At 38.4% G+C, this 72,089-nt stretch overlaps 1 protein-coding gene and 1 long non-coding RNA gene across 4 annotated transcripts; both read right to left on the reverse strand.

Moving 5' to 3' along the window:
* Positions 1-8,291: 8,291 nt before the first annotated feature.
* On the reverse strand, positions 8,292-9,793 carry LOC118721340. Its single transcript, XR_006741968.1, has 2 exons — positions 8,590-9,793; positions 8,292-8,338 (listed from the first exon to the last, which is right to left on the reverse strand). It is a non-coding gene; the product is annotated as an uncharacterized LOC118721340 (long non-coding RNA).
* A 9,060-nt stretch (positions 9,794-18,853) lies between these two features.
* Positions 18,854-43,091, reverse strand: GORAB (golgin, RAB6 interacting). Of its 3 annotated transcripts, XM_036442216.2 has the most exons (5): positions 42,926-43,091; positions 37,199-37,556; positions 30,578-30,679; positions 28,293-28,433; positions 18,854-20,396 (listed from the first exon to the last, which is right to left on the reverse strand). In XM_036442216.2, exons 1-5 carry the CDS (start codon positions 42,984-42,986, stop codon positions 19,937-19,939), a joined length of 1,122 nt encoding a protein of 373 aa, XP_036298109.1. In that variant the 5' UTR covers positions 42,987-43,091; the 3' UTR covers positions 18,854-19,936. The 3 variants fall into 3 exon arrangements, with proteins under 3 accessions (XP_036298109.1, XP_036298112.1, XP_045439190.1); XM_036442219.2 differs by lacking the exon at positions 37,199-37,556 and having other exon boundaries at positions 42,926-43,037; XM_045583234.1 differs by lacking the exon at positions 42,926-43,091 and having other exon boundaries at positions 37,195-37,325.
* Between the last annotated feature and the right edge of the window lie 28,998 nt (positions 43,092-72,089).

Below are 72,089 nucleotides of genomic sequence, written 5' to 3' on the forward strand. Positions count from 1 at the left end.
GGATGTCCCCTGGTAGACTGCAAGAGCCAGTAGACCGAAATACGAGGCAGATGTTTGCTTGCTTTTTGTTTTTTCCTGTATCCCGACATTTAGATTGTTTTTGATTTTGCTTTTTCATCTTCATGTGCATTCCGGAGGGCTATTCTAGGTCAGATTTCTCAGGAAATAGGCCCTGAGATGGAGATGTGTGCATGGAATTTTATTGGGGAATATATTTAAGGACAACTAAACAAGGTCAAGGAAGCCAAGACTGGACAGAGAGGGACTGGTTGTGATGCAGTTGCAACAAAAGACTCAGCCAATCAACTGAGGCAAGGGGGCCAGTGCTTTGCACCCCAACTATTAGTCCTTGGTTGCAGACTGTCTTTGCCAAGGTCAGTCTCTTTAGCCTAGGGCCATGGTCGGCAAACTGCAGCTCTCAAGCCACATGCAACTCTTTGGCCCCTTGAGTGTGGCTCTTCCACAAAATACCACAGCCTGGTATTTTGAAGAAGTGGCGTTAGAAGAAGTTTAAGTTTAAAAAATTTGGCTCTCAAAAGAAATTTCAATCGTTGTACTGTTGATATTTGGCTCCGTTGACTAATGAGTTTGCCGACCACTGGCCTAGGGCAACTCACTGGAGAGAGAAGCACTAATGAGCCATTAGCAGACCACACTTCCCACAGCTGGGGAAATGGGTGCCTCAGTCTTGAAAGGGTCAACTGCGCAGCGCAGAGTACCCATTGCAAAGACAAAGACAGGAGTGGTTCCCATAGTTCTTGTAGTTTCTCCCTTACTAGATGTGTGACCTTAGACAAGAAGTGTGGGAAGCCGCCCATTGTCTTCACTAGCAGAGAGGTGTGGACAAGGAACCGGGAAGGCTGGTGACCCTTGAGCTCTGGCAAAGGTCATGGCTGTACAACCACTGTTTTGTCAGTAGCTGAAACAATTTCCCTATCAGACAGTCATGTAAATCCTTGCTGATAAGACAGTCTGCCCGTAACTGGAAACTGCCTGCCTAAGGGCTATAGGTGGATCCCAAATTGAATAAAAGGATGGTGAGTCCGGAGTCCTTCCTCTTCAGCTGGGCTCCCGCCTTGTCCCCCAATATTTCTTGTCTCATCTCTCTCATTTGCACGTGGCCCCTATTCCAGAGCCCCAACCCTGAACCACAGGGACATGGGTCATTCACAAAGATGCTTAATGCCTGTGCTTCTTAACCCACACTTCCCTCATTCCCCAACTGGGGAGGAGAACAACCAGGCAAAGGTATCATGAAGACTAAAGAAATAATATTTGTAAAGCATCCAGCAGAGCTCCTGACAGGTAATGGGCTTTAAAAAAAAAATAAGCTTCAACCTTGTATTAAATGATAATCCTTCATGTCTAAAGAGAGTTTCAAAAGAGAAGGAAGAACTGACAAACATTAGCTGTTCCCGGGGGTCAGTCCACAGATGAAAATGTTTTCCTGTTGTAAACTGCCTTGTTCCATTTGGAATCTGGGTTGCACTTTCCAAGGATGTCACGCTTGTTTGGGGGGGAGGGGGAGTAACACATATTGAAATGATGTAATCTCTCCCACCCACAACCCCCTCATCTCGTCTCAACACCACCCCCCAGCTCTGGCATTAGTCAGCATTCACTGTTAATAACTAGGGACTGAGATAGGAGGTATCCTCCAGACAGGCTCTATCTGTCCTACTTGTACGTGAACTTGAGGGGCCCTCCCTACGTAGCCTGCAAATTCCACTGACATCAGCCCATTACGAAGCGTAGGATTTGGATGAGATAGAGGGGAGGTGGACAGAAACATTTAGTGATTTTGCCAAATTCCTTTTTAAAGACGAAACCAAGCCAAAAACAGATGGCATGCACAATTCCCAACACTGTTTTCCCATTGGAAGGTATTAATATTAGTATTGTTTTATCCTTATTGATTGGGAACAAGTTAGTTTCTGTAATGGGCAAGGGTTTTTGCCAGAAGAATTACATTCTAAGGAAGATACAAGTGTGGATATTTGGTCTGATACACATTTCCTCTCTGGTTAAATACTGGGCCTTATGTTCTGTTTTGAAATTCTGGCGTGCATGTCAAATAGTTTGGGGGGAGGGAGGGAAGGAAGGAGGGAGAGAGAGAGAGAGAGAGAGAGAGAGAGAGAGAGAGAGAGAGAGAGAGAGATTGATTCATTGGTTGATTCTTATATGTGCCCTAACCGGGGATCAAACCCGCAACCTTGACATATTGCTTACTTTCCCCTTCCTTCTTCATTTGCCCCCAGAGCTTCCTTCTGGCTTTTCTCCTGCTCAGTGTCAGCCAGTCTGCAGTAGGCCAGAGAAGGAGATGCGATGTCATAAAACCAAACCCTGTTGGTAAATATTTTGATTTCAGAAAAGCTGAAAAACAGTTGTTATTTCGGAAGTTGGAGGGCCAGGTTCGGGGAGGAAATTCCTAAAAAGGAGCCTGGCCCTGGCAATGACAAGCTCTTTAGCTGGGAGATATTTTTACCTCTGACTATGGAACAGGAAGATCATTTTCTCCAAACATTAGAGTGAAACTGAACCGTTACCAGCCCTCCAGCAACATATAATAGAAAAGAAGAAAATCACTTGAGCCCCAAACCATGGAGAACTTAAAACCGTAACAATAAAACAAACGAAAAAGACCCAAACAAACTAAAACTGCTCTTCATTCCACTTGTGAGCACAACAACCCCATCCTTCAGGGTGTATTGGTTTTTATTTTCACTTATTTACATTAAGGCATTCATTTTGCCTTTTTAAAAAGAGTCTGAGGTGTCTAAGGAACGAAAGTAGTTTTTCTTGATTTTTTGTATTAGCACTATGCAATGTATCATCTTGATGATAATGTAAAGTGTCAGGCTCTTTTTTTCTCCTTTAAAAAAAAAAAGTAGCTAATAAGTATCGAAGAAACAATAGTCAATTAAAACTCTGTTCACTTTAGCCCTTCAGTTTTGCTAAAAAGAGATGGTCAACGGCCTTGTGACTGATTTATACCTGACACTTTGTCAAAATTTAAATTTAACCGAAGGGAAGGGAAGGACAGGTTTCGTGACTCCTCAGAGCAGCAAGTCTGCAGGACTACGTGGACACAGAGTGGCCCTCAGCAACCAGCGGATAGAAGTAGCCCAGCCTTACGGGTTGTGATGAGGGATCTTCACAGGAGATCCTCTAACGGAAATAGAAGAGAAGGGAGTGTGGTGGGTGGGATCTGCAGGTTTGAGAGAACTTGCTCAGAAGAACTTGTGAGGTCCCTCTTAGAAGTATTAGAATTATTTGGAAATTTGGGAAAGGGGAGGATTGAGAGGAACTTAAAGGTTCTGAAATATAAGTTGGACCAAAGCCAACTTTGATAATGTAGTCATTGAGTAACAGTGACTAGCAACTTTTACACTGGCTAGCCATAGTGTGATAAACTATTTGTGGTCTACTCTTGTGGTGTTTCTGTGGAGCAGAGTGACCACTGTGAGGCCACTGACTAATGGGATGTGCCATGCATGGCTCTACTTTATTTGTTTTCCTACTTCCTAAGCTCATTAGCCAATCTGAGAGATACTCCATTTCTCTTAGGAAAATACCTTACTACACCACAATGTCAAGATTTCTGGCTAAGACATTCAAGGTGACACTTGAAAAGATATGTTCTAGGGGTTGGGCTCCTTATTCTAAACCCTCTGTATATAATGAAAGCTTCCAGATACTCTCAAATTACACTTGAGACATTATTAGTAACTAGAGGCCCAATGCACAGATTCATGCACTGGTGGGGGTGTGTGGCCTGTGGGATGGGCCCATTGTGGGAGCACTGCTCATCCTAGTCAGCTGAGTGGCTATTTCTGCTGTGGGAGCAGCCGCTCAACCCCGTCAGCCAAGTGGCTGTGGACCTGCACTCTGAGCAGTGCTCACACTGTGGGGAAGTGCGCTGACCTCCAGGGGGCAGCTCTTGTGTTGAGCATCTGCCCCATGGTGGTCAAGTGTGCATCATAGTGACTGGTCAACCGGTTGTTCTGGTCTTTCCAGTGTTTGATCGCTGGGCTTTTATATGTATAGGTTATTAAACTTGGGGGAAAAGTGACTACAGGAAAGAGTCAATAATACAACAATTAGGAAGAACAAGGGCAGAACAAAAGACTTCTTCCTTTACATCTTAGATTACCTATGTCACAATTTCCAAATCCAGGGACAACAGAGGGGCCTGCCCAGTTGTATAGCATAAGTGTCTACATACCAAGGAGATGGATACAACATAATTGCAGTCATGAACATATTCCCCACAAGCTAGTCAAAATAGCTCAGAAGTTCATACCAGCTCTACTCATTAAATCCTTATTTTGGAATCTTATGATTTCTTTTTCCTTTTAACCCTATCTTTGAGTAGAGAGATGATTATTATTTGAAATTAAAAGTAAAAGCAATGACCTAGCAATAAAACTTCAGAATTATCACACAACAAGATTTAAGGTTTAACATCTACCTCATTAAAACCTATTTTGTTTATCAAATGGCAAGATTTAAGGTTTAACATCGATGTCTACTGCTTATTCTAATTGACATTCAATTGTGACATGTTTAGATATACATTGATGTATATACAAAAGTAACAAATGGATGTTGTCTATTGCTGTTCATTCTCTGTCCTTCCCCTCCCTCATCCCCTCCACACCTCTTGGTATAACTTTTTAAATTCAACCCACAGATCAAATTTTATTGATTTTCCTTGATGTATCTTCAGTATCATAGCACTTGACATAAGGTAGATATTCAAGGAATGTATGTAAATATAATGAAATTTATCAAAGTTAATCACTTTACCAGGTCAAAGCTCTTAAAATCATCTCCTATTCTAAACAATCTAAACAGGCTTTCCTCTTAGGCTAAATAGAGACTTTTCAAAAGAACATACAGAAGGCGCAGGGACATATGAAAACATGCTCAAAGTTGCTAATCATCTGAGAGATGCAAATCAAAACAACAATGAGGTATCATCTTAAACCTGTCAGAATGGCTATCATCAACAAATAAACTAATGACAAGTCCTGGAGAGGATGCAGAGAAAAAGGAGTCCTCTTGAATTGCTGATGGGAATGCGGACTGGTGCAGCCACTATGGAGAACAGTATGGTGTTTCCTAAAAAAAAATTAAAAATGGAGCTCCCATTTGACCCAGTAATCCCACTTCTAGGCATATATCCTAAGAAAACATAAACACCAATCTGAAAGGATACATGCACCCCTATGTTCACAGAAGCACAATTTACAATAGCTAAGATTCGGAAACAGCTCAAGTGCCCATCAGCAGATGAGTGGATTAAAAAACTGTGGTACATATAGACAACAGAATACTATGCTGCTGTAAAAAGAAGGAGTTCTTACCATTTGCAACAGCATGGATGGAACTGGAGAGCATTATGCTAAGTGAAATAAGCCAGTTGGAGAAAGATAAATATCATAGGATCTCACTCATTTGTGGAATATAATGAACAACATAAACTGATGAACAAAGATAGAACCAGAGACACAGAAGCATCGAACAGACTGTCCAACCTATGAGGGAAGGCATGGGGGGAGGGAGATTAAAGGGGGAGGAAATAAGAGACCAACCAAAGCATTTGTATGCATGCATATAAGGAAACCAATGGACACAGAAGGGTGTGTGTGTGAGGATATGTACTGGGGGTTGGAAATGACCGGGGAGAGGTCAATAGGGAAAAAAGGAGACTTATGTAATACTTTAAACAATAAAGAATTTAAGTTAAAAATAAATACATAAATAAATAAATAAAAAACACATACTTAATCAAATATTTTACAAATTATAAGATGCATAATTATTTTATGTAACACTCAAAGAGGAAAAGTAAAATGCTGCCAATTAAACTTAAATACATTAATTTTAAGATGCATCCTGAATTCATAGATTTTAAAATGTGAAAAATATACATCACAAAGTCAATGGAAAACCATTGTTCCAGCCTTCACTGGGAGAAGATAATAAAAAAAATAGCATATAAATATATATGTAATTATAAATAAAATATAATTATAAATTTTAGTAAGTGCCATAAAAAATAAACTAAGGTATAGGCTTCCCTTGAAAGACAAACAAACAAAAAAAGAAAACCTAACAACAACAAAAAATAAACTGGGTTTTAAATTGTGATCATTTCAAATGAACAGACATTTGTGGAGGCTTTCAGCTCAAGAGTCTGCCAAACTGGACTGTCATTTATTTACTAAAATAAGTGGAAACTTTGATGCACTGTATAAAATATGTAATGCAGATTAAATTAACTTTCTGAAATGTGAGGCCATAATCTAATTTCTGTCCAGTGACAAGGCCCAGGAGAACCTGAGAAATTTCAACCAATCAGCAATGCCTGATCACGTGATGCTCACAAGCAAATATTTGTCTTCCATCAAATCTCAGAATGCAATAACTGACTTGAGCAGTAGTTGAGTCTTAAGTTCTCTACCATTTGTAAACATTTTTATGAGTAAAACCTTACTTTCATTGTTTGTCACTCATTTTTTCCTCAGTTGACTCAATGATTTAAGTCAAGTTTCAAAAATAAGACAGGAAATAGACACATATACAGCTTTCCCCCAACACCTCTGGATTTAGTGGACAAAAAGTTTCAAGGCTACTTTTACCTTAGTTTAAAAGGTAAATTAAATTTACAAGTTTTGCAAAAGGGCAAAATAACCCTGGTGTCTCTGCCCCCTTTCCCCCCACCCCAGTATTATTATTCTGTTTCTGATGAGATATAAAGAAAGGCATTTGCTAATGGAAATATAGCATTGATTTGAAGGTGAGACCATTTTTTTTTTTCACGAGAGCAATAAAGAATAATATGACCATAAAGAAATGTACTAATGGGGCAATAAGGACACATATGTAATACCTTAATCAATAAAGAAAAAAAAAAAGAAATGTACTGAAGTCAAAACTCAAGGTTTCATAAGAAAACAGCGATGGAGATTTTCCTTGCATACACAAGAGTCTCCTGAAAAGACAAGGCAACTGGAGTCACCGGAACCAGAACTTATGGGTCAAAGAGAAAGAGGAGACACATGTGTATTGTCATGGAGGCCCCTGGGGCAGAAGTGTGGAGTGCCAGCTGCCAGGTGACAGCTGATGCCAGCTCCTGGACATTACACCTAGGACTTCAGTCCCTGCTGTCTGCTGAAAAGCTCCGCTGTGTCACCATCAGATTCTGCCTGTCCCTGGCCTCCTTGCTAAGATCCATGGAGTGATCTGTGTCCTCTGCTCTGGACTTGTGCCATTCTGGACTCTTTTCTTTTGTGGGCCGAACGCAACATGTTTCTAAAAGCCCTCATTGCTTCCTGATTTTCTGGTGGTGGGGCGGGGGGGGGGGGGGGATGCCAATAGAAGCGGAATAAGAATGGGTGGAAGTATGGTAAAGGGCACTGGGCCTGCTTGTAATCACAGGTGCCTTGTTAGGACTGATTTATGTTTGGCCAACTTGGAAAATATTTTTACCAAAACAATCCAGACCTAATTCATAGAGCTGTGTAGTCTTTCACCCTCAATCCGATTTAAACTCCTAACATGATTTAAGCTCTGAAAAGCACACGTTGCCTAAGGCAAGCATTTAAAGTGAGAGTCAAGTTCGCAGTCTTTTTACAAAGTATACTTTCTCACCCCCTGTCACTTCTCTAGTTACCCAATCTTTTCCAACCTGTCTGGACCTTCTGTGACTCGGACATAAATCAGGAGAAATGTGGTTGGAAATGGGTTCCCTTTCTTCAAAGCAACTTGTACCCACCTCACTGGAGCATTAGAAATCCGTAATGGCACACATGGTTTCCATTATGCCAAGGGAAAACCTGCCTTCGCTGCTCCAAACTGTCTCTCCGGTGTATGAGATCACAGTCCAAGTTGATTTTTTCCCCCCAATAAATAAATAGGAAGAATTCCTTGGGTTAAATAAAGTCAGGAAGGGGTCTTCTAGGACCTGAGATCTCGTTGCGTTTGCTGATAGACACGCAGAGAAGAGGCTGACGGGCGGTGGCTTGGCACGGTCTCTGATATGAAGTTTCTGGACTTTAAATGCCACTGTCCTCTGGGGATTTCAGAACTCCTCTGAGGCCGTTCCCAGCCTGAGCCAGATGATCACAAAGGCCTGGGAACAAACATCAGACACGCAGCCTAGAGGCAACAGCAATGTGTTCACAGCTTTTTTCCTTCTTCTGTTTTTCTTTTTTATTACTCTCTCCCTCTTTCTCCTCCCTGCCCTCTCTTCCACTCCCTCTTCTTTCCTTCCTTCTTTTTTCCCTCCTTTCTACACTTCCTCCTTCCTTCCTTCTTTCCTTCTTCATACCTTTATTATTATTTTTTAAATATATTTTATTGATTTTTTTTTTTTTTTTTTTTTACAGAGAGCAAGAAAGAGGGATAGAGAGTTAGAAACATTGATGAGAGAGAATCATTGATCAGCTGCCTCTTGTACACCCCCTACTGGGGATGTGTGCGCAACCAAGGTACATGCCCTTGACCGGAATCGAACCCAGGACCTTTCAGTCCCCAGGCTGACGTTCTATCCACTGAGCTAAACCGGTTTCAGCAGTATACCTTTATTATTGATGTCTGTACTTTATCTTTGAGTTTTATGGTGTATTTCTCAACATGCTGGACAGGTACAAAAGGTTAAAAATTGATAAATATTTCCCAAATGCCCTTTTCTAGTTCCCTCATTTATTTTATAAGATTATTATTATTTTTACTCTGCTACTGCTTTCATCAGTAGGGAATAGCATTGAAGTTCATAGACAAGTGGGTTAACTGCCGTAATAAATAGACCTTTATGTGCCATTGGGAGACCAAGAACCTCCAAGAAAACATTTATCAAAGTTCCTCCCAGTTTATACATGCATACACCCTGCCCTGCAAAAAGTATTGAAAAAATAGATAAGAACTAATGTTTATTGTGTACTGAATATTCATTAATTCATTTAATAAGCATTAACTGAGCACCGACTCTGTGCTAAGAACTCTCCTAGGTGCCACAGATAAAGCAGGGAACACATGAGACGAAGCTCTGACTTACTTGATGGTATAAGGGACGAGGCACTTTGTACACAGGACTTCATTTGATGTTCCCAAGAACTCTGTAAGCTGTATATTACGATTCCCACTTTCCACATGAGAAAAATGAAACGACAGAGAGGTTAAATGATCACAGTTCCTCAGGGAAAGAGTCTGGATCTCCACACAAATTTATCTGATTCCAAAGCCTTTCTACTTTCTGCTGTCCGCATGGCCGCAGAGGCTAATGAAATCATGAGAGATATTGGAGGGTGAGGCCCACTAGGCAGAGTGCCAGTTGAGAGGGATCCAGATGAGAGACCTGGCAAAGCCTGGAGCAGCCCCTGAGAGTTGCATGGAGGCATCCAGGCTGAAGGATACAAAGACAGAGTTTAGACAAAGAAGGGAGGGAAAACGGAGCATAAAGGGGCAGAGGCACATGTGAGTTAGACAATGAGTAGAGACAGCTTAAAGGGGGGAAAAATATTCTCATAGGAGAAAATCAGGAGACAGAGCCAATGAGACGGGAGGTCTGGGGCAATCGCGGTGTGCCAGGAAAGCCGGACTTCGCACTGCAACCTGGGACGGTAGAGACTGTGGGTGGTTGGGCATAGATGTGACAGCCAATGTCCTCTCCTCCTACTCTATTATTGCTAAAAAAAAATTTTAACTCTTCAAACTTATCTTTTCCTTATCAGTGAAATAGAGGATAATCATCAACATGTTTTTGGTTGATTTCAAGAATGACCAATATTGGGCTGAAACTGGTTTGGCTCAGTGGATAGAGTGTTGGCCTGCAGACTGAAAGGTCCCTGGTTCGATTCTGGTCAAGGGCATGTACATGGGTTGTAGGCACATCCCCAGTAGGGGGTGTACAAGAGGCAGCTGATCAATGATTCTCCCTCATCGATGTTTCTAACTCTCTATCCCTCTCTCTTCCTCTCTGTAAAAAAATCAATAAAATATATTAAAAAAAAAAAAAAAAAAAAGAATGACCAACATTGGTAAACTGTTGTACAAAAGGATTAGCTTTTGATTAGAATTCCACCCTCGGTATATATGTTTTAATACCCACTCAGATTCTTCTTTGGGCAGGTTTGGTGCTCACACAACTGGATAGATACATGAGTATTTGGCCAATAAAACTGGTTGAAGAATGTGAGAAATTTATCTACTGCATGAAGTCATTGTTTCATATTTGTCTGAAGCTCCCAGCGGACGCCGCACACCAGATTTTTGTTCCCCTCTGCTTTCCACATTGCTCTTTCCCATGAGGAGATTCTTTTGATATCAGCATGGGGTCTATGGAATTCTTTGGGGGTGAAAGGTGTCTTTTCTATTATAGAAACTTTTTATTTAACCAGTTCACTTCCATGTGAAAACTGCTCTTGGGGCAATAAAATTAGAAGAGGCATACCAGATTCGTTTTTTAATTTTCCTCTAGTCGGGTGAAGTTGCTGAGCAAATTTGTTGAGCAGCTGGAATTGTTAAGGTCACACTAACATTGAAATAAGAAGGTCCTGACACCAAGATATCCAGAGATCTGAATAATTCTGGGCTGTCTCCAATTTTAAAATCCATTTCTCCAGGCTGTTCCTTTCTTCTTTCCTTTCTCCCACACTGGTTTCTGGCTTTTCCCCTTTTACTAATGAACCCAGTGCTCTGTGAATTTTTAAGTTTTGCTTGCTGTAATGGAAACAGTTCCTATGGTATAACCTTTAGGTCAGTTCTATCAAGTATTATTTGCTCAGTCTGTTCAGAAAAAAAAAAAAAGAATAAAATCACTTTCTTCGGCCCAGATCTTGTGTAATTGCATGAATTCTCTGATTTAGCTGGCTCAGCAAACCTATCCCAAGGTGATTGGTCTCAGAGATGGAAGGGAATTCATTATGCATTCCTTGCTCAAATGGTGACCTGCATATAATGATGGGAACATCAACCTTGGTCACCCTGTTTTCCCTTTAGTCTCCTTCTGACTTCAGACTCACTAGTTTCTGGCTGCATAGCCCGAGGATATAGTGGAGCCTGACCAAGGGTTGCCTGAGACCTGGATTTTCACACCATGAAGCTGGTAACAGTTTTGACTTCAATGCCTTGAAAAGTAGGTGATTTCAATTGCCCTGTTTCCTTTCAGGGAAAATGCTTTCTTTGCACCTAAACAATCTTCCGGTGCTTTTGACTGACAAGCATATTGTTATGATTATGACCGGACTTCTTGACTCCTGCAGGGATAGCATTTAAAACTGCCCTGAGACTGGCACAAATCAAAATATTCATCAACTTAAACTATGTCAGCTAAAATGGAAAAGCCAAAATTGTAGTGTTTTATATCATGTCAGAAGTCCATGAACACAGCGCAACACTGCTTAACCCTTTCCCTGCCTAAAGAAAAGTGTTGCATAGAATAGAAAGTCTGGATATTTTTTCAAAACTACCTACCATCCAAATGCCTTATACCCTGTTTCCCCGAAAATAAGACAGTGTCTTATATTAATTTTTTCTCCCAAAGTTGCGCTAGGTCTTATTTTCAGGGGATGTCTTATCTTTCCATGAGCTAGGTCTTATTTTCAAAGGATGTCTTATTTTCGGGGAAACACGGTATTTCTCACCTTATAGTGTCCATTGATTGTTTGGGATTATTGACTCAACTGACTTCTTTGTTCCCATGGATTCATTTGACCCTTCCCAGCACACTGTGTTTGCCTTTATGCAGAGAGAAACTAAGTTCTTGCCCACAGCTGCTGGTGGCCTATGAGAAATGAGACACTTCCATTAATAACATAGGAAGTGTAATAAAGATGACATGATAGGTACAGATAAGCTGCCCAGGTCATTTAATAAAGGTAAAATCACTTCCACCTTGGGAACAATAAATTAGACATCTAGATGTGGACAAAAAGGGGCCCCATGCTAACCTGACAAGCTCAGGGAAGGCCTGCATGACGGTCTTGCAAGCTCAAAGACCTAAAGGATGGTCTGAAATTAAAACTATAACTAAAATCAGCTATGGTGGGTAGTCACGTCCTAGGCCAGTGGTCGGGAAACTCATTAGTCAACAGAGCCAAATATCAACAGTACGTATGATTGAAATTTCTTTTTATCGAATGCAGAACTCCTTTGTAAGAAAGGAGAGGACTGGTTGGTCTCCACTAAACCAAGAATAAGAAAAAGAATTGGAATCCTAGTGTAACAGGATAAAATTTTGATGTATTAACAAATGTGTTTTTCCCCATGATTTCCTGTTACCCCTGTCCCTCCCTCATCTGGGCAGCTAGACCATGAGTCATTTCTTGCCTTCAGGGAGGGTTGTCACAGCAGCACCAGAGAACAAAAGAGACAAATTCTTGGCATTTGAGTTTAAAAAGCTGAACTTTGGGCTTCAGACACAAAAAAGGTTTGGAAGAATATTTGATCAACTTGAGCCAATTTTTTTCCTGCCCACGTAAAATAAAAATTCCCTGGCTGGGAGACAAGAGGCTGTTCTAAAGCAAAGCAAGGAGGGCTGGGACCCTGGGGAGTCTCTGAAAGGGACTTTTGCACTCTACTTCTGCCCTCTCCACAGGCTGAACGCTGGCATGAGTGTGGGTCTTTCACATTCTGAGAACAAGGAGAACTGTGTCTTATTCCCAGGTTAGAATCCAAAAGATCGAAAGCCTCAGAGATTCCCCTCTACCCAGCCTTGTGCCAGACAAGCTGCCTGGCACATTTTCAGTAAAAGGGTATGGTTGCCTTGGAGAGTTTTCCACAGTCCTAGACTGATAAAGGAGCTGAGCCTAATATCTTTGTTGGTCCAGAGAGAGAGAGAGAGAGAGAGAGAGAGAGAGAGAAGTGCTTAAGAGAGAGCCAGCCCTGGAGGGATCCCCCAGTATGGTCCAAGGGCTGTTGAAGATGTCTTCTACGTGAACTGAGTACGATGGACCAGAGGTATCATATGCTGCTTAGAGGAGGCCAGCCTGGACAGATAACTACCAAGAACTAGACCTTGCGATATGTAAGGGCAATTCTGAGAAAGCAGATCCACTTGATGCGCAATTCTGAGTTCCACACTAAAATCTTCCTCAAATGGAAGCTCTGATTGTTGGTTTAGGCATAATTTAGATAGGCATAGGCCTCCTTATAAAGTATGGTAGCAACCATACGTGGGTAAAAATTGCCGTTTAAAATTTTAACCTTGCTGTTTTGGGTTTTGTACTCATTTAAAAGTTATTTTTGATTTTTTTGAACTTACGTATGCTATCCTAATACTCCATTGATGATGGTTTGAATATCCCATTGATTGTGATCTCACTGGTCTTCGAAACACATTCCTCTGGGACCCAAGACATAATTATCTTAAATTATCTCAGTAACTACAGATAACTGAGCTCCGTTGACTCAGTGATCCCAGAATCTGGATAGCACAATTATTCTAAATTGTTCAGGTAGTCCATCCCAGATAATGTGTTTCTGTTGATTCAGTGATTCGTAGATACTTTAGATAACTAACTTGCTCAGTTTCACTTCTATAAAATCGCAAAACAGGTTCCTCATTCCAGACCCAAAGATGTCATTGAAACCTTTGTGATATTCTGCCAATCTAAGCCAGAGTGGCAAGCTGTTCGGGGTTGCGAGGTCTGGAACGCTTTTGCTCCCTCGTATGCCACTGGCTTTTAATAAATGACACCATAATTCGACTTTTTGAGGCGTCCTTTGTAAGATGGGGATCCACCACAAAACTTAGATAGAATAGAGCTTCTGCTAATCATGCTAGGGGAGGTTGATCTCCTTGTACTTCATTGTTTATAGAACATGCAGGAGCTCCTGATTCAATCTGCTGTGCCATATCCATGATCTATTGCTGCACAGAAAGTACCCCCAAAACTTACTCTTAAAACAACCACCATTTTATTTGCTTCTGATCCTGTGTAAAGAGTAGCAGCAGAATGGTCCTTCTGACCTGAGTCTAAATTGCTGACCCACAGGATGATGAGAAAAGAAAGTAGTTGGTTTAAGTCACTGTTTTTTCCTCAAAGTCTTGTTTATTGAGACATGATTTATTTAGAGTGAAATTCATGCTTTGTCGGTGTATCGTTTCATGTAAGACTATACAGTACCTTATTTAGCTGATATTTAGATGAGACTTCGGAGTTTACTAGTAGACTTCAGATACTTGAATGAATTGAGACTTTTGGAGCTGCTGGGATGTAAGTTGTTATTGTTGCATTCCACTTATTGCTACCAGAATCTGTTTTAGTCAGCTCAAGCTGCATAACAAAATACCATCTTCTTGCTGTGTCCTCAAATGGAGTGAAAGAGAAGGGGGCGGGAAAGGGGACAGGGGGAGAAATCTTTATTGTCTCTCATTAGAACATCAATCCTATTGAATCAGGGTCCCCCTCTTATGACCTCATTTAACCTTAGTTGCCTCCTTATAAGCCCTATTTTCTCCAAATATAGTCACATTGGAGGTTAGGATTGCAAACCATTTGGGGTAGGGAGAGCATAATTAAGTCCATAATATGGGCATTGGGTTACAGCTCTCTGAAATGTACAACACCAAGAGAGGTTTTCATAAAGAAATCACTGTAAATGTAGCCTTGGAGTTCTGAGTGAATCCCACTAAGATTGAAAGGAAATGTATGAAATGTTCAGAGTTGAATTAACAAAGCACTATGGGTCTGAACCAGGGAAGACGGAGGCTTTCCAAAATAAAAACAGGTCTCGGGACACGCAAGTTTCTATGGTAGAGAAGCAGATTGAGAGAGCAAACATGGGCTATTTCTTATGGAGAAGGAAAGATATTTCAAAGTGTGGAGCCAAGAATGGTAAAGAACAGTGAAGTAGGGGACCCCAGACAGCAGAATTGGGCCCTAGTGGTACTCTCTGCCCCAAGAGGGAGACCTGACAACATCTCCCAGGCTAGTTCTCAGAATGCCTTCTCTTTGCCTCGTGCATCTTGTTTTTAAAAGCCAGTGTCTACTGAAGCAATCTGTTCTGTCTCACCATTGCATGTTGAGGCGTGGTAAGGACAGGGAACGTCTCATTTTTGTTCACAGGTATTTCAATGAAGAGGAGCCACATTCACATCTGGACTTGATCAGATGATGAGATCCTGGACTCCATGCCTGAAACCGCAGTGGGATGAGAGGTTGGAGGGAAAAGGTAGGTGCATTTTTTGTGAGGAATAGATGTGAATTATTGTAGGAAGGAGGGCCAGACTGTGGTAAACTGTTTGCAAAGATGGCACAACCATTGCTCTCATTCCTATACGAATGACCCATTGCAATGTGACTTTCCTGCCCCTTCCATCAGATGCAGAGTCCACGGTGTCACCACCAGCCCTGGCCTGTGCCATAGGAGATGTGAAGGACACAAAATAACTTGTCTGTTTGGTGCAGAAGATGTTTAATTATCTTCAGAAGTGATAAGAATAAGAGAAACATTGGAGGAATGTGGCAATAAGGCTGCCTCTATCTGCAGGCCTTTTCAGGGCATCTTCAGAGTTTCGAAACTGGGTATTTCACTTGTCATCCCGGTGAAAGGCCCGCCTCCACCATTGCATGGGGTTCAGTTGGTCACTAGTTCTAGAGTGCTTCCCGTCTTCCAGCAGCAACGCAGTGAAGAAGGGAAAGCTCAGCACAAAAGGCTGCAGAGGTTTCTGGACCTATGGGACACAGGGCCATGTCTACTGGTAGTTTCTGAGTTAAATGCACATGAGACAAATGAGCCACAATACTGAAAATGACTCAATGTGGTTGCTTCAGCTACTTTTAAGTTATACAAGCCAGGTTTAAGCAACTGCAATTATAATTCTACCAGACTACATAGTTCCATTTGTATGGCTTGTGTCTGCATTGCCTGATTTTTGCTTGGCTAAGAAAATGAGAAGACAGTTCTACAGGGTTTTTACTTTAATGAAGGTTCTGGTGTAAACATGGAGCTTTAGGATGCTGGCTGCAACTAATGGCCACAGGTAGTATACACAAGGTAGTGTTACCCAACCACTGAAAGTAATAGCTTATGAAATAGCTCTACTAACTCCCATTATTCATTTCCTCCTCCTCCTCCCTCTAATAGCGTGACACTATACATTGCAAGGTTACTTCACTCCTCATATGAACTTTTGGCCTAGTGACTTATCCCTGAGGCATGCTATAATCACCAAGAAAAGTGCTCTCTGTCACGTCTTATTGCTTAATTGTGGCTCTATTTTAGGTTCCTAGAGCCATTTGGCTTGGAAAGACCTCTCTTACGTGTGACTTTGAATATGCATCCATGTTGAATTTTCCTTGAGTTCACACACCAGTCTGTTCCACTTCCATCTTTTTCTGGCTTGGGCAATAATTACTGCCCCTTGGTTTAGCAATGCCTTGAATTATTGCAATGGGCCCTTATAATTACACTATTCTGCACTAAAGAGGATACTTCAACCTTTTGTCAGAAAAGCATGTGCTTAAAGTTAATTTTCCCAATGCTTGAAATTTGTTTGTTTTTTCACTAAATCCCAGTGGGCTCACTTTTTAAATCAGTGACATGCAAAAGCCTCCCTTTTTTCAATGCACTCTTGCTCTGGTTACTACATTTTCTTTTTAACTCAAAATCTGGACATACTGTCTAACAGAGGTCTTTGTTGTTGTTGTTTTAGTTGTGTGTGGGTATTGCTCCCAGTGCTAACGGCAAACCAAAATGCATGGCAGGTCTTAGATACATTCTTGGATTGCAAAACAACTGGATAGAATATTTAAAATTACGTGTTTGAAAAATTTGGGACTTCCAGAGGATGCATCTATATTCAGTGTTCCTACTACTTATTCTGTCCTCCCCTTACTAAGACATTATGTTCTGTTATCAGCCTCTATTTTATGAGTATCAATCTTAGTTCTTCACAGAGACTAGAAGCCTCTTAGGGACAAAGGCACAGGTCATGTACCTCTTATACAGCTCTGTCCATATACGTAGCTGTATACAGTTGTTTGATCCATTGCATAGGGATGATATTGCATTTTTAAGACAGCTGTTTGGGATTAGGAGCTTGCAAAAGTAGCCTGACATTAAGGTAAAGGCAGATTGGAAAACAGTGTCCTACTTCATCCCTCCAGAGAGTAGTTCAAGTCAGGCCTGGGGTAGATCTATGTTGAGAAGGGGTATAATTACCCTGGTCCAGAGCGCCCCAGGTCTGGTCTGGCAGACCAAGTTATATCTATCAGGGCCTTTTAAACTGCTGACTTGGCTCCTTAGAAATACAAAACCCAAAACATCATTTATAAAGGTCACTGTGAATGGCCTGGGTCAGAATAACTCGAGTCCATTTTGTGCCAGTGCCTCAGAAGAGGAAGTTGCTAAATACTGAGATAAAGCTCCCTGAGAGTACTATGTTGCTAAATCCAAACAAAGAATGAGAGAGGTTTATAGCTGAGTTTTTACTCTGTAATTCAAATGCCAATCCAGCAATGAAATATGCTCTAGGAATTGCAATCAGATTTTTATCATCTGACTTGGAAACCAGCTGTGCCTGCAGTGAGTACAGAGATTTACTACCTGCAATTGCCATAATTCCATCAGTAGAATTATGCAGAGATGAAAAACTTAAGAAAAAAACTGTTTTCAATGCAACACAAACCTTGTTTTAAGAAATTCTGTCTCCTTGAAACTAATAAAACATGGCTCTAATTTAAAGAACGAAGTACGGAATCAAGGTAAAGAACTCTGAAAACTCAGAAATTCAATTTACTCTTCAAAGTATTTTTTTTAAAGATAAGCGAGTAAAAAATTACAAATTGTTAAAGACCGTCTTTTAAACAGAACAAGCGAGATAACCCAAAGCAGTTAACTCCTCAATTACATAGCACATCAAGTGCCCTGATAACCTTATGCTCTGACTATTTGAGAAGTGGAAGAGAAGAGGAATTTAACTCCAGGAAAGACAGCTCTACAAAGTGCCCCAATAAACTCATGGCAGCAATTTTGAACCAATAATTTCCTTCACAGAAACTAACAATTACTGCGGATTTGTGAATCCATATATCAAAAGTCTTTTGAATGTATTTTATGATTTTAAAAGATATCAGGGCTATCCTGGAAAAACCAGTGCATATGGTCCTCATACCAGTGAGCCTCATGTCTCGCTCATTTGCTCGTGCTCCTCTCACACATGGGCTACAGCTGTCTTGTACAAAACTGATGCAATAGAACTTTGTCACTTATATCATCACCTGAACACTCAGATACCACCCTGGGAACGCCGAGCAAGGTATGTTTTTCAACATAATGGTTTCAGTGGACCATTTATAGAAAGCATTTCACAGGGAAGACCAACACAATCCCAGAGTGGGCTCTAAAGCAACATTGTTAAGAGGGAGGAAGTGAATTTTGTGGTCTGCACTCTAGGAGATACATCAAGGTTGAAAGAGACACATCAAGAGTTTAGAACTGCAACGTGACTATCCCTATAAGTCTAAAGTGAGCCAGTCGGCCAGCATGACATAAGTGAAATCTCTGGCTCTCCAATTCCTCATCCGTAAAGTAAGATCATTAAATCAGATGATCTTCAAGGCCCCATTCATTTAATTTCATGATTTTCATGTCTCCATAAACCTTATATGATAAATTCTTAAGGTACTTAAACCGAGTATTAAGTTGTACCCATCTGTTTTTGGATACAATATTATAGAACCTCAATTATGGATGAATTTTTCCCTAACAGAGGTTCATACAAATGTAGCTGATTGTATCTACCATATGAAGACTCAGGATGCATTACTGCTATACACAGCTCAAGAACACATTTAAACTGTTAAATTAAAATAAAAAAAAAGATAAACGAGAGACCACATTATAAGTGCATCAGATTTGTTTATCCCTTAGAAAAATAGGAGCATATTGGACAATGAAGATTTCAGTTTTTATGCATGCCATTCATAAATAAAAACAAACGGTCTACAAAAATGCTTCTGTTTAGAAAAGCCAGTAATGGAGAGCTATAATTTCAAATCAAATTACATAATATAAAAATACAGAGCTCAACCTCACTGCTAGAAAATAATATTCTCAAACAAATTCATTAAAAAATTATTTTTCAGAAATTATTATGTTTACTATATTATATTTGTCATCCTCTTTTCTTTCTTTTTTAAGACTTAAAATGCTTGACTTTACTGTTTGGAAGTTCTGATAAATCAGAATTTAATGTGATATTCACAGATTTTGTAACAAAATTATAATGTTTATTTACAAATTCACATATAGCACAATGTAGTGTTCAAGTATTAGTGATGGTAATTAATAAACTATCAGAGTAATAAGAAAATAACCATTTTAACAATTTAGATGATTTATGACAGGATAATTTATATCCAAGATATAAAATACATAATTACTGAAATGTTAAAGAAAATGTATTTTTTCATAATCAAAAGTAGCAAGATTTTCTATATTATTTTCATTCTCACTATAGCCAAGTTTTCATTGTCTAAATTTAATCAATGTGCTGATTAAAGACAATTTATTAATAGGAAAATTATATATATAGCATGTTTATATATATGCTTGTGTGTATATATCAACCAATCAAAATTCAGTTTGTAAACTAGATCCATTTAAAAGGCAATATAAAAGTGTATATTGACCTGGTCTAAAAACACTCATAACAATGTAATTTTTCTTCTATCCTTTAAGTTACTTGTTTTCACCCAAAATAAGGGGACAATAACAAAACTGGACCAAAATCAAGGTGAACTATGGGTAAAATGATAATTATTTGAGACTTCAGAATGGTCCAGCATGTTATTTCTAAAACTAATCCTAGATTAAAAAACTAATATTGTTTTAAAGAGGCATTTATCAGCGGTCATGGCATACTCTACACCAGGAAGACTACTGAAGACCATATTTGCTGAAAACAACAAACACTGGCCCTTCATGTGGTCAGAGCAGCTGAACCGTTGTCATGAGCACTAGACTTCACTTCCTGACTTGGGTGGTCTGGCGTGAGAAGGGGAGTGCTCTTGGGATTTTCACATTGTTCATCTACCTTTGGGCAGGCAACTGGTGCTTGATGCTCTTTGCTCTGAGTAGACCCTAATGTCACACTCTCCCTGGAAGGCTGAAATGGCCTCTCTCCATGAACCTTCTGTCTCCCTGCTTCTGCCTCTTGTTCCTGCAGTAGTCTCTCCACCTCCACCTCAAGCTCCAAAGTCTCCTCATCAGCTTGGACATCCAGTTGCTGCATCAACTCCTCCAACTTATTGGCCTTGCGGAGCTCATTTTGCTGTATGATTGTACAAAGGTGCTCAGTGAGCTGCTCTTTAATATCAGTCTTGCGCTGTAGGTCGAGCTTGGCCGTAACATACTCCGCTTCTGCCTTGTCAAACCGCTTCCTGTAGGGACAGGCACAAAGATTGTTCCATTATTTTCCATAGCAGAAAGCGGGCTGAGCAGCAATAAAAAAACTCCAGAATTTGGTAACAAGGTATAATGAAGATCTGACTATTACGGTAGTACTTTATGAACTCTTGTCTACACGTTAGACAAACTAGGCTGTTGCTGCTGAAACTTCCACAACATCCACACTTACTCTCCTATATATCAACACTCTCCTGCACACATTTCCTCTTTCCAAAGCTGTGCTTGCATGAAAACAGGCGAAGAGGGTTAATTCAGTGGTATGCTGGCTCTAAAGGGGGTAAGTCCTGATTGGTAGTGTTTGTCAACTTCTCTGGTGTGAACATACTACCATGACCAATTTCAAGCTATCAATATAACTGAATGTGGAATGGGGGGGAAACACACAAAATCTGCTCTCATGAGCTAGCTCCAGCACACAACTGGTTAAATTTATGAGTGGTAAAACAGTAAAAGATGGAGAACAAATCTCTATTATTTAAATTAAATTATCAGGGTGACATTGGTTAATAATCACATTATCTTAGTTTTAGGTGTACTTTATAATACATCTGCGCAATCTATTGTGTTAAATATATGGTGACATATATTTAACCCCTTTTAGCCCCTTCTACCACTCTCCAGCTCCCTTCTCCTCTATTAAACACCATTCTGTTCTGAGTTTTTTGTTAAGTTTGTTTATTGGTTGCTTTTTGTTTTATATCCTACACAGAATGAAATTATATGGTTCTTGTCCTTTCTGAGGGACTTATTTCACTTAGCATATTTTCAAGATTCATCCATGTTGTCACAAATGGTAATATTTCATCTTTTTAATGATTGGGTAGTATTCCATTGTATATATGTACCACATCTATTCTATCCAATCATCCAACTTTGGTTGTTTATGAAAATAGAAAAGCAACAAATTATATAGAAACGGCAAAAGACAGTGAACTATTGTGAATAATGCTGCAATGATCATAGGGGTACATATAGCTTTACCAGTATTTTCAAAGTTGGGTGTAGGTATGCACAAAAGGGATCACTGAATCATAAGATAGCTCTATTCTTAATTTTTTCATAGTGGCTACACGAATTTACATTCCCATAGCAGTGTGCAAAGGATTCCTATTTCTCCAGATCTTCTCCAAAACCTGTTATTTAATGTCTTATTAACAATAGCCATTTTAGTAGGCATGAGGTGGTATTTCATTGTGGTTTTGACTTGCATTCCCCTTGTGACTAGTGATGTTGAGCACCTTTTCATATATGTTAGCCACCTGTATGTCTTCTGTGGAAAAGTGTCTATCTAGGTCCTCTGCTTATTATTATTATTTTTTTAAACCTCACCTGAGGATATTTTTCCTTGATTTTAGTGTGGGATAAAGAGGGAAAGACAGAGAGAAACATAGATGTGAGAGAAATACATCAATTGGTTGTCTCCTGCATGTGCCCTGGGCACGTGACCAGAGTCTGGGCCAGGGAGGAGCCTGCAACCAAAATCGAACTCAGGATCCTTTGGTCCATAGGCAGCGGCTCTATCCACTGAGCCAAACTGTCTAGGGCCCTTTGCCCATTTTAAATCAGATTTTTGTTTTTGAGAAATCTAGATCTCTTGATTAATGGATTAAAAAAGGAAGAAAAATTTTGGAGGAGAAGTATATGGACAGTGGTTGGGAAATGAATATAAATGGGACAAGACACACCAAGCAAATGATACTGGGTGCAGGCAAAAAGTAAAAATCAAGTAGGAAAGAAAACCTCAGGATATGTTTTGGAAGGATTTCTCAACATTGGCACTCCCGGCAATTCAAACCATGTAATTCTTTGCTGTGGGGAGCTGTCCTAGACAGTGTAAGATGTGTAGCATCGCTGGCTTTTCCCCACCAGCTTCCAGCAGCACCATCTAGTTGTGATAACCAAAAATACCTCCAGAACATTACCAAATGTCTCCACATCTTCTCCAAAGGGCAAAAATGTCCCATTTGAGAATCCCCGGGTTAAGTTGTCCTCACCCTCTACACTCTGCAACAACAGTGTTATTAGACTTTTATTAGGAAACTAGAGGCCCAGTGCACAAAATTCTTATGGGGAAGGGGGAAGTCTGAGAGGGCTGAGGGGGTAGTCCCTCAGCCTGGCTTGTGCCCTCTCGCAACCTGGGACCCTTCGGGGGATATCTTACTGCTGCTTTAGGCCCGAGACCCATGGGGCAGCTCCTTTGAGCATCTGCCCCCTAGTGGTCAGTGGGTATCATAGTGACTGGTTGTTCAGCCAGTTGTTCCATTGCCGTTGTCAATTTGCATATTAGGGTTTTATTATATAGGATTTTATAAATGTCAGATATGTAAGCTCTATAGATAAGTAACACCAGTCTTGCTTGAAGTAAGGTAATTCTACTGGAAAAGTCACCCTGCCATTTCCCCCTTTTTCTTTTGCATTAAGTTGATATAAAAAATTTATATACTGGTTCACTGTGTTTTGACTTTTCTATATAATGTGTTCTTTTATTTTTGCCAAGAAAAGTGATTCCCCACTTACCAAATAATTTATTCCATTTAATGTCCATTAACAGTTGTGAAGGCTGTGCTGTCTTATGATTGCCTATACAACTCAATATAATAAGTAATTTCTAGTACTAGAATTATAGCAAAAAAAAGAAATAGGTATATCTCCTAACTCAAGATTCTCTGTCTTGGAAGGAAATATAGTAAAAAAAAATAAAAGGCTTTGATTTTGGAAAACCCAGAGTTCTAAACCTGCCTTTGCCATTTGCTAGATGTGTACCTGTTTTTTTTTTCTCGGGTGTGAAGAAGAGAGAGCCAGGCAAACTAGCTCAGGTAAAAAGCCAACTCAGGTCCTCCCTCTGGAATTCCGGAACTCTGCTAGAGTGGGGGGAGTGGGTGTGGAGCTGATATAGAGCCACAGCTGGTGGCAATATTGGGTGGTGAGTATAGCAGGAAAAGCCGAAACGCTTTAGAGAAACTGTGGTGTCTGAGCATTGAAGAGGATAGCCTTTGATTATGATCACATGCCTGTGAGATTCCCTCTTTATCCTATAAAATAATAAAACCCACTTTTTACCTGAGCTAGTTTGAATGAGTCCCTGTTCTTCACAGAGCTCATAGTAACAGGCTATGCTCTGAACCCTTGTGTGGCCCATACATGAAATGTTTTGGAGTTGGTAGCTTGTCTTTGTTCTAATCAGAGATGGCCCAGGGTCAGCATCATGAGTATGAAACACAGCCAGGTTCCTGTGGGAGGGGTTGGAGATGAAGCACGCAATGACTAAAATTCCAGTGGAGTGACCCGAGGTAATTTTCTTCAGTGGAGTTCTATTTTATCCGTAAAATGGTGAGAATAGTACTTCATAGGAGTATTAAGGATTAAGTAATGTGTGTAGGGCAGGTGTCTGGTCTAGGGCCTGGTAGGTACTCAAGAAATAGAACTTCCCCTCTGGAGCACCAGACTCAAAAAGCACTCTCAGTATATCACTAAACATGTATCTAAAATGAAAATGATACAAAACACAAGGATCTGATGCTTATACTTGAAAACTCTAACTTACATAACATCTATTTATCATATTTCTTTTCTTTTTTTACTGTCCTCTAGTAAACATGAGAATGGGAAAACTGTTTTTCCATTCCCCTGTGTGTTAAGAGAATTGTGCTAAAGGAGCTCTGTTGGATATTTGGATCCCTGATTTCCATACTGTATAACATAACCTGTTTGTGAATGTTCTGGCATCAAGCATGAGCACTCTAACAACACTCTCTATAGGTATATGACTACCTCGTCCCGCCCCCAAACTCAATCCTCCCTTCTCTGTGAGGCTGTGGTTGCCCTCAGCCAGTCAAAGTCAGCCAGGAAAGATTTACTGACCCGGGCTCATGAATGCTGAATTGAAATGAAAATTTGTAAATAGTTACCTAGGTTTCCATCAATCTTTCATCCTGGATAAATCACTGAAGATTCTGCATTTTGTTTATTTATTTAAGTCCTTCTGGCCAGAAACATGCATATACATTCTTGTACAGAGCGATTTATGTTTAAAGTATTGATTAGTTTTACAAACTGCACTATGGGCCTGGGGGTCAGGTGGATGTACCAAATCAACCTGAAGACACACTTTGGAACAGAATAATAAGTGCATTATATATAACACAGTAAGAGAAGTTCAGCTGAAATGTAATTACAGATTTAGTTTGTTATTTTAAAGAGACATTGAATGATTTAATTGTTATTTAAAGGATTCTGGAAACTGTGTCTTGGCTTTGGTATCCTTGAAACTAAAAAATCAACAACAAAGAAACCTCAATCATAACCCATGGCATGCCTTTAGGTTCCACTGATCCACTTTTAGTTATTCTGTTTTTTTTTATTTGCAAGGATCAACAAACATATCATGATTTTTTAAAGTCCTTTATTAGAAGTCTTCTAGAGAATAAAGATAAAATATATTTATATTTTTTAAAAATAGAAAAAAACTAATCATATTTTGCAATTACTACATAGGACCATTGGATCCTTTTATAATGTAGGTTACTTTACCAGATTGTTGAGGGTTTGTTTTTTTTAACATTTTCCCATTTCATCACTCTATGACGTATTTCCTTGTACCAATTATTCCCATTTATCCTAACCAATTAAAATAAGAAGAAAAAAAGAGACTGATGAAATGACCTAAAAGGATGATGCTATAATGGAATAAATCATTATGGTTCAATTTCCTTACTGCATTGTCCAAAGTATTATATCATCTTTCAAGAAAGTATAAAAGACTGGAAATCCCAGTTTTGTAATCTGCTCTAGCTTTCATTGAACACAGATGAGAATTAGTATTTTTTTATTCTCTGTGCTAATGGCAAAGTAGAGAAAATTGACAGATGAAAACATTTTGCAGTTATTAGGTCAAAAGATAAATGTTGTGGTAGCTAAAAAGTAGTTCCACAAAGATATTCTCTTCCTAATCTCCAAAATCTAGAGTCTCTGAAGGAAGTGTGACATGGCCTGGCCGACACCTTGATTTCAGACTCTGGCTTCCAGAAAATGTAAGAGTATATTGTTCTTGTTTTAAGACACCCAGTTTGTAGTAATTTGTTATGGCAGCCCTAGTTAACTAACACAAATGCACATAGAGCCAGTCTAGATTCCAGATGGTGCAATTGTTTGTGTAAGTGACATCTCAAAGTATGTCTTCAAAAAAAAAACAAAAACAAAAAACCACATCCTAGATGAATGTTCTCAAACTCACCATCAATGAGTGAAAAGAGGATACAAAGAAAATGTTATTTTTCATAGTTAATAGTTTCAATAGGAAGAACTTAATCAATCCATATTTTACAAGTATCTGGACCATCCTGTATTGCTAGGAGGCTGTAACTAAATACATTCTTTCTATTTTAAAAAAAAAATAAGTTTTGGAGTCAAACATTACTTGATACAAAGAGGTTTGTGATGCACAGGTTCTTCTTTTAATGAAGTTGTTTTCCACAATCCCTTTTATTCTCACTCTGTCAATTATTCATAAAATGACTTGAAAGTATACATGTGTGTGCACATGTGTGTACATGTGTGTGGAGAGCGTCTGTTAAACAGAGGTGGCAAATAGTGATAATTGTTTTTCCTGGTATATTGAGGGTTAAAGAAATGTTCTACATGCAGCCACTCTGAGTTTTACAAGCTGGTCTGCACAGCACATGGCAACACTGTCACTGTTGCTGCCAACAGCAGCAGCCGCAGCAATGCTCAAGTTGGCTCACTCAAAAGTGTTTGCCCTGATGTTGCTCTACAGAAGCCAATTCCACAGTGAACTCTGGCCTGTTCAATATCCCAGAACCTTTTGTGGACACAGCACTGTACCAGGCAGTAGAGAACTATATATATTTTTTTAAAAATCAAGAAAAGCTGAGACCGGTTTGGCTCAGTGGTGGAGCGTCGGACTGTGGACTGAAAGGTCCCAGGTTCGATTTGGGTCAGGGGCATGTACGTTGGTTGCAGGCACATCCCCGGTGGGGGGTGTGCAAGAAGCAGCTGGTAGATGTTTCTCTCTCATCAATGTTTCTAGCTCTCTATCTCTCTCCCTTCCTCTCTGTAAAAAATCAAAATATATATTAAAAAAAAAAGATGTTGAGGGACAACTAATAGATTGCCACATATATCAAAAATAAAAACTAATATTAATTTTTAAAAAAATCAAGGAAAATCTCCCAAATAAATGGACTACCTTGGGGATTTGTAGAAATCTAGACCATAATAATATATTACCAATCTATAATTTCTCAATAACCACAGACATAAATTTAGACAATGTCTTAATCTTATGCATGAACAAGATACAATGCTGGTTCCAGACACAATTTTTAATAAGATTTATAAAAATAGCCTCACACATGCAATATGGATATTCACATACAATGATGTCAATATCAGTAGTTTAAGAAATTAACATTTTGAGCTTAAGAGATGTAAAAAATGCACCCAGTGAAATTTTTTATTTTGTAAAAATTTACTGAAATCTCATGACAAACATTTCTATTTTATGGGATAGTTCCTCCTTTAACCTGTAATTCCACCTTCTTTGTGGTTCTCTGAAGGCTAAAACTATGAAATTTTAAAAATATAATGTTCAGTGTACAAAGGCATCTTCTCCCAGGCTCCTTTAAGCCAGAATTAAAACATAATCTGATAACTTCTCTGTAAGTATCCAGAATAATCTGAATTACTCATATAAAAGGCTATAAAGGCCAAAAATAAATAAAAAATTCCTCTGGCAACCTTAAGTTCCAGAGAATAAAATGTGCTAAACATCTAGGCTTAGTTTAATCTTAATAAAATCTTGGTCACCTCCTTAATGACCTTATTAGTAGAAATCTGGAACCTCTAGTTATCAGCTACTGATGGCATTAATTTAGGCAACCCATTAAATCTAACAGCACATGGTCAAACAACAATTACAAAAATCATGAGGACACCACAAACCTCTTTCTTAAATAATAAACAGTGAATTAAAAACCACAATCAAGCATTTCCGCTTTATTAAATTGTTATATAAACATTCTGATGCTGTGGTTTACCCTGGACTAATGAGGCATTCTGATTGATTTCTAGTGTTACAGAGAAAGATGCAAAACGGAGTCATTAACACAGCAATCCCTTGTGAAAAAAGACAAACCAGGATGATTAAAGCAATGTTGAAAGGACTGAAAACCCTGAAATTGACTTAATTTTTTGCCTTTTTATCTGCTTGCAAAGTTCATGTAATTCTTTACATGTGTTAGTTCATTTTAAAAATACTCTATGATGATTTTTTTCTCTTAAAAAAATGCCAATGGCTGAAACCAAGGAAACACATGATAGTGAACTATTTTATACAGAATAGAATCGGAAAGAAAAAACTTGAAGTTTTCAAGACAGTGATATTTTCTTTAAATATTCACAGGCTTTGAAAAATAAACTAGGTGTTTCTTTAATGAAAACTAAAATGGGAACTAGGTTAATCCCTAAGGAGAACCTCAATCAAAATTTAACAAAAAAACCATAGAGTTGGCATTAAAATTATAATTTGGGGGCAAGCCATTCAGATACTTAGAGCGTCTCAAACATTAAATATCTGATGCTTTAGTAAGAAAAACTAAAATGTAAATAAACAATAAGGAGATAATCTAAAGGGGACATGAACAAGGTTAAGGGATAGAGCAAAGTAAAGGAAAACTTCAAGAAGAGGAGACACACTAGACACTACTTATTCCAAAACAGGAATGAATACAACACTTACTGTGCTGGCTATGAGGCTTAAATGATGATACACATAAAAGGTCCTGACCCAACTAGCAATACACATGAATTAAATCGAACTGCTTGTTCTGAATCAAATTTCTCCAACTCACCGAGCATTTGAATACTCCAGACTGGCCTGGTCAATCCGGTTCCTGAGGATTCCAATGTCAGCTGAAACCATGTCATCCAAAGCCTGTAACTCCTTCTGGATCCGCTTCAGTTTCACGGTCTCTGCCTGAGTTCTTTTAGATCTAGAAAATTAGGAACATGAATGGGAAAATAAAAACATTCTAAAACCATATATCCATATACAATGTAAATGAAAAAAAGCAAGCTACTGCAGTGGTTAGCGAACGTGCAGCTCGCAAGCCACATGCGGCTCGTGAGCAGCGGTTTGCTGCTCTGTGGACTAATGAGTTTGCCGACCACTGCGTAAGGCGTTACCCTTACCCAGAAGTTTTGACTTCAGGTTAAAGACATTAGTATATTATTAAAATGTTTTTTAAGTGTTTTTCCCTAAGGCAGTGGTCAGCAAACTCATTAGTGAACAGAGCGGCAAACCACTCTGCTTGCAAGGAGTCGCAGTTTGCCAGCCACTGAGCTACTGTATTTATAATATATAATTTTTTAAAAATAGAGAGTAGAAAAATAGAAATAAATGTAATTTATTTAAGAAAAATAGAAAGAAATCAAATGCCAGTAACATTTTGGTGTATCTCTAAGATTTGCACTTCTTCTTAGTGTTTCAAATTTTCTATTAGTATAGTATACTAGAGTCCCGATGCACGAAATTCTTGAAAGGGGCTGAGCCCTCGCAGCCACAACAGCTTTTCTCAGCCCTTGCAGCCCCGCCTTCATCTGGAAGGTCGTCTGGAAGAATGTCAGGAAGGATGTTCGGCTGTTCGGTCTAATTAGCATATTACGCTTTTATTATTATAGAATTATTATAGATGATTTTCATATACAAGGGGGAAAAAACTGAAAAATTTATCAATAAATAGTTCACTCATAGATATATTCATTCCATAAGGAAGAGAATATGCACTAAAACAATATAATTTTATTCTCTTTACATTGAAACATCAAACAAAACGCTCCAAATCTCTAGCCCATTTTCATTTGATACCTGGAAACCAAAACAGACCATTTATTTGTCTAGAAACATCTATTTGGTTTTAACTTTCTTAGGACTCGTTTCCTCAAACTGTTATTGCTTTGATTCCTTTCTTTAGGTAAAACTACAGGTCCTCAAAATTTTTCTTTCTTTCTCAAAGCCAAGCACTTTTTTTTTTCTTATTTAAAAGCACATTCAACCTCACCATCTCTTAGTCTCCTCACCACCCCCAAGTTCATTACAAACTTAACAAACAAAACAAAGATAAAATCCAATCTTTAATCATGATTTCACTCATTTCAAAATGTCATACACATTTTTCCAGGAGAATAAAACTCCCACATAAAACCTCATATTGCAGAAAGAGCCCTGGCTGGCATTGCTCAGGGGTTAGAGGATCAGCTGTGCACCAAATCGCTGCACATTAGATTCCCAGTCAAGGGCATATACCTGGGTTGCAGGTTTAATCCCTGGGCTCAGTTGGAGCATGTATAGGAAGTAACCAATTGATGTGTCTTTCTCATATGGATGTTTCTTTTTCTCCTGTCTCTTTCCTTCTCCCTCCCTTCTTTCTACTCTCTATGAAAAGCAATGGAAAAAATACCCTTGGATAAGGATTAACCAAAATAAAAATAATAAAGGGCAGAAAGAGTGGATAATGGGTGGGAAAAGCAGTTCTAATGGGAATGTTCTTATTTGAGGTCAGCACAACACAGTAAAAAATGGGGGAGGGGGATTTCGGACACACTGACATTGGGAGACGAGAGAAAAACTGAACTGCAAACAGTATGGGACAGTACTCGCAATGGTGACTCAAGTCATCAATAAAAGCTTAAATTATATCATGTATCTTCTATCAGTGGGGGCAGAGTAATTATTTAAGAAAAATGTCCATAGGAAACCTAAGATTTGTGGGAGTATAAAACATTTATATAGAAAACAATCTGCTCCTAATGATAAAGGCCCCCTCTTGTCAAAATGAAAACTTGCATTTCTTAATTTACTTATATTGACAGCTATTTACTGCTCCCTTATGAATGCATAGATGGTTAAAACTGAAAGCACTGACACTGATCCTTAAGTTTTAATTGTACCTGTGTTACCAATAAACTTGCTATGATCTATCCTTAAATGATTTCAATATCATTTATAAAACATAATTTGCTTAATCGGCCTTAAAGAAAATGCCACTTTATTAGAATAGACATGGGAAAATAAATATAAAACATGGCAGAGCTGACTGCAGATTGTGAACCATCTCCCCAGGTTCAGGTGCCTCACCTTTCCGCAATAGCTCTAGCCAAAAGAGCTTTCTTACGTTTATTTTTCTCTTCCATTAGCCGCTGTTCATGTTGGAGCACTTCCCAACGAGACTTTTCTTGCCTAGGGAGAAAAAAAGTGTAAAAATGAGTTTCTGAAACACCACCCCACACCTTCCCAGTCTCAGTCCCCCACGTATAAAATTTAATCAGCCAGATTATGTATAAGTTTTTAAAAAGTCCTTTTGAAAGAAACCCATCTGCAGCTCATTATTTTGTTCTAATAGAAACAAAGATTATGATTTGAAGTAAAGAAGGCTTACATACCGTAAATTGGCCCTTTGAAATCCATTATATGTATATAACCTAGGAACCCACAAACTGGAAGCCAGAATAATGTGGCATTTTTTAGAAGTACAAAGAAACCTATGTAAGTTAATTATGTATTATATGCAAAATGGAGAGAAAAATAAGTAGGTCTGTAGCTAATATGTTATATTTTTCAAAGTTCTTTTAAAAATCATTTTAGTGATTTAATCATTAAATCACTTTATAGTCTACATTCTTGGGTCCATGGAACATATTTGTAATAGTTGTTTAAATATCCTTTGCCTGATAATTCCCATTGTTTGTGGGCTATTTGTCTTGATGATTTTCCTCCTGGTTATGTATCACAATATCCTTTCTTTGAATGCCTAGAAAGTTTTCTTTTTCTCCAGATTGAATGTGCATTTAATTTTTAAAAAAGTGTTTCAATTACAGTTGACATACTATGTTAATTTCAGGTGTACAACATATTAGACATTTATATACCTTACAAAGTCATCACCCTGATAAATTGAGTACCCAACTAACATAATATATAGTTAGTACAATATTATTAACTATGTTCCCTATGTTATACTTTACATCCCTGTACTATTTTTATAATTGCCAATTTGTACTTCTTAATCCCTTCACCTTTTTCACCCATCTCCTCAAACCCCCTCCCATCTGGCAACTATAAATTTGTTCTATTTGTTTATTTTGTTCATTTGTTTTTGAGATTCCACATAGAACTGAAATCATGGTATTTGTCTTTCTGTCTGACTCATTTCACTTAGCATAACACCCTTGAGTCCATCCATGTTGTTGCAAACGGCAAGATTTCATTTTTTATGGCTGAGTAACATTCTACTGTACATATGTACCATTGTTTTTTATCCATTCGTCTATTGATGGACACTTAGGTTATTTCCATATCTTGGCTATTGTAAATAAGACTGTAATGAACATGTGTACATGTCTTTTTCAAATGAGTGTTTTGAGTCTCTTTAGGTAAATACTCAGAAGTGAAATTTCTGGGTCATATGAAGTAATTATTGATAGGTATCCAGTTATTGCCATTTTGTTGCTTTCTGATTGTTTTTGTAGTTGTCTGGTCCTCTTTTCTTGTATATTGATGACTTTCTAGTGTTGTGTTTGGATCCCTCTCTTCATTTCTTATATATTTCTTAGAGATTTTTGCTTTGTGGTTACCATGTGCTTCATATTTACTAAACTATATTAATTACAGCCTATTTTTTTAGAATATACTTTTATTGATTTCAGAGAGGAAGGAAGGATAGAAAGAAACATCAATTATGAGAATCATTGTCTGCCTTCTGCATGCCCCACACTGGGGATTGAGCCACATGCCCTGATCAGGAATTGAACAGTGATCTCCTGGTTCACAGGTCGATGCTCAACCACTGAGCCACACTGGCTCTGCTAGAGCAGTCTATTTTAAGTTGATGGTTCTTAAAGTTTGATCATGCTCTAAAATCACTACAATTTTTACTCTTCCCCTCCATGTTTGTTTTTGTCATTCTTTTTTACTTCTTTTGTGTGTTTATGTATAATTGTATTATAATTAAACATGGTCTTTGTTCTTTTGCCTTTTAACCTTCCTCTTAGAATAGATTAACTCAGTGAGAACCTCAACAATTGATTGACCCACTGCTTTTACTACATTTGCCTTTGTCAGTGATAACTTTCTTTCTTGTATTTTCTTATTCATAGTTTTGATCTTTTCTTTTCTACTTAAAGAAGTCATTTGACATTTCTTGAAATCCTGGTTCAATAGTGATGAACTCCTTTAGCTATCTACTTCTAATCTGGAAAATTCTTTCTCTCTCCTTTGATTCTAAATGACAGACTCGCTGGGTAGAGCAACCTTTGATGTACGTCTTTGCCATTCATCAATTTGAATATTCATGCCAATCCCTTCTGGCCTGCAACATTTCTGCTGAGAATCACCTGACAGTCTTATAGGAGTTTTCTGGTACATAACTGCTTTTCTCTTGCTACTTTTAAGATTCTTTGTCTTTAATCTTTGGCATTTTAATTATGATGTCTTCCTGTGGGTTTCTTTGGGTTCATCTTGTTTGGGACTCCGTGCTTCCTGGGCTTGTCTATTCCCTTTGCCAGATTAGAAAAGTTTTCAGTCATAATTTCTTCAAATAGGTTCTCAGTCCCTTGCTTTCTTTCTCTTCTTCTGGCAACCCTATGATGTGAATGTTGATACACTTGATATTGTCCTAAAGGTACCTTAAACTGTCCTCATTAAAAGAATTTTTTTTCCCCCCTAACCGGTTTGGCTCAGTGGATGGAGCATCAGCCTGTGGACTCAAGGGTCCCAGGCTCAATTCCAGTCAAGGGCATGTACCTTGGTTGTGGGCACATCCCCAGCAGGGGGCGTGCAGGAGGCAGCTGATCGATGTTTTTCTCTCATCAATGTTTCTATCCCTCTCCCTTCCTCTCTGTAAAAAAATCAATAAAATATATTAAAATTTTTTTGTCCCAATTGGGTGTTTTCTGCTATTTTATTTTCCAGATTGCTGACTTAGTCCTCTGCTTCTTGTAACTTGCTGTCAATTCCCTCTAACGTATTCTTCATTTCAATTATTATATTCATTTTTTTAATGGTTTCCTTCTCTTTGCTGAGGTTCTCATTGAGTTTATCTATTCTTTTTCTAAGTTAATTGATCATTCTATAACCAACCAGTTTTGAACTCTGTATCTGGCAGATTGCTTGTCTCCATTTTGTTGCTCTTTTCTATGTTCTTTCATTTGGGGAATGCTTGTCTCATTTGTTTGAATCCTTGTATTTCTTTCTATATATTAGATAGATCTGCCATGTCTCCCACTCTTGGCAGAGTAACTTTATTTGGATGTCCTCTGTGGTCGCATGGTGCAGTCCTTCTGTTCACCTAAGCCAGGTGCTCTAGGGGCATCCTCTGTGGGTTGTGTGCCTTCCTGTAGTAATTAAGCTCTGATTGCTATTGACACATCAATGGGTGGGATTGCCCATCTGGCTTACTTGCTGTGAGGATTAGCTATGACTACAGCAGAGAAGCTGCTGTGCAGACACTTATCCCATAGAGAGGGAGTCTCTTCAGATGGGCTGTGGTGCCAGCTAAGTTCACCCTTTGGGTGTGTCTTTTGTGGAGCTGGTTGGGTGATGCTCTGGTGTGGTCTGAAGTTGGTCACCAATTGTGTTGGTTTTGAAGCCTCTTAGGAGGAGCTCCACTAGAGGCCAAGGTCAGGCTCTGGTGGCTTGGATCACCTGGTCAAAGCTACAAAGTGATCTTGTTGATGCTTGTGCCAGACTTGGAGGTACTTGGGAGAGACTATGCTGCAAACCAACGCCACTGCCAGTAGTGCCAGGCATGGGACCCTTTGGTGGACACCATGATTTTGGCTGACACTAGCCAAATGCAAGTTGAGATTAGTCATCACTTGTGTCAGGCTTGGGGTTGCTTATCAAAAGGTACATAGCATGCTGAGGTCAGCCGCTGCTTGTTTGGTTTGTGAACCTTTAAAATTTTAGGAAAAGTCCACAGTATGAGCTAAGGCACATGTGTCAAACACAAGGCCCGCGGGCCAAATCCGTCCCGCCAGGCCTTGCAATGTGGCCCGCACCGCGCTGTCATCACTGCACTCCGCTGCGTTTCCATCACAATGACAGTTTATGACTGTTCAGTAAATCATTCGGCCCGCGATTTAGGCTGGATTTTAGATTTTGGCCCCTTCTCTGATTGAGTTCGGCACCCCTAATAGGTATTCCATGAGTTGAGTGAGGTGAGGTCTCAGGGATTCACCAGGGTGGGGCGAACGATGATAGCTTAGATTGGCACTCATATGTGCCAGGCTCAACAAAGGAACAATGGCACCTGCCAGTGCTTCTGTCCCTAGAGAGAGTTGGCCCCTGTCCCTCCAGTCCTCATCTGAAGCTATGCAATTCACTTACTCCTTGCATGTCCCTGGCACTTTATGAGCTGCTGCCCCTGAAGGCTTAGAACAAGGAGTTTGTGAGTAACTCCATGCACAGACTCCTCAAGAAGAAAGCCAGGGCCTCTAGCAGCCCTCCTTCTCACAGTGCTGCAATCCCTGCTGATTTTCACAGCCTGATGTTGTGGGGACTCCTCTTCTCAGCACTGGTGCCCTGGGCTGGAGATGACCTAGGGTTAGGACCCCTAACTGGGAAGTTCAATAGGGAACTTCCACAGCTGAGAGAGCCCTCCTGAATCTTACCGCCACACCATGAGTGTGGGACCTACCTGTTCTGTCTCTGTCCCTTCTACCAGTCTTCCCTTTGTATCTTTAGTTAGAGAAGTTCTGTCCAGCTAATTTTCTTTTTTTTATTATTTAATATATTTTTGTGGTTTTTAGAGAGGAAGGGAGAGGGAAGAAATAGAACATCAACGATGAGAGAGAAACATTGATTAGCCATCCCCTGCACACCCCATACCGGGATCAAGTCTGCAACTCCGGCATATGCCCTGACCATAATCAAACCATGACCTCTTGATTCATAGGTCAAACTTAACCACTGAGAGCTATGCTGGCTGGGCTGTTTAGCTAATTTTCAGGTGGTTCTTGAGGGTGGTTGTTCTATAACTTAGCTGTAAATTTGATGTGGCTGTGGGAGCTGGTGAGCACACAATTTATTTACTCCACCATCTTCTCCAGAAGTGACTCTGTAGAGTTTTCTATAATAAAAGTCTGCACCATGAAACACCCTTAGGACAATAAGCAATATTTATTTCATTCATTTTCTTTAAATTTGCTCACTTCTTTCCAGCTCGTAAACATTTGTAAACAAAGTGAAAAACTATGAACTAAGACTTGAATAGTGGGCTAAGAAAAACTTCAAAGGTCTGAAAACATGAATTGTCTTCCAATCAAATTCTGAAAGAAGTATATTAAAATTTCCTGTAAATTCATCAACTTGATGTCAACTCAAATTAAACAAGATAATGAAAAAGCTATTTGTTCCTACTATTGACATTTCTTACAGCCATATATCAGAAATATCTATTCCCAGACTTAATAACCACTTCCACAATTATCCTTCTCTCCATTCCTACAACTTCCATCTTAGTTCTGGTCCTTTCTCATTTTTACTATCACAGTCACCTCCTCACCAGATGCCTTAGCTTAGCCAGCTCCCTATTCCAAATGTTCTGCAACACTGACACCTGAATATTTCCTCACCATTATTCTGATCAGGGCCTCTCTCCTTTAGAGGGCGTGGTGGTCCACTATAGCAGCAGTCACCAACCTTTCAGACCTCACGGACGACCGGTGGTTGGCGACCACTGTACTATAGCATCTGGGAACTTGCTAGGCAAGAATCTCTACTCCCAAGTCCTTTTACTCTTTCTTAATTATTTATTATTCTCTGGCCTGGTCTTTGCCTCTTCCAGAGGAGCGAGATGTCATCCTTGAACAGTCTCTGAAAGACAGCTTTCCTTTCCCCTTCTTAGAGCCTCAGAATTCCTCCTTTTCAACAACAGTTCCAGACATTACATGTATTCTATGGAAATTCTCCCAAGTACGTAAAAAAAGAATAATTTTCCTCATGACATGCAATCTAAATTGCCCGGCTCTATTCAAATCCACCCCCTATTTGTCTCAGGCCTTTGTTGGTAAACTATTTGAATGTATGCACATGTTTTGCTCTCATAATTCACACAGCTATACATCTCCTGTCAAAGTAAATAATATACGATTATATGAATTTACAAGTCATAGCATAGCAATTTTCACAAGAATGTAGCTAAACTAAATTCTGGAGGTGGTTGCAAGTACAAATTAAGTAAGAATAAAAAGAAATCTAATGACATATGTGAATTATTTAATCAGTCCCCTTAATTTCCTACACACTTTCCTCTGACCATCCCTACATGTCTCTTCACAAGTATCCTTCTCTGGGCCAATGAAGATGCAGCCTGGAAATTGAAGAATGCATTAAATTTGGGAAGAAATCCTACCCATACAAGAAATGCTTCTGTGAGTGTCAAGGTTATAGACTCTGGATTCAGAGAGACTTTTATTGAGTCCTAACTCTACTACTTACTAGTCGTGTATTGGCTTTGAGAATACAACAGCTATTCTAAGTTCAAAGTAGCTGTAAAGTGAAAATAATGAACTAAGTAACATTAAACATAAAAGGTCTAACACTGACTGACTTATAGTAGCTCTTTCTTGACAATTTGTTTATCACAGTTTTAGGTTAGAATATGAAAGAGAGAAAATGTTAAAACTACATTTCTTCAAAGCCCAATAGGAAAAAAAAAGTAAAATGGAAAATATATCATGGATATATAGACTTACTAACAATTCCACTTTCTTTTTCTCCAATTTGCAATCTGGTTTTAGAGGTACAACCTCAGCACTTATGTGACCATCCTGGGAATTCTCAAGTCCCAGTTCCCTTGGTTGATTTTCAGTGTCCTGTGGTTTTCTATTGCCAACAGGACAGTTGAGTGTAAGAGGATTAGGAGCAGCAGGGGAGGAAAAATCTGGCTTTTGGTGATTGAATCTCTGTTGTGGTGCAGAGAGCAGCTGCTCTGGAGATAATCTGACTGATCCATCTTGCAGTCCAAGTTTTTTGCTTTGCTCTTGAAGGACTTTTTCTCGCTGAAGTTGTTGTCGACTTTTCTTCATAGGGGGACGCCGCTGTGGTTCAAATGGATCTACATAAAAGAAAATAAAAGAAAATTCCTTTGTGTGAACAGCAAATAATTATAATTTCTCTAGGAAAATAAGAGATTAACATTAAACTTTTTTGATAATCCCCCTTCTCTAGCTTAAAAGCCCAGGCAAAAATAGCATCTTCCTGTAGAGTTTAGATAGTTCTTCAATCTACTGTTAGCATTTAACAAAAACTATTCTACCGCTCAATTTATCTTCAAGGAGAGCTAGCTATTTGTCTGTGAGTAAGGCCTTAGGATACAAAGCAAGGTTTTTCAACTTGATTTGATTATTATCAAAAGTATCACCTATTTGATCAAGATAGGTAGACCAGTGAATTCTCTGATATATCTTAAATTTGATTTAGTTGTGTCTACTCTCCTGAAGTAAAATGGTGGTTGTGGTTGAATTTTCAAGTGAGCTTCACCTTTCCTAAATTTTCACAGATTTTAAGGCAATCTGATACATAAGAAGATGCTGTACACGAAGTATAACTAAATGAAGTCCCCTATTTCTAGTTTCCTCTAAATTGTTTTCTTTAATCTTCTAGAACAGTCCCAGATTGTGTTCCCCAAAGTCTAGTTAGACTTTAATCAATGTATGCAACCTAACTTTAATAGCAGCCTGATCAAAGCAATAGAGGAAGATAAAAAAGTTATATTACAAACTGAGTAATAATACTTCTATTATACTTTTTATATTGTCCATATCAGTATTAACCTTGTAGGGAAGATAACTGGAGAATTTAACTCATAGTCATACTATATTTAATAAAATTTATAAATGATATTCTTTACAAAATGCTCAGGAAATGATATTATAAGTCCTTATAAATGAACTCAAATAGGGCTTTTAAATTCTACATATTGACCTCTGAAGCAATACAAACTTACTATTTAGATTCTTCAAGGGAGAGTTCAAAGCTCTGGAGTCACAGTTCCAGAGTTGCTTTTGTCCAGTTCAAGCAATTATTTATTCCATACCTCAGTTTCCTCATCTGTCAAACTGGTTGAAAATTATCATTCTACTTAACTCATATGGAGTTGGAATAAAGATTTAATGAGACAGGTAAAGAAAACATTTTTTACTTATTTTTATTTTCTAATAGCTTACCTCACTTTTAAAAAATATATTTCATTGATTTTTTTTTTTTTTTTTTTTTTTTTACAGAGAGAAAGGGAGACGGATAGAGAATTAGAAACATCAATGAGAGAGAATCATCGATCAGCTGCCTCCTGCATACCCCCTACTTGGGATGTGCCCGCAACCAAGGTACATGCCCTGGACCGGAATCGAACCTGGGACCCTTCAGTCCACAGTCTGACGCTCTATCTACTGAGCCCAACTGGTCAAAACAAGAAAACATTTTTTAAAAATAGCTGTACCATCTAAAGTAAAATGTTACAGTTGTTGACTTTAGACAGAAACATAAAGTAGCCTCCTGCATCTTGGAACAGAAGCTTATTCTTGGCTACTGATCTTTAGTCACACCATCAGAAGATATGATTGAGCTTGCTTATTTCTCAGTTATACTCATTAGCTGAATTAATGATGACTCTCAAATTCTGTACATTAGCTTCCATTTCATTTTGCATTTTCACAGAACCCACCTATAAGATTCATAACACTAATTTCTAAAATCTCAAACAACAAATTAGCCATTTAAAAATAAAACATATGACAAAAAAACACCTGGAACTAATAAGCCATTATAGCAAGGTTGCAGAATACAAGAATAATATACCAAAGTCAATTGCTTTTCTATGTACCAACAATGAACAAGTGGAATTTAAAATTAAAAACACAATACCATTTACATAGGACTCAAAAAAAATGCTTAGGTATAGATCTAACAAAATATGTACAAGAGTTATATGAGAAAACTACAAAACTCTGATGAATGAAATCAAGGAACTGAATAAATGGAGAGAGATTCCACATTCATGGATACGAAGACTCAATGATGTCAAGATACGAAAACTCAATAATGTCAAGATGTCAGTTCATCACAGCATGTTCTATAGATTCATTGCAATGCCAATAAAAATCCCAGCAAATTATTTTGTGGACATTGACAAACTGATTCTAAAGTTTATACGAAGAGGCCAAAGATCCAGAATAGCTACACAATATTGAAGAATAAAGTAGGACTGACACTACAAAGCTCAGTAATCAAGACAATTGGTATTAGCAAAAGACTAGACAAACCAATCAAAGAAACAGAATAGAGAGCCCAGAAACAGGCTCACATAAATATAGTCAACTTCTCTTTGATAAAGAAGGAAATGAAGTACAATGGAGAAATTTATTTTCAACAAATGGTCTTGGAACAACTGGACATCCATCCACATGTAAGAAAAGGAATCCAGACACAGACCTTACACCCTGCACAAACATTAACTCAAAATAAATAAAAAACGTAAATGCAAAATTCAAAACTAGCAGATAATGTAGGAGAAAACCTAGATGGCCTTAGGTATGGCAATGACTTTTTAGATACAACACCAAAGGCACCATCTAAGAAGATAATTGGTAAGCTGGACTTCATTAAAATTAAAAACTTCTGCTGTGCAAAAGACATTGTCAAAGGAGTGAGAAAACTCACTGCAACAGACACATCTGATAAAGGACTTTTAAATTTCTGTCAATCAAATGGGTATGAAGCAGTATTTTACTATGCTCCCGATTGGCAATTCTCTGCTTATAGATGGTGATAAGCATCTCTTCATATTACCTTTACTTTCTTTTTTTGCCAATTTTTCTTTGGTTTATTTTTATTTTTATCTATCAGCAAAAACTGGAAAACAAAAAGTAAACAAGTCTTGAATGTTGGCTGCCCAGCTGTGTAGGGCTGGCCTGAGGCATAAGCAAGCCTTGGATGGCTGCACTGTTTTATTTCCAAAAATTTTCGTCCATCTCTATAAAACCCTAATATGCAAAGTGACTGATCAACGGAACAACCTACAGAATGACCAGTCCATGGGGGCGGGGCTGGCGAGTGGGCAGTGCCAGGCCAGCCAAGGTGGATGCCAACGGGGCTCCCTGATTGCCCTACCAGTCACCACCCGACAGATTGGCTCTGATCGTTGGCCAGCCCTGATTCTGACACATAACTGTGTGACAAAGCCAATTACTGAACTTCTCTTTGCTTCAGTTTTTCCACTCATGTGTTTCATTCCCTTGACTTTATAAACTTCCTATGTTCTTAAAATATACCAGCTTTATATGATTTTGACCTTCCATAAATGGTATCAGACTATATATTCTCCTGCAACTTGCTCTTTTCATACACTGTATTTATGAAAGTTATATGTGTTAATGCATGTGTTCATATATTCCTACTAGCTATATAGTAGTCCACTAAATGATTATACCACAATTTATTTATCCACTTCCTTGTTAATGAACAAGGTTTATTCCCAGATTTTCAGTATTATAATGAAGAGTATTGAGAACATTCTTAATCTCCACCCCTGCACAAATGGGTTTTTCTAGAGTTGTTATCCTTATTTTTGCTGGTAACCAACTTCATTTTCATAGATTATTTAATTATATTTTTATGGCTGGAAAATAGTTGGAAGAAACCTTCAAAAGTAAAGATCCAGCTCTTCTAGATTTACAAATGAGAAATCCAAGGCAAAAAGATTTATATGCAGATCTGGAAGATCTGACAATCACTGTGTTTGGTTATGAGTATACAAAGATGCTATAAGTATTCAGAGATGCAGCTTTTCTTTTCTTCAAGGATCATAGACCAGTCAGTTGGTGTCTATGTTCTAACATCTGGCTATGAAATGATAGGCTTTGAAATTAAGGTCCACCCACTCTATCCCAAATTGCAGAGCTATTTAAAAATGTTTTTCGACATATCAATCTGTTATTTAATTTAGACTTCTACACAAAGTCTTCTTTCCCTCAGCAAACTCACCTCTCCTAACACATAATCTCTGTGATATCTTCCCAAAGTGCGCCCAACCCCCAGCAGGGTGAGGTTCCTACTCATAGGTAGCAAGTTCTTGAACAACATCTACTATTACATTTTTTATAGTTTTCTCCTCAGTGGACTAGAAACCCTTTGAAGGCAGGGATGAGGCCATGTTCATCTCAGCATCCTAAATGCAGAAGCTGATGTCTTTAACTTCAGGTCAGACAGGAAGCAGACGTACTTGCACACCACACATCTGAATAAGTGAATGGATGTTGAAAACACAGAGCTAGAGAATTTGATGACATCAAGCAAGATAGAATCAGTTAATTAAACACTGTAGTATGACTTTTATGATATAGTTTTGAAAGCCCTTTGGATCAGTCAAATTTTCCTCAATCTATGTAATCTTCACTGGCCCTATGTTATCAATTTACTTCATTTTCTGATTGTCAACCTTAGATTATCCTTTAATCTATACTAAAAATGCAGAGGCCTATCTATGCAACATGCAATTTTCTAAAAACAAAACAAAACAAAAAAACTCTAATAAAAGGCATGACAGGGACTTCATTTTCCCCCAAAGTACAGAGTGTAAATTGTATACCAAGAATAGTATAAACTCACAGAAGTTGTGTGCATTACCGAGATCACCAAACAGAATTTTATGACATTTCAACTACCAACAAAGCCTCAATTTATATCAATAAGAGTTCTCCCCAAGTATCAACAAACTTAATTCCTTTATCAAAAGGTAACAGAATAGTACAAGACCATTCAGTGATTACTCTATAAAGCCAGAGAGGGAAGGACAAAATTCTGGATTATGTCACAGATGTGTGTATATGTGTTGTGTGTGTGTATTTATTTATATCACATCTAACCTCTCTAAGACACCCCCCCCCCTTTTTTTTTTTTTAGTTTGCTGACTCTCTGGGTTGGAAAGAACAGCAAAAATCATCTGGCAACCAGAAGTGAATGCAAGATTCCAGATGTATTATGAAAAGCACCAACGTTTTGCATTAAGACCCCCTCTCCTCCTCCCCCCGCGCGTGTTCCCCTTTGCTCAGTCATTACCTACTGCTATACATTCAGCACAATTCTAAAATGGTGAGTGACCCTCCTCCTTCCTTTACAATCCAACCCTGGACCTACACCACAACCTTCCTATGTGAGCCCGCCAGGCTATAGGTTCAGCCCCCTCTCCCAGGGCCCAATCCTTTTCCAGGAAAAAAAACAAACCCTGCAATGGATCTTTTCTAAAAGGAGATCCCAGGCCCCTGAGCATCCACTTCCGGCGCCCCTCAATTGTCTTCCCATTTACAGATCCATCCTCCAACATAAACACTTTATCCTTTTCCCCGCCCCCTTCCCCTCAAAAGCAGCAGCCCCGCCCCTTCTCCTAACAGACCCAAGATTTCAATCTTCGCGGGCACGTCCCATTACCTTTACTCTGCTTTAGTCGCCTCAGTTCCTCCTCAGAGAAGCCAGCCCAGCCCTGCGCCATCCGTCCGGGCGGCCAGCACCCCTAGAATACCCAAACTTGAGAGTCCCCGAGTGCCAACTCGGACTACTCAGGCACATCCGGGTTCTTCCCGGCAGCGGTCGATCAACCAATCGGTGCTTCGCGCTTTGGACCCAAGGCCTCCCCTTTCCGTCTAAGGCTGCCCGCAGCAGTGCCTGTCAAACTGCCTAAGGAAATATCGCTTACGAAGACATTCCTTTTCCCCGAGCCGACTCTCTTCTCACTCCCGTCTCTTATCATCGTTGAGTTAATAACTTCAACAGATAAGGGGACAAATATCAAAGAGGATCAGGGTGAATATAAGCAGGCAGTTAGGAAGCGGCCACGAGTCGGTGGCGCGTGAGGGCGGACAAAACTACCTGGGGGCGGGGGAGAGGGGTCCTCTTTCGTTCCCTGGGGCGGAGCCCTCTACCTAGTGGTCTCGAGGTGTGTGCTCTGTGGGTTGTCCTACGGGCTCCTCTCAAAACGGCGCTGAAATTGCCCTGCAAGTTGGCTCGAGAGAATGTTCAGACTTAGGTGTTTAATTACGAAGGTACATTTCAGAGAACTGGGGTTCAATTAGCGGAAAGGGAGCAGAGACATTTAATCAGGTCTCTGTAGTGTCTCCGAGTTCTGTTGACTGGGTTGTGTCCTTGATGTTTTATGAATATAAAATGCTATTCTGCGACCTTTCTCCTAAGAGATGTCTACATCTCCCCCATTAAAAATGGTCTCCGTTTTTGTGGTTCGACAAGCCAATGGAAAACGGCCCCGTAGGATGGGCAAACCATTCCTTAGGCTTCCCCGGCCGGACGTCCCGCTTTCACTGTTCTGGTTCTACCTTGGACACTTACCCTCTCCGGGCTCTCGTATTCTCATTTTTAGTAACATTTTGAAGATTAAAAGATGCAAGCGTTGTAAAAAAAAAAAAAAAAAAAAAAACCAACAACAACAAAACACACACACACACACACACACACACACACACACAAAAAAAACTAATAGGGTGATTAGAGGCCAGTTATTACACTTTTAATATTTCTCTTATATTTAGCATTAAAAAATGTTTATTTTGGCAAACGTTTTAAGATGTCAAATGTAAGCCAAAGGGACTTTCGACACTAATGTGTCAATATTTCGAGACAAATGGAAATAAAGGAGTAGATTGAAACTACCACACAAAGAAAAAGGGTTGAAATAAGTATTTCACGTTTAGATAAGTGGTCAGAAGGGAAATGAATTTCCTTTATAAATGTTGAGCTTTTAAATTTAAAAGTGGTTTCTGAAATGTAGGTGCACAAGCGCTTCTTTTTAAATGTGGACTCATTTCCTCCAAATTTTAAGATTTTTAATGCCACCCAACAGGATTGGAGGAGACATTAATCCATTTTTTTTAAATGTCAACTAAATACGTTGATGTAAGATACAGATTAGCTTCAAATAGATGGGGATCAGTAGCAGTCTGGTAGTTAGTTCAGACTGCCCCTTTATAGATTCCAGCCGTCAAATTCATCTAATAAAAATGAATCACGTTGTGTGCCCCATGTTACATTTATACATGAACTTTCTTTAGCTCAAGGGGTGAATTTCCAGAATTATCAGTAATCTTACTAGACATGGATATTATCGTATTTTTAAAGGTTTTGTTAGCCCTGAATGAGAACAAAGGCATGAGCAAGATTATAGTAAAAGATAACATTTGTGTAAAATTGTAATTTGTAGTTTACACGGCTCTAAGTCTGTTGGCTCTCGGGGGGAACAGGTTTCTTCAAATGGTGTACTATAATATTTTGTTGGGAGATTCAACTCAAAGAAGTTCTTTGTTCTGTGAGAGTTTTCTGTACCTTGAGTTGAGACATTGTCACTACAGGTTGGTTTTCCTGGGCTCTGGAAATTTCAGTTGCTTTCAGCCACATTTAAGGTCATTTTTTTCAACTTGTGATATACATTTGGATGTCACCCCCTTATATGATATAGGCCTCAGGTGTTAGTTGTGCAAACTTGCCTAGCTTGCTAGTTATACAGCTAGGACTCAGACTCAGGCAGTATAACTCTAGAATCTAAGATCTTAACTATCCTGCCATTCTGATTTTATAGTATTCCTCTAGCAAACATTCCATTAAGTTCTATAGCTCATACGAGCAGAGTGTGAATGACTGACAGTTCTTAACTTTACACCTGTTTTTACATTTTTAAAAGATTATGCCTTCTCATCCAGTGGAATCTTTTGTAAGTGAAATATTGTGTATTCTGACAAAGAGAAATGAGAAGTATTCATTTTTCTGTGTCCACAGGTTATGCATATATACATATAAGTTCATATGTATGCTGATCTCTTCCCACCCATCCTCCCCTGCCTTCCCTCTGAGGTTCAACAGTATGTTCATGCTTCTGGATCTGCTTTTGTACATCCATTTATTTGGTTAATTAGATTCCAAATGAGTGAAATCATGTGATACTTATCTTTCTCTGATTGGCTTATTTCACATCATAATGCTCTCCAGGTCCATCCATGCTGTTGCAAATGGTAAGAGTTCTTTCTTTTTTTATTGGCACATAGTATTTCATTGTATACCTCAGCCTATGTGCTGTTTCTAAATTTTAGTTATTGTAAATTGTGCTGCTATGAACATAAGGGATGTGTATATTCTTTCTGATGTTTCAGGTTTCTTAGGGTATATTCCTAGAATTGGGATCATTGGGTTAATTGGGAGTTCCATTTTTTTATTTTTTGAGGAAACTCCATACTGTTTTCCATAATGGCTGCACCAGTCTGCATTCCCACCAGCAATGCATTAGGGTTCCCTTTTGTCTACAACCTTGCCAACACTTGTTGTTTGTTGATGAGAGCCATTCTGATATCTCATTGTTGTTTTGACCTGCATCTATCAGATGATTAGTGACTTTGAGCATTTTTTTCATGTCTCTTGGCTTTCTGTATGTCCACATTGGATGTCCTTTGCCCATTTCTTAATTGGATTGTCTTCCTTTTGTTAAGCTGTATGAGTTCCCTATATATTTTCGAGATTAACCCCTTATCAGGTGGATCATTGGCAAATATCTTCTCCCTTGTAGTGTGCTCTCATTATTTTGTTAATAGTTTCTTTGGCGTGGAGAAGCATTTTATTTTCATGTAGTTTCATTTGTTTATGTTTTCCTTAGTTTCTATTGTCCTAAGAGGTATAGGTAAACACATTGCTATTAGAGATGTTTGAGATTATGGTGCCTATGGTTTCTAGGACTTTCATGGCTTCATATCTTACATATAAGACTTTTATCCATTTTGAGTTTATTCTTGTATATGGTGTAAGTTGATGGTCTAGTTTTTTGTTTTTTGTTTTGTTTTTTTTTTGTGTGTGTGTGTGTTTTTTCCGTATCCAATTTTCTCAACGATATCTATTGAAGAAACTATCTCTGCTCCATTGTATGCTTTTGCCTCCTTTCTCAAATATTAATTGAGCATAATGGCTTGAGCTGATTTTTTGGTTCTCTGTTCTGTTCCATTGACCTATATGAAGAGGTAATTCCTTTTTAATTGTCTTAGTATCGAAAGCATTTTTAAAAAAAGGAAAATGCATTAAAAGCATTAACTAGAACTGCTCAGCAAAATACCTCTCCTGTTTAACAGTTTCCACCAGTCCTCAGTTTAATTACCATGTTATTCTGCCAGCTTTCTCCAGAAATAATTGACTGGATGAAGTCATTTCATTGGATATTTACAAACACTAGACTTGTAAAGGGGGTTTCTGTCAATTCCCCTTTGGCTTGGAAATGACTGAGGCTGAATTGGCAGTGCACAACTGCTATTTTGGGCTTAGCATATTTTCACAGGCACCAACTCAGGAAGATGATGGGAATGAAACAGAGGAAGGTAAAATGTTTGGCCTTTATAATCAGTCGTATTGTAATTTTGGCTGTAAGTTTATTTGAAAAATGAGAAAGTAAAGTATTGACTTGGTCTAAGACACAGAGTGGTTGGATAGTGATTTCTCTGTGTGGCGGTTAGAATATCTTGTTCAATTATGAATAGTCTGGAATAAGTTTGCAAAGCTTTGAGTATCATTAGTCAGAGTTTAAACATTGGCTTATCAGTCATGGTAAAATGATTTAATATTCTGTAATAAAGTGTTTTTGTTTTGGATTAAATAAGATTTTATTTTGAAGGCATAATGTCAAAGTAGAGAGCAGACAAGATGAAGATTCGGCTGGGAATTATTTTATCTGAGGCAGCCTACAGGAAATTCTAAGAAAATATCATCAATATAAATGAAACTTTTAAAGAATTGAAGTGGAATGCCAAATTGCAGTACTGTAGATTCAAGTTTAAAGATGTCAGTTCCTACTTGTGGAAAAAAATTGATGCAGAAACTTCAGAAGTCTTCAGAAGAAATTCCAACTGTGCTAATATTTACAATGTGATGATTTCTGTGTGACTATTCATATACTTAAAATATTGAGAGGGGGGAGAGTAGAAGTAAGACTATTGGGTAAGGTGCTTGGTTTTTTGTTTGGTTGGTTTTTTTAAGAAAACAATGGTAGAGGCAATAACTGTTTTAAGAATAATAGAGGAATTCTACCAGTGAGATTGTAGAAGGTAATATAATTATGAAGAGTATACAAAGAGTCAATGTAGATTTAGTTCTTATTTAGATCTATAATTTAGCAAGCCAGGAGGATGATACCTATTTCTCAAAGGTGACCCCAGAGTAATCCAAAGTGAATTTTAATGTCATAACATCAGTAATTTAAGTTCAGCTATCTCAAGCACAGCTTATAAATTTGGTGAAAACCCATTGAGTCATTTTTATATGGTAACAGTAGGTTTTGCATGACATGAAGGCGACACCATCTTGGGGGGACTTCTTAAGAAGAAAGAATACAACACTGTAAATATAGGGAAGCCTCAAGCAAGTGGAAGGCCCTCAAACTTGAGTTTTTAATAGCTTCTAATTAACAAATTTTGTTTCATTTATACAGGACAAAAAGGTTCATGTAAATGAAGAGTGACTAGTATATCAATGTGGTGGTAAGAGGTGTGAATTGGGACTTAAGACCTGTGTTCTAGTCTAGGCTGATTCACACATATCATTGTCATTTACTAGAGCAGCATTATAAAAGGCATTGTGAGCCGAAACCAGTTTGGCTCAGTGGATAGAGCGTTGGTCTGCGGACTGAAAGGTCCTAGGTTTGATTCCGGTCAAGGGCATGTACATTGGTTGTGGCCACATTCCCGGTAGCAGTGTGTGCAAGAGGCAACTGGTCAATGTTTCTCTCTCATCAATATTTCTAGCTTTCTATCCCTTTCTCTTCCTCTCTGTAAAATATATATATGTGTGTGTGTGTGTGTGTGTGTGTGTGTGTGTGTGTGTGTGTATGTGTGTGTGTGTGTGTGTGTGTGTGTGTGGTTTTTTTTTTGTTTGTTTGTTTGTTTTTAAGGCATTATGAAAGTGGCTATGGCTACAGAGACCCTGTGCTTAGGGAATAAAACATTCCATGCTCAGTTGGAATTTGGGGAATAGTGTGCACACTAGCAGGCACATGAGACTTGGGCATATTAATACAATAGTTCTGAGAGATGTTATTGAAACACACATACACATACACATACACACAAGGTTTAACTTCATTTATCCCAGTTTTTAGCTCTTTTCCATTTTAAAGTGGATAATACATAGTAACATCACCTGGAAGACATTTTGGGGAATGCTGGGCTATGAAGAATGATCTCTTTTGGCCTCCTTAACTGTTACAGGTATTCTTAGGTTTTCCTCTTTGGCTAAGTGGGAACTGTCATTCTAAAGTAGCCAACGTTTCCAGCATTGTAGTTTTGACAGACTTGCACACTTGTGTTCTTCCAGCAGCTCTAGTGAAATGGTGCCAACTATCAAGCAGAGATAGGTGATGGGGTGTGGACAGTGCTTGATTGGGATGGAGGCGCTGGCCTTTCACAGCTCAGGCTTCTCCATTCCAGAGATTTCCCTTCATGCATCATTCAGCCTTCTTAAATGAGCTCTCTGTTTTAGTAGTGCTGCCTTCTGTGCTTGCAGAGGTCATCACACTGGATTGTGAATACCACCCAAGCAGCCTGTGCAATGGTAGAGGGTCAAGTAAGAGTGAGATTCTGCCCCCTCTTCGCAGTATTTCTGAATATAAAGGCCTGAAAGGAGGCCTTTTTGCCAATTATAGCTTTGAATGCAAACGTAATGCCAGAGCCACCACACCTTTTTTAGGGTAATTACCACTTAGCTAAACATTTCTGAGTTCCTTATAAATTGGTCCCCTCAGTCGTTTAATCATTTTAGTAGCTCTTCTCTGAACTTGGTCCAAGTTTTCCACAATTTTGGTAACAAGGTGTTCTATAGGGAATGCATTGTCCAGGTGCAGCAACCTGGCCAGCGTATTTCGTGCAGTGGGAGGGAGCAAGAGAAAGATGACAACTATCCAATATCCCTTTGGCTCTCATAAATGTATGGCAGCTTTCCAGCGAATGGAGTTGAGCTCACAGTAAATGTGTAGGCAAGTAGACTGGAAATTGCCCCTTCCTTGAGTCAAGTGGAAGAAAAGCCAGAGGCCTACATGCAGGTAGTGGGTGTGTGAAGTTGATGAAATCCTTCACTTGAAATAACATTATAACCATACTTTACAATAAGAAATCTTAACCAGGATATTTCAAGGGAAGCAGTGGCCTAACCTGAGAGTTACCAATATTTATACCATATTTGTATAAGTAAGATCATAAAAATATCCTTTATTTATTTTTATTTTTTTCTCTTTTTGTTGTTGTTGATGGACCTAAAAAGAGATTGGATGAAGTCTAGAAGTCACTTGTAGTTGAGTGACTCAGTCTGGGTCAAGAAAATGAGTAATGGAGAGTCAGAATTATACCCCAAATATGGCTTTAAGTTCTACACTTTTCACTTTAGACAAAAAAAAAAAGGAAACCAAAATACTTCCACACCCATATCCTATTTCTAACACTGGTTCAGGAAGTAAGATGTTAATACTCCTTGACAAGTCTTTTGGCCTCTTAATTTAGTTAGTGTATCATTTGTGTGTGTGGTTTTTTATCTTGTAATCTTTAGTTTCCTTTTTTTTTTTTTTTTTTTGACAGTTCTCTTATGCCAAAAAATGAAATTCCAAAGATATTAGCATCTGTTTTTAAGGTAAAAATAAGTATGTCAGTTTGTTGGGGTTCTAGGAGACCCTAACAAAGATACTAGCAAAAGATTGTTAGGGTTTAAGTACAAAATTTAATAGTAAATTCCTGAAAAATAGTGCTCTTATTTCTTGATATCTGGGACATTTAAACAATTGTTTAACAATCTGATTCTAGGGCTAATTAAACATATATTGTATATAATGGACCACCCTAAGAAGTGAAACTGCGTATCTTTTTGGCAACATGTTTGAACCCTGTTTAAGAAATAGAAATATTGCTATAAAACAAAACTAGGCAAGGAGAGCCATATCAGGAGTATAATATTTAATGATTAGTATGCATATTATTATAGTATTTTAAAGATATAATTATGAGAGCATAAGATTTTAATTTAAATGCAATTACTGTTTTTCACAACCTTGGAAGATTGCTTGCTATTAAGATTCCCAGTTCACCAATGCTGATATGGGGTCATGCGCTATCAAACTTGGAATTGGGCTTTTGTTTCAAGCTTTTGGCTTGAGCGTGGATTTCTCCTTGACCATTGAAGAATGATTTTCTCTTGAAGAAACCTATAATCAAGTGAGGATTTGGGGAAGCATGATACTAATATTGAATTCAGAATTATTCTTCCTAGCTCTGGTCTAACAGCCCTTTGTGTCAGCCAATCCAACTCTGGAGGCTGGGTTCCATAGATCTTTGAACACAGCTGGACTCTCAGGTAGTTTGGTCTTTGGGGAATGATAGACTGAAAATAACTTTGAATAGTTAAATCTGACCACGTGTGAAATGGCAGTTGCCTTTTAATTTTAATGGAATATTTCAGAGCAATTTTATGGAAAAGCTCTTAAAGTTCTTTTTTTTTTTTTTTTAACCATCTTAATGAAAGGGGAAAATGTGTTGCTGTTGCTGTTATTTTTTATAATAAATTTAAAGCAGTTCCTACAAACCTTAACAAGTAGAATCAAATATTTAATGCTTTTGGCAAAACACCTTTATAAAATTTCCAGAACAAAATAAAATATTCTGAATTTAAGCAGTTTTGAATCAGACTGAATTTCCAAGAGTACATACATCATGTATAACTGTTTCTAAATTAGTTTAGTATGTGGACGCATCAAGCCATTTCATTACTGTACTAGTTACAATTGCATCTGAAAGATTTATGCTCAAAGTTTTAAACCAGAATAGACAGCTCTATTCACAAATACGAATATTACAGATAGAAACTCACTTGTTTTGATTTTTATTTTTTACACCATATTCCTTGTGTATAATGTGGGCACTGTAACTCTGGGACTTCACATGAGATATGTGCAGGCACCTCTTACCAGCTGATGCCAGCCTGCTACAGCAGACCACCGCAGTGGGATTCCTTCATATTTGCTAAATGTGCAACTTGGAAGCCTTTCATTACAAAGGTCTAAGTTAAACAGGAAAAGTTGGTTTAACTGAGTCAGATGGACTAGTACTGTTACTTTGGGCATAGGCCACTAGGAAAAGCTTTGACAGGATTTTAGTTAAAGCTTTTCAGAGGGAGCATTTTGAATAAATGACAAGTTAGAAACTTTAGTAGCTACTAGGAAAGTGACTTGACAAAATGAATGGAAATGGAAAAAAGTGAAGTGATCACTTTTTATGTGTTATTATTCATAAAGAATCTTTGTCCTGCCCTGAATGAACCTTGAGCTGGATTCTTCAAAACAATCATTTGTATGATATTAATAGAATGCTAATATGGTTCTAGGAAAGATGTCTTCCAGGGAAAAAGTTTATTAACATAATTGTAGCCAATATTTATTGCCAGTCTCTCTTCTAAGAGTTTTTCCACATATTATTTTATTGAACCTCCACAACCACCTTATTATCCCTCCCATTTTTCACATGAGGAAACTGAAGAACAAAGAGTATCGGTAACTTCTCTAACTTGCCACACTTAATGATTGGGATTAACCCAGGCAGTCTGACTCAAGAGTTTGTGCTCTTAATCTATGCACCCTTTTGACTCAAGTATTTTTTAAAAAGCCTACTTATTGAATATTTTAAAGTTTTTCTTTTAGGTAATTGAATTTACTAGTATATAAGATTCAACATATGTGAATAAGAGATACGGTAAAGCTATTATGGTATTCAAACATGGACAGCAGTGTGGTGATTGTGAAGGGGAGTGAAGGTGGAAAAGGACATAGAGGGGATAAATGGTGATGGAAAAAATAAAAAATTTAATAAAAATTTTAAAAATCCAGAAGGAAGAAGGAAGATTAAAAGATGTATGGTGTCTATTGTCACATATATACTATCTATATCTATATCTATATATCTATATCTGTCTATCTATATCTATATCTATATATCTATATATGTCTGTCTATCTATCTATCTATCTATCTATCTATCTATCTATCTATCTATAAAGGCTAATATGCTAAGTGTCTGACCGTCTGACCATCAGGGAGCAGATGCTCAACACAGGAGCTGCTGAGCTGCAGTGATTTGGCAGTGGTGGTTCTCGGGTGACATACTTCAAAATCAGAGAGGAGGGAGACCAATTACTTGTGGGGCCATGGGATTTCACCTTCGGCTGTGGAGTTATGTTGGTGCTGGGGCACTGTTGGCCCGAATCTGGTTTATTGCATACTTTCATTTGTGTTCCATATCCTGTACATTGGCAACTTTGCAGAGTGTCCTGTCACACTTCAGGACCCCTTGGTGGATGTCTGAAAGCCAGTTTCGGCCTTATCCCTGCAGACCTGGCTGAGGGACCCCCACCTGACAGAGGGACCCCGCTCACTCTGTAGATGCCACAAAGGGACGGGGAAGTTGGCTTCAGGACATGTCCAGCCCATTTCGCCCATTCCCATCCCACTGGCCACCTTCTAATAAATTTGTTTTCAGTGTGCACAAATCTGTGCACCAGGTCACTAGTGTGTGTGTGTACACTGAGTGGCCAGATTATTATGATCTCGGAATGCATAATAATCTGGCCACTCTGTGTGTGTGTGTGTGTGTGTGTGTGTGTGTGTGTGTAGAGGCCCAGTGCATGAATTCGTGTGCATGGCCAGAGGGAGGGGACCTGGATGGTTGGCCAGCCTGCCTGCTGGTCAAATTCCTGATCAAGGGGACAATTTGCATATTAGCCTTTTATTATATAGGATATACACTGAGTGGCCAGATTATAATGCGTTCAGAGATCATAATAATTTGGCCACTAAGTGTATACTAGAGGCCTGATGCATGAAATTTCTGCAAGAATAGGCCTTCCTTCCCCTGGCTGCTGGCACAGGCTTCCCTCCAAGACCCAGGCTTCCTTCCTGCTGCCGGCAGGCACGAGGGACCTGGGCTTTCCCCATAGCCCCAGCTTTTGTCCGGAAGGTCGTCTGGAAGGACATCTGGTCTAATTAGCATATTATGCTGTTATTATTATACTATATATACAGACTGTAAACCATTTTAAGGTTAAGGCAGTTCTGAGTCAGATAATCTTTTTTTTTTAAAATATATTTTTTATTGATTTTTTACAGAGATGAAGGGAGAGAGATAGAGAGCTAGAAACATCGATGAGAGAGAGAAACATTGACCAGCCGCCTCCTGCACACCCCCTACCGGGGATGTGCCCACAACCAAGGTACATGCCCTTGACCGGAATCGAACCTGGGACCCCTCAATCCGTAGACTGACGCTCCACCACTGAGCCAAACCAGCTTCAGCAGATAATCTTTTGATACCATTAATAAAATGGAGATTAAATAGTAATGTAGCTGAACTGTACCCTTGCCTTTAGCTAATATAAATCATATTTCAAGGAAAAATAAATTTGTACTCTATATACCTGCCAAGGCTAGATAGAATTTATGGTGAGTTTATGAAGAATTTATAATAAGTAGGTAGGTAGATATATAGATTCAATCTCACTTTAAATTCAATATATATAGACATATCTGAATATGTACATATATACACACTTGCAAGTGCCTTTCTTCCTTTTAATATCTGAATTTTGATAGAATCAGTTTATCCTCCCAGCTCACCAATTTAATCTTGAATATCATTCATTCTACAATTTGTCTACATTTTATTAGTCACAATAATTTTCCCAAGAAAGCTCTGCTGCTTTTTCATAGCATCCTGTTTTGACTGAGGTATTTGTTAGTTGACACCTTTCCTTTTGAAATTATCTGTAGTTACTAATTAAGTTTTTTAAAAATCTAATTTCCTATAATTTTCTTTCCTTGGGAATTACTTCTTTTAAGGAAATTTGGTGCTTTTTTAAACATTTGGCTAACTTTCTCATATGTTTAATATTTGGTCACTTGTTTATATTTAAAGATGAAAATCTACCTTAGTAGTTCTTAACTTGAAGGCCAGAAATCACTAGGGAGCCCCTGAATAGAATTCAGGGTGTCCATTCATTTAGATGGGAAAAATCACATTTATTTTCAACTGGCCTCAAAATGAAAACTACAAGAGTATTATTAGCAGAATCTGTGACTTTGTCATTGATAGAAATCACATATATTTTCATATCATTTTAATTTGTAAGTACAGATTATAATCACTGCTTCAGAATTTTGGTAGTATTAGACCTACTAGATTTTGTCCTTGGTGCTAATAAAAAAAGCAAGTATATTTTATATTTTAAAAATTATTTTGAGTTTCATTTCCATAATTTAAAATCCTATTTTTTATATATACATTTCAAACCATTATTTTGAGAAGCGGTTCATAATTTTCATTAGACAACCAGAACGGTTCATGTCACAGAGTTAAAGACTCCTCCCGGCAAGGCTGCTTTTTAGGACATATTTCATCAGTCTGGGTAAGAATACTTGTTCCTAATTGAGTATATGAGCCCTGACTTTGTTGGCTGTGTAGATGAGAGGTTTGACTTGCTCCAGGGCAAGCTTGGGTGTAGGAGGTACTTGTTTTCTTTTGTGAGATCTCAGGCCTGTGATAGTTAGGGGGAGAGATTTCTCCTACGGCCCCGTTCTATCCATTCTGAATTAGCGCTCCCTTTTTTATGGGAGACTAGTACTTGTGCTTTTTGCTTGGTGGAAACAAAGTCAAGGCAAGTGGCTTTGTGTGTGGAGATTGGCTCAGGTGTGCTGCTCTTATTAATTTCCTGTCCACTCTGGGCTCATTCCTCCTAGCCCTGGGCCTCTGATTCATAGATTGAATCTAAGGTTCTACTGGGTAAACTCAACTTTTCAGGATATTCTCTTTTATTTTATTTTATTTTTTAAATATATTTTATTGATTTTTTTACAGAGAGAAAGAGAGAGAGATACAGAGTAGAAAGTTAGAAACATTGATGAGAGTCATCGATCAGCTGCCTCTTGCACGCCCCCTACTGGGGATGTGCCTGCAACCAAGGTACATGCCCTTGACCGGAATCGAACCCGGGACCTTTCAGTCTGCAGGCCGACACTCTATCCACTGAGCCAAACCGGTTTCGTCTCTCTTTCGTTTTTTATGGCATTAAGATGTGTGTTTTTTTCTTGGAATTAACACTCAGTCAGATCTTATGTAAAAAATTATTTCTGTTCATGGACCCCGATGCTTTCTTTTACTTTTACTTTTTTTACTTTTAATGCTTTCTTTGATTTTGGGGAGGTAGAACAGATAAAGATATTTAACTCTCTTCTTGAACCAGAAGTCTTCTTTATATTGGCTTAAGTAAGGATTTAGAGTGTATAGCAGAGGTCCTCAAACATTCAGACCCTCCTCTTAAAAAATGTTAAGAAAATTTGCAGGCCCCTAGAGTCAATTGACTTAGCCTGAGAAACACTGTTGTACCTAAAATCTCCATTGGTTTTACAGCTCTGGAGCAAATCCTGCGGTGGCTAACCTGCAGTTTTTTCCCTCTGACCCAGCACACCTCTCCTCAGAGTATTTAGTTTGTGTGTGGTTATCGTAATTATCATCTTGCTTTTGGGTGAGATACCTATTTTTTTTTTAATCAGGTTGCCGATGAAAAGTAATTCATGCCATGTATTTAAATAGTTAAGTCCCACGTGTGCATTATCTGTCTGATTTCACTCTTTTGCCTGATATCCTGAGAGTTTCTGTCCATATGGGCCCAGGGCGAGTCACACTTGCAGGGACTGCTAAAAATACAATTCTGTGCACTAGGTGTTTTCACATCTGAAAAGTACAAGTGATTTGACATTGATAGAAACATTTAACAGCATTTTGGTTTGAATCAAATTAATTTATCATTATTTATTTGGAGATTAAAGGCATGGTCCCTGCTTATACTTTTAGCTTTTTAAGTAAAATTTTGCTTTTTAAAATTATTTAATTTCAGTTTAGAATGAACTCAATGGAATGCTTAATTTTTGTTTTAAAAAATTATTTCAGAACTTCTTAAATAATAGAGAAAAAGAACTTTTAGAGAAAGAGATAGAATTGGAAAAGCTACCCAATTTCCCTAGCTTTAAGCATAAAATTCAGAATCTAAAAATCTTAGTACCATCTCAGGTTATAGTTAAATAAAAGTGTCAAGAGCTGGCTCCCTAAATATCATCAGTACAATCTGCTGGTAAGATAGAGCTGAGTTTATTGTTTACTGTGGTGAGGTAGTAAGTACTACCTTCAGAAGCTTTGGCAATGTCTGGGAACAGGCTAGGAGGAGAGGTAAGGTCAGACTTTATTGAGAATTGGAGTTTAGTTTAAATCTGCCCTTTCATTGTGGGGACTTGATTAGGGCAAAAAGTTTAGGATTGGTAGAGCAAGAGGAAGAGTTGAGGCAAGGAATCCAAAGAATCTGAGGACTCACCTGTTTATTGATACTTTCTGTGAAGTGGGTCTTTTGGGAAATTCCTGTAAAAAACAATCAAACCATTTGCTTGGGTAAGATAGTTCTGGAAGCATTGAAAAATGCTAGTGAAGACAGTATAATGGAAAATCTTGGCAGTCAGATTTGGTTTCCGTTCTCAGTGCCCAGGCTGCTGCGTCAGTAGATGGTTGTGCTTATCAAGATTCTCATTGTTGTCTGAATGGGGTAACTCTGCATTTTCTCTGCCATTAGATCTCACTGGGGTCCTCCTGATTCACTGCTCCTAGCTATAAAGTGGTAGTATAAAGTTTCACTTGAAGCAGGATTGCTGTGGTATAATTGGCGCATTCTGAGGTCTTTGGATCATGGTGTGATTTTCTGAAACTCGCATCTAGGAGATCCAAGACCTGAGAGCCACTCTGTGTGTGTGTGTGGGGGGGGGGGGGGGGTGGAGGGGTGGGGGGGGAGGGTGTGTGTGTGTGTGGGGGGCGTCTTAGGGAGGGGCAGGTCATGTGGGGGGGCTACCAACTTCAAGCATTGTGACCTCATAAGCAACGGAGCTGTAGCCATGAGAAACAAGAGCCTAGAGGTGATATCTAAGCAGTTTGTTCCCAGAGTGACAAGTGAGATGATCAGTATTAAAAACAATCTTCAAGAATGGCTTTTAATCAGTGGGGCCCTAAAACAGCTGTCACAATGCACGAAATATAAATGTGACCCCTGTGATAAATATATGCCATTCGCTTTTGTCCCTCCAAATACATGCCACTTCCCCACCACCATAGAAAAGATCGAAATTTCCATTTTATTAAAATTAGCACCAAGGCTTCTCTGTTACTGTACCAATTTTCTGTCATTGAGGTGCTTCAGAAGGGACGTGATACTCAAAGTGCCAGTGTACACAAAAAGTTATTCTGTGCCTATGTGTTGAACCAGGGGAAAAAAAAGTTTTTAAATAGGAAAAAAAAATGAGTTGTGTGTCATGAAGAGGAAAAAAATAAACATTTAAAATTTTTATTCAGTTATGCTCAAAGGATCTCTCTTGCGCTCAGAAACTTGAGCAAGATAGAGCCCTTTCTTTTTGTAGCTTGAAGCAACTTTCCTGTCAACCACCCATCTAACCCCTGTCACTAGAAAGCTATGTGCTGGCAAACTGGCCTCCATAGTTCAAGGTTGGAGAACCCCAGCCAATACTGGAGGGTGGGACAGAACCCAGGCGCCAAGCAGTATCCTCGGGCTGCTAATTTGCTGGACACACAGAGCCCTGTTCTGTAACCTTCCTCTAGGCTGTGGGTGAGTGGAACCCATTAACATTTAAAAATATTTGCAGAAATCGGGCCGGGGGGAGGAGGGGTTATTTCTGGAGGGCCAGTACTCAGTGCACTTTCATGCGTGCCAAAGTTTGCTGGCATGGCTCAGGCTTTGATAGAGAACATCTGGGCGGCTGCTGCTGCAGCATATAGATGGGGTGGAGGGCAGGGAACAAAGGGGGCTTGTGAGAGTGTGCAAGTGGGGGGAGCAGAGGAGCCTTTACTTAACGCCTGACCCATGCTCAGCTGGGGGAGGGGACTAAGGACAGGAATGGAGTGTTTTGCCCTCAAATTCACTCTGTAATGAATACTGGAGACAGAGATGGCACTGCACTGGGTACTGGGCTGCAGAGACCTTTCTTCACGTTACTGGACAAACATGGGCCCAAGTGAGGAGATGCAGCCAACAGCAGTCATCACCAATGGCATCTAGTTGGGGCCACTTGGTTGGGGAACAAGGGAACAGGAGATGGATTAGGGAGCAGGGAATGTTGGTAGAATACTTTCAGTGGAGACAGATTTGTCATTGTTTTCCCCATTGCCGGTCCCATCCATATGGAAATAAGATAAAATGAGTTGCATGTCATGAATAGGTATATTTCAGACACAAAGTGCTTTTATTAACTGAAGGGTAAGATCAGGCTGTTGAAAATCTGTCATTTGTGAGTAGAATTTTGAATTAGATTCTGATTTATGCATGCTGCACCTTACCCAGCATGCATATATATGTAAGAAAAATCCATGTTTAGGCATTTATTAAATTATGGAATGTTTGTCTAGCTTATATATGATAGCTACCACTGTAGTTTATAAGAATGAATAAAGTACTATCCCCTCTACCTCTTAGATACTGATTGTACGTAAGTTGGTCTAGGTATTTTAAAATATATATATATTTTATTGATTTTTACAGAGAGGAAGAGAGAGGGATAGAGTGTTAGAAACATCTATGAGAGAGAATCATCTATCAGCTGCCTCCTGCACACCCCCTACTGGGGATGGAGCCCACAACCCAGACATGTGCCCTTGGCCAGAATTGAACCTAGGACTCTTCAGTCTGCAGGCCAATGCTCTATCCACTGAGCCAAACTGGCTAGGGCTAGTCTAGGTATTTTAATGAATGTGATGTATATATTTCATTGACAAAGTCTTCCTTACCTCCCTCTTCTCTTTCCTTCCCAGGTCATTACTGTCCTCTGACTCAGCTCCAAAAAATGAGTCCCATATTTTTAATATTGCTGAGAGCCCTCTTCCCTGTGGATTCATTGTAGAGCCCAGACATAACCACTTGCAAGTGCTCCAGGTTTTATGGTGGCAGGGGAGCTAATACCAACTAGCCCAGGAGTGCGTACTTTCTGGGATCTTCAGACTCCATTCAGCATAAATTTATCAAGTGTCTATTCTAGGATTATGATAGTTTCTCCTTTCCAATTCTGGGAGCCCCAAATAATGTATTAATTTTTCAAATAATGGATTCTGGCTTGTATGAAAATAGGTAGGCAATCTTTGCTTAATTAACTTCCTTTAATGCTTAATTTCCATTAATTGCTTTGATGACTATTATGTCAGATTTCTCACAACATTTTAAAACTTATATTACTAAGAGGGTATATTCTGCTATTCAGAAACTGCTGTAAAATAAGGTCACTATGATTTTGAATTTTAGGAGACTGGTATCGATGATCTGTCTGTCTGTCTGTCTGTCTGCCTGCCTGCCTGCCTGCCTGCCTGCCTACCTACCTACCTACCTACCTATCTACCTGTCTCTTTTAGCTTACTATAGACCAATTAGTATTAGAGGTTTGGCTTTAGCAAAAAGTAATTTAAAAACTATTTTTTTAGAATTAAGTTTATTTAGAATTTGAGTTTACTTCAGGTGTTTATGTTAATAAATATTTAGCTGCTTATTTTCACATTTATAATTGCTTTTTAATATTTTAAGATTTCTTTTTACTCTTAATTTTTTTCTGAGGCTTTCCCCTTTTCTTCTCCTCCCTTTCCTAGTCAGTGAACCAGCTCCATCTGAATGGCAGATTTGTGGCCAGTTACTCCAAGAAAAACAATTTTTCAAACTAAAATCACTAAAGGTCACTTTGGATTGTATCAGGTATTCTCTCCCTTATCTTAAAATAATAAACATCTGGTGCTATTTAGAAATAGAAATAGAAAGTTCAAATTGCAAAATAATGATCTTGACCAATTTTAGTCTGATGAAAACCATGGTCCCTTTTTCTAGAAAAAAAAAAAAAAAGTGTATTGAAATAAAATTTTACCTCCATACTTACACAATTATGTGTCTGTTAGTAAGAATCTTTACCCCAGGTGACTAACTCTACTTCCTTTTGAGGTTAACTTACATTTTTATGCATTTACTGCCCTTTGGACAAAGACATGCCTTATTTATTTGAGTATTAGTGTTTTGGGCATAGTGGATATTCAAATGCTAAGTAGATCTTATATTCTTGAAATAAAGGCATCATAAGGATTGAGAAATGGAATATTAGCCTTAGTCATATAAGTGATATAGAAGTTGACACCAAAATCCTGAAAATACTCTTTAAGTTTATTCATTCCATATTGATTCTGAGCAAACCAATATATAGACTATTTGTTTTTCTGATTCCAAATTGCTGGATACTTTTTTATATTATGTGGAGACTCAAATGTCAGAAATGATTCATTAAGTTTCAAAGAAAATCTAGAGATTATCATTAAACCAAAGAGTGGTTACCTGAATTCACTATCCTAAGCAAATAATTGAGTCTGGACTGGATAGGAGATGCTACTCTTATTTTGTTTTCTTCACCAAACTAACTATAATGGGTCCTTTGAAATTAACCCTTCGTTTCATGATTTCTTCCTTAATTTGTATCCAGTCACCGACAGCATCTACTATTTATTGTCTATTCCTTTTCTTCATCCCCTGTAAAATTGGCTCATGTGTACCTGTCTTGGTTGGCAAGGCAGTAAGATGACAAAGATAACCAATGGTCAGAATTACTAATGCAATGGCTTATGCAGGGCACCCACAGTTAGACATTGGTTTTCAAAGAGCACTTCTGAGTTTGATGTCAGGGACCCACTGAAATGAAGATCTCTGGAATAAAGTCCATCTTATGCAGTTGTTGCCTCGACTGAAACTGTCAGCTGGGATAGAACATCTGCATACAGCAAAAGAGTTTGGAGTTGCTCATCTGGGCATGAGGGGAAGATTGACCCAGTTGCCACAGATGATCTAAAAGCTCTTGTTTTCCATGACTGATTTTATGACCTTACTTCAACTCATCTCTGGATGAGCTCAATTGTTTTGTCCAGTTTTTATCTGCATAGCAGCTCTGTTCAGCAGGTCAGCCAGTCCCAGCCATGGCATTTAAACAGTGAGGCTTCGTCAGTGGCAGTAAATGGTGTCTTTATGTGTCCCTCACCTAGGGAGATGTAACATGTTTACTAGCTGCATAGGCCTTTCTCTTACATAGTACTCAACAATACCTCCACTGCTGTTTGAGATTCTGAGCTTTTGACCTTGGCCTAACTGCATTATCAACCAGACCCTGGATCATTGTCATAATGTGCTTAACAATCTCCTACAGTATAATATTAGCACAATTCAGTTGTCTCCAGCGTGTTCACTCCCTTTATAATGTAAACACTGAAGTGGTTCTATTAATGTAAAGTGAAATATCAGCTGATAATTTTGACAATATAAATTTGTGCTTATAATCATGAACTGTCATTAATAACATAAATTTTCCTAGAACATTTAGGAATTTGAAAGCAGGTGAGATATCAAACTTGCCACTTCTACAGTTATTCAGAGCTGTGTAAATCATCTTGAACTAGTTATTATTGCCCAAAGGAGAGGTGATTTTTAAAAGTTTAATCTTAGTGAGGAACTGCATTCAAGATACAGGATTAAAAATACACTGAGCAGATATCTTAATGCAGAGAAAAATAGAATGGTAGGTACTGAAGTAACATAAGGCAACTTATTTTGTATAAGCAAAATATTTTGCTTTTATGGATAAAGTGGGTATATCAATGCAAGTCTCACTTAAGCAAAAAGCCATTTTAAAAAGAGTAACATGTTGGGAAAATTGGATAGCCACATACAAAGAATGAAACGAGAATGCTGTTTGATATCACACACAAAAATTAACTCAAAATAGATTTAAAAAAAAAAAGACTTAAATATAAGATCTGAAATAATAAACTACATACACAAAAACAGATATTAAAACTTATGGACCTTGGTCTCAGGCTTTTGTGAACTTGACCCCCAGGGAAAGGGAAGTAAAATAAAAAAATAAATGAATGGGACCACAGCAAATTAACAAGTTTCTGCCCAGCAATAGAAACCATCAATAAAACAAAAGGCATCCAATCGAATGGTAGAAAATATTTGCAAGTGATACCTCTGATAAGTAGCTAATGTCTAAAAAATATAAAGAATTCATATAACTTATCAACAAAATAACTCAATTATAAAATGGGCAGAGGCCCCAAGCAGATACTTTTCCCAAGAAAACATATAAATGGGCAATAGATATATGAAGAGATACTTAACTTCACTAGCTATTAGGGAAATGCAAGTCAAAAACCACAATGAGATATCACCTCACACTTATCAGAATGACCGTTACCAACAAAACAAGTGTTGGAGAGGATGTGGAGAAAAAGGAATGCTTATACACTGCTGGTGGGAGTACAACCACTATGAAAAACACTATATATGTTCCTCAAAAATTTAAGAATAGAGCTATCTTATGTCCCAACAATCCCTCTTTTGGGCTTCTGCCTGGAAAATTTGAAGACATTTATTTGTAAAGATATATGTAGCCCTAAGTTCATTGCAATATTATTCTCAGTAGTCAAGACAAAGAAACAACTTCAATGGGTGATTGGATAAAGAAGATGTACACATTTACAATGGAATACTACTCAGGATAAAATACTGCCATTTGCGACAACATGGATGGATTTTGAGACGATAATGCTAAGTGAAAAAAAAAAAGTCAGATGGAAAGGACAAGAACCAGATGATTTCTCTCATGTGGGATATAAAACGGAAAGCAGTAAATGAACAAGCAGGTATATAGATACAGACAGCAGTATAGTGGTTAACAGAGGGAAGGGGAGGTAGGGGGAGGATGAAGAGGGTAAAAGGTGTCAAATATATGATGATGGAAGGTGACTGGACTTTAGGTGATGAGCACATAGTGCAATATACAGATGATGTATTACGGAATTATACCCTGAAACTATGTTACTAACCAGTGTCACTCCAATAAATTTAACTTAAAAAAAGAATAACATTAAATCACATAAACTGACAATTATGAGTAATATTTTTATTTTCCTTTTTAAATGAATGTAGGATAAGCAGTTTTGTAAAAAAAAAAAAAAAGATAGCAAAGTCCACCTCAAATGACATTTTGACACACCAAACTTCTTGTGTGTGAGAACTTTCCATGGCATTTCTGTCAAGATATGAGGATGGCAACTAAGTCCCTGAGAACACATTTTAGTGTCTGCAAATTGAAAGATTTTAATCTATAGGAATTTAAGAACCCAAGAGAGTCTTGATGGCAAAGAAGGCTCCATATATTAAAATAAGCTATCTGGAATTCTTCAGTGAGGGAAACCAAGTTTGACGATCGACTTCATTTCTGTTAGGTATCTTATTTCCTTAGCAACAGCCCCATTTCACTCAATAGAATTTGGTCCTGAAACTTTCTGATGATGATAATAACAAACATTGCTATGCTGTAGAGCTGGAGGCAAAATCAAGTGTGCCAATTTGGATCAGTTTTTCCTCCCCGGCAGTATTGGCAGAAAGCTAGTCAAATTTCACAAAATACACCCATTGAAATGCTGCCACTTCTGAAATCAGAGAGGGTGTCATTTTTATGTGCGGAATGATGAACGTCATCTGGAGAAGATGCATAAGAATTTGTTAGCAAATATATTTGAGAAAACATGAATAGAAACCGTAAATTTTTAAGGGCCAACATTTTATGAATTTAGATGTATGTATTCTTCCACATAAAATGGGTAGTGAATGAAACAGTGTCAGGTTGTATCAGTGGAGTACTTCTATTTTTAGAAAATTCAAATGCTAACCTTAAATTGAATTATAACTGGACTGAAATATTTGATGAATGAGTTGGTTCATAAATGCTGATAATATTTTTAAGTAGATGTCAGTTGCATTGAATTATTAAACAAATGTCTGAGTGGTCTTGTATATCTTTTAAAATTTATTTAGTTTGCTAATGTAGGAAAGATTAGTTTCAGTAGGGTTTTCTTCTACTAAAATAGAGAAATAAAAATAAGTTTAATAGTAACTAGAAATTATTTGTCAAGGTCCAAAGTTTGGAAATGTAATCTCCCCCCCCCCCCCCCAACCAGCTCTATAACTCTAAATTCTTACTAGGTCTAAGACTATGTTGCAGAGGAGTATTTCTTTATTTCAAAGAGTACATTTATTATTTTGAAAACATAACAGACTTCTTGGAAGTAGGCTTTCCTATTGTATACAATATCACATTATTTTTGAATTTATTAAAACAGAAATATTTTATTATTTATGTAATATCTATGCTAGAACCTGGGAAAGATACAAAGTTAATTCTCGTTGCTAGCCTAGGAAACTCCATCTGGTAGGAATTATCTATTTTTTAATGCTACATGCCACATCTTCATTTTATTCTAATAATTCTATGAAACAGAGCAGAAGAGAAACCTGGGCAAAGAGCTCACAGAATAGCTTTCATACGCAATAGTTAGTTGGTATAGGAGTAAGTTCTAGATCCAGAGTGTTCTGATCCAGAGTTCTAGATCCAGAGTCTGAAAGATGAGTTCTAGTACTTGGCCAGTACAAGCTGTGCAGCCTTGGGCCATTCACTACCTCTGGATCCTCAGTTTCCCCAGCTATATGATAATGGGATTGAGGCAGATGCAAATGAAAAGATTTCAATAATACTCTTTCTAGTTCTAACATTCCCAGATTATTTTCTCTAAGAAAGTTAAATATCACCACCTGGAAGAAAGATCAGACTGCTTAGAGGCATAGTTTCCTCAGATTTCTCTTCCTGAGTTAATACTCCTCTGCCTCTTTCTGTGAATCCAGACAGAGCTATTTGTCTAAAAATGCCTCTTTTCCCCTTTCTTCCTCATTCACTTTCTTAGAGGTCAGTGGTTTTGGCATCTTCTTTAACTTCACTGCTGTAATTCCCATTCTAGAAGCCCCTTTGAACATGTTAAAGCTCTTTGCTCTGAAAAGTTCTCTGAATTCTCTTCAGGAATAGCAGCACTCCTCTCTAAACACTCCACATTATCTTCCATGACCTCATTAAGACTATCTGGTTGTATAAACCAAAGAGCGCTGAGAATTTGAGTCACATCAAGTTCAAGACTAAGGTCCACTTTCAAATTAGACTTTTCTCCACATGCTGTTACTGGATGTACCAGTTAATAGTAGTGGATTTTGTAATCAAAGAAAACATGATAATTTCAAGAGAAACATCAAAAAATGCTTTATTCAAAGTAATGTCCATCACTAGCTACACATTTCTCCATCTTTCAGGTAATTTGTGAATATCATCCCAATAGAACTTTTCTTGTTTTGAGACAAACCAGTCAGAGATCCAATTTTCCACTTCTTTATATGTTTTGAAGTGCTGCTCAGAAAGTGCATGGGCCATCGATCAGAACAAGTGGTAATCTGAAGGAGTAAGGTTGTTGAAAACAGTGGGTGGGTTAATACTTCCCAGGCAAGATCTTTTAATGTGTCTTTAACTGGTTTTGAAGTATGTGATGGTGCATTATCATGAAGCAAAATTACTTTGCCCTGTCTTCTGGCACATTCTGGTTGTTTCATGATCAAAGCATTGTTCAAATTGATTATTTGTTGTCCGTAGGGATTAGTTTTAACAGTTTCAACTGGTTTTAGATGCTCATAATACACCACACCTTCCTGATCCCACCAAATGCAGAGCATTGTCTTCTTTCAGAAGTGATTTGGCCTTGCAGTTGATGTTGATGGTTGACCTGGATCAATCCACTTTTTATTGCAAGTCACAATGGGATGCAAAAAAGACTTTCTTTCATGACATTGAAGCAACATTTTTACTGATAACTTTTCGGCTTTCCATTTGACTTCCGTTCAGTTGTTGTGGCACCCATTTTCCTTTCTTTAACATCTTTTCCATTGCTTGTCAATGAATGGAAATTGTTTGCTGGGCAGCACTTAATCTTTCTACAAGTTTTTGATTTTGACACTCATCTTCATCCAATAATGCTTGTAATTGTTGGTCTTCAAACTTTTTCGGTTGACCTGGATGTCTTTGTCTTTCACATCTAAATCATCATTTTTAAAGCGTTTAAACAAGTATCTTGAGATGGAGCATGTTCACCATAAGCTTCCTGAAGTATTCAGCAGCACTTTTCTTCAAAATAAATGAACTAAAACTTCTTACAAATGTTCTTTTTTTGGTACGAAATTCTACATTTTAAGTGTAAAAATCTCTATGATTTTAACACCTTCAGCAAATTTGACATGAAGTTTTGAAGCTTGTTTTCAATATTACAAAATAGCATACACATCAAATTGCATATATATCAACATATCTGTAACTCCATCTATTTAAAAAAAAAAATCCACATTATTAACCGGTACTTAGTAAAACCACTTCACACCGTCATTTTACAGTATTTTTCTTAACCTGATAGTAGAATTGTGCCTAAATCCCTGATACATGCCACCCTCAGCCTCAGTATCATTCATGAGCCATAAAGAAGGTGTTCTATCCAGTTCATCTTGGGCATGCAGGCACTCTCTGCTTCATTAGCTGCTATATAGATTTGTATTGGGTTAAGAAATTTAAAATTTGGTGTCTTCTGCCCGAGACTCAAAGTCTCCTGAGTAAGAGGGGCATTGTTCAGAGTAGCAGTGCTTTCTTGCAAAGGCCATTGTTCTCACAATAACTATTAACAGCTAAGCAAATAATCACAAATCAACCATTACTGAACATCTCCACCCCTGTTGTTTTGTTGGAATACTATAATACCAGCAAGTTTGATTTGCTGTTAGCCCATAGTATTGGGTAGTTTTCTGTGTGATGAACAAACTGGAATTTTAAATTCCCTGTTAAATTTCCTTTAAGCTAGAGGATGAGGTGGTCTGTGTGGCTTATAGCCAGACACAGTCCCCATTTTTTTTTTTTTTTACATGCAATAAATGTACAGGAAGGTATGTTTCCATGAGAGACTAGTTCCATCCACATTAAAAGCAAATTGCAGAGAACATTTGCCAATTTCTATTAAGAACTTGAGAAGTACAGGAAATTTCTCTGCTGCTGCCTACTCTGTATTTACCCCCTGTCCTAAATTTTATGCTTATAGAAGTGTCTGTAACATTGAAGTCAGTTAAATTAACCATGTCCTGCATTTAAAATTCCTTTGGTTATATAATCACATAAACTGAGAGCCTTGTTTATTAATGCTCAGAAGCAGTGAGTGTAGTGGAAATGGCACGAAGGCAATCTGTCCAGGCATGACAAGGTGATATATGTGGTGGAGGTGATATATGTGAAGGTGGTGGTGGAGGAGGTTGTGGAAATGGTGGAGGTGGTGGAAGTGGGGAAGAGGTGGTAGTGGTGGTGATGGAGATGGTTATGGTAGTGGTGATGGTGTTGGTAGTGGTGACAGTGGTGTATGTGCATACATTTGCATATAGGTAGAGGGATTTAAGGGGGTACTTACATATCAAGCACACAAATACTTTAAAAAACCCCACTGAAGATATTACATATTAACTTGGGTGTGCCCCCTGTCCCCCATGAGAAAGTCTTCTGGCTGCACTGAGTTCTTGGACTTGTTCTGGGAGACTTTCTGATTAGTCAAGTTGATTCCACCTTACATTCACCTTCATGACCCAGTCAGAAGCCTTCTCTGGTGAAGCCTTCCTGACATTTCCAAACTCCAAGCTGAATTAATAGCTTTCTTCTCTTTGCTTAGTGCATTCTACTTGTGATAAACATTAGATGGGTGTTTACACATCTGTCTCCAGCTATATTGTGACTTATTTGATGATAGCATTTCTGCTTTGTACTTCTTAATAGAGGCAGTGTAGCAAATTAGGAAGAATCTGAGCTTCCAAGCCAGACCTGATTTCAAGTCTATTTAATTCTATTTTGTCTTGAATAAAGTATTCGAAGTTTGTCCTCAGTTAATTTATATGGAAAATGCAGAGTAATGTCTAATTCCATAAGGCTTTTTGAGAAGTGAAAAAAGGCCCTCATATATTTCATTTCCTTGTATCTTACCTAAAGCCTAGTGATTGCCAGAAACTTCAGAAGCATTCAATATTTTCATGTTCATTGACCTAGAATATCCTATTAACTATGCCCCTTTTTCTAAAACAAGCTGGCTCTTACTCACCAATGGCAGGCTGACAAGGGTATGGGAGGCCTTTCTGATGCCCAGGCTTCATCACTGAGGATATTCAAAGAGACCATGGTTAGAGAGTCAACTGTTCAAGAAGCTATAAAAAAAGATAACATCTCTATCTTCTGCATTATCTTTCTGTAGAAGTTGATTTAGATGATCTCATTCACTCAACAGATAGTTTTTGAGTACTTACTATATGTCTGCCAACTGTGCCAGATGCTATAAAGATTACAACCTAGTGGATGGCAAAGATTTTTAAACTAAATAAAAAATTATAACTAAATCAAGTTAAGTGTTATGAAGGAAAGATATAAAACCTGAGACCCTGAATTTCTTTCCAAACCTAAACTACATGATTTAATGTCTAAATTTCCAAGAAAGTAGAAAATTTATCCACAAATTGCAGGTGGAAATGTCAAGGTCTATAAATTTGCCCAACCCTTCTTATTTAATCTTGTATTCAGTTTCTTAGTCATATTCTCATGTAGTCTGGGTCTTCTCCTGTCTGTTTCTTAATGATCTGCCAATCTAATCTGGGTTTTCTCCTGGTGGCCCAATCAACATCCCTGTGATGCTAAATAAGCTTTAAGATTTCTTAGCTCTAAAATGATTTTTATTATTTTAATGCTGCTCGTGAAGGAGGAGGGCAAATTATGCTCCCTACATTTTACTTCAAAATTTTATTTTCAGTGCTTGGTTATCATAATGAACTGTTATTAGCTTTTCCTGGTAGCAGCACTCGAAAAGGAACAAGCTGGAATGTAGAGCATGCGTTACATGGAAAGTGAAATGTTTTGAAAGGGCTTTGAAGTGTTGAATAGGAATAGGGTATTAAGAACATTCCACCAAATGGAAGAAGCCTGGAAACTGGACAAGCTGTGGATGTGCAGATGGTGTTACTAACCATCAGTTAAGTAGAGAACACAGCCTATGTGTACAGATCAATATGTCATATGTCTTTATAGATTGGGATGTACCAAGAAGTTGTCAGCAGTTGTTATCTCTGCATGTATTGCCTCCAACGAGAATGTCAAATTGCTCATGTTACACAGTCTCAAGTTTCAGTTTAGTCTGTACTGGTATGAATGAGTCCATTTAAGATGTCGCATATGAGAGAGGATGCTTCCAAAGATGAAAATTGACATAAAATGTTGGGTTTGTTTGTGGATGAGTAGGGGAGCAGGGAGGTGCAGAAAGCAAGATCCTTTAGCTTTATAGTTCTTTTTTTTTTTTTTTTTAAATCTCCTTTATCCTCATGTCAGACAATCTACAAACCGTAATAACCCATGTGCTACATAACGCCCTGCAGCATTTTATAATTAGAACGTGTGCAACTCACTCGGTCTCCGTCAACACTATCGTTAAAGAACAACAGACGGTCCTTTAGTCCTTTACATAGTAGGTATGACTATGAGTCAGCCGGCCACTTGGAGTATTACAGAGAGGTGTTATTTCTCAGAGATAAGGAACAAAGAGGTCTTAATATCCGGCTCAGCCAGGGCAGGAAATTGCCTACTTCCTGAGCCAGAGTGGTAGAGGCTGTGGGATGGGAGCCAGATATTGGATGGAGGAGGCAAGTAAGCACCAGATACCTCCGGATTTTATCATCGGGCACATGGACTTCGTATCAGATGTCAAGAACTCATTTTGTGTTTAGCACAGAAAGATGCTTAGCAAAGAATTAATTACACTAAAACATTCTTATAAAGGTCATGGATGGACATTCATTTTCACAGATGGACATTCATTCTCAGATGTTTATGCGTTTTATTCCTGAACCTCTTCACTATATGGTATTTGACAACATTTTAATTTCAAAGACTATCGATTATCCTGTTAAAACTAAATTCTATGATAAAAGTGTAATGTACCAGGTTGACCTTACATCCTTAGTCCTTTTATAGACCTTCCATCTAATTCCAATGACACTAAAAATCTAGTTTGCAAAGCATTTAACCACCCCAGCTTTCTTTTTCTCTTTTGTAAATTAAGTGTTGAATTAGATGCCCTCAAATATTTGGGCTCTAAAGAAAAGTGGCAGAGATCCTTTAAGTACAAAGCTATATAGAGGAACAGGGAAAACTTTGGGATCTTGGAAACTTGAGTCTGAACCTCTGCACACCCAGTTATTAGATTTGGGGCATTGCGAACATTCTCTAATCTTGTCAAGCTAGTTTCAATATTTGTGACTGGAATAATATTTTGAATTATATGGTTTTTGTACAGCTAAATGACATAGGTCATTAAAGTGTCTGACAGACCTGTTTTTAATAGCTGTTCCTTTTCCCTGCCGCTTTTCTTTCAATATTATGTAGACTTAATAGATTGTACTATCTTTTATTAGGAAAAACTAGAAATCAGATGGTAATGCTGAAAAAAGAAAAAAATAATATACAGGAGGATCTAGTAAAGACAGGTTGGCTTTTGACAAGCAAAAATAAGGACAAAGTACTATCGGTGGAAGTAGAGGGAAAAGAATTTCCTGAGGCCCCCATGGGAGGATGAGCTATTGTGGGAAGATTTATTGATGATGTAAAATTAAGGGGTTTCCCTCCTAGGTTCCATCTCTGGCCGTTCAGCCATGGAAGTAGTCTGGTCTTGTCTTTAGCAGGACTAGAATTAAGGCCACTGCCCAGAATTTCTGCTCCACGTTAAAGTTCAGTCCAGCGTCTGGCTAGGTTAGCTTGTATTCCGAGGTGCAGTCCATTGCATGTGGGTTCTGCATGCCCATGGGCTATGGGGCTGCTTAAGGTCACATGGCTGTGGAGACTAGGAACAAGGAAGAACTGGAACAAGGAAGCAAGAGCAAGCAAGAGAGCAAAATGAAGGGGGAACTCTTTGTCTTGGGGTCTTATCCTTGCAAGATTTCCCGTGCTTTGATAGGGTCCACCCTCCTAGCCAATGATTTTTTTTTCCCTCAGGCTACTGACAGGCACCTCTCCTACATACCCCAGCTTTACTGCACATGTGCCCATCTCCCCTTTGTTCAGTCCCTTCTCCCTGAGCTACTGGTGGTTTCCTGGGGAGTGGGAAGCTGTAGCTTCCTGGTGAAGCTGCCCAGATGACCATGCTTATAATGGCTGGCTTTCCCTTTGCTCTCTTCCTATTACTAACATTAACTAGCTAATTATGATGATAGCAGAAGGACATTCTGCACAGGGAAGAATATAGTAATCAGAAGTATGATGGTTCTGGAGAATAATTAGTAGTAATCTAATGCTATTAAAATGTAGGCTATAGAGATCAAGGATAAGATATATATTTTATCTTTCTCTTCCAATTTTTACTCAAATATTTGTATATTATACACAATATTCTCTATCCTCCCCCCCCCCCTTTTTTTTTTCTTTTAAAAATATCTTGGATCCCTGGCCAGGTAGCTCAGTTCATTGGAATGTCATTTCGTGCAACAA

This window comes from Pipistrellus kuhlii, unplaced genomic scaffold (assembly GCF_014108245.1).
Source record: "Pipistrellus kuhlii isolate mPipKuh1 unplaced genomic scaffold, mPipKuh1.p scaffold_m20_p_18, whole genome shotgun sequence".
Lineage (NCBI taxonomy): Eukaryota > Metazoa > Chordata > Mammalia > Chiroptera > Vespertilionidae > Pipistrellus > Pipistrellus kuhlii.

What these genes read in the sequence shown, in the direction of transcription:
- GORAB (XM_036442216.2), bottom strand. Translation starts at nt 42,986, where the DNA reads ATGGCGCAGGGCTGGGCTGGCTTCTCTGAGGAGGAACTGAGGCGACTA. An exon ending in GCGACTAAAGCAGAGTAAAG is followed by an intron (nt 37,557 to 42,925) that starts GTAATGGGACGT and finishes TCTTTTATGTAG; the next exon opens with ATCCATTTGAACCACAGCGG. An exon ending in GAGAAAAAGAAAGTGGAATT is followed by an intron (nt 30,680 to 37,198) that starts GTTAGTAAGTCT and finishes TTTTCTCCCTAG; the next exon opens with GCAAGAAAAGTCTCGTTGGG.